Raw genomic sequence first — 52,710 nt, 5'->3', positions numbered from 1 at the left:
GACATGGGTTACAGGATCTTTAACGTGCGTATTTGATCTTCTGCGTGCTTATACACACGAAGGGGGTTCAGGCACTAGCAGGTCTGCACATATGTTGACCTGGGAGATCGGAAAAATCTCCACTCTTTACCCACCAGGCGTCGTTACCGTGATTCGAACCCGGGACCCTCAGATTGAAAGTCCAACGCTTTAACCACTCGGCTATTGCGCCCGTCGAGCATTTGAGCAAGTGCGCTCTGCGTTTCTTCTTCAGCTGTTCTTGGACTCTTTATTAAAGCTGAACTGCAGTGTGGCGTTTTTAAACCAGTGATCATCATTATCATGAGCAGGATTTTTTCCCCCTTAATTATATACACATCGATCACAGTTAAAAATGTATTTGTTTTGACCGTTCCCAGCCAGGGAATTTTAACTCTTGCTCAGGGAATTTTCTGTGAAAACGGGTAACCATCAACAAAAATTCCACTGGCTGCATTTGTTTTTCTGAAAGGAGTTTTCTGCAGAAACTGAAAGCATTGAAAATATTATAGGATTTACAGGGTATTATTTTGAAATACTTGAACAACAAAGTATATTTGAATATAATCTTAGCAATGCTAATTTACAAATTATTATACATAAACTGTAGCTATATCTTTGCGAAATTTTCAACAAAAAAGTAAACAAAACACGAACATGCATGCAAACATATAAAACATACCAAATGAAGACCTAGTGACCAATAAGGTACTGTGTCTGAACCAAAATAAAATCAAAACTATCAAGACCACACACATTTTGGAACCATTATAAAATGTGCGATCTTCACAAAGTCCCAAATACCCTATGTGTTTGAAGAACGAAAATCTGGGTCATGACCACCATTGCTTTCCTGAACATAGAACAGAACAGAACAGAATATACATATATATGTATATCACTATATGCCTTATTACCAAGTATACTGGGGTCACAAGGAATATTGGGAGGGGGGTGGTGGTGGGGGGCAGTGGGGATAGTACATAAAACTAAAAAAAGGTACAAACAAACTGAAAATCATATACAGACAGAGATACAGTGGAATTTTTCACACACGCACACACACACACACACACACACACACACACACACACACACTCATCTTCTGCGTTCTCTCCACTGGTTATCATTTTCTGTCTGCATTCAGTACAAAGTTGCAATTCTCATCTTCAACTCCATTTTGGATGCTGCTCCTCAGTATCTGAGAGAAGTGATTCAAACCTACACACCCCGTCGACAACTCAGAGTCAGATCATCTTCCGATTCACGGCGGCTACTTGCTCCCCATGTTAAAACCCGATCCTTCGGTGATTCTTTCTTTTCTTATTCAGTTCCATATGTCTGGAACAGTTTACCTCACGATCTTCGCCACTCTCCTTCATTTCAATCTTTCAGAACTGGTCTGAAAACACATTTTTTTGAAAACGCCTATCCATAGACCTTCCATACCTTTTCAGTTATAAGCCATGCAAACTCTCTCTCTCTTTTGTTGTGTGTGTGTGTGTGTGTGTGTGATTATGTAATATGCATAGTCTCTGAATCTGTTTTATATTATTGTGCGCTAAATCATTATTTTTCTTCTTCTTTCTTTTGTGAGTTATTGCACGCGCATGTGTGTGTGTTTGATGTTTATTGTAAAGCGCTTTGAGCTCTCTTTAAGGGAGGAAAGCACTCAACAAATGTCCATTATTATCATTAGTATTAGTATTACACTGACAGTGTGTATAATGTATGTTTCTCTCTCACACACACACACATACACACATCCACACACACACACACACACACACACACACACTGACTGTGTTTAAGTTTGTGACAGGAAATATGTTTCATTTTCAGAAGGAAGAAGTGGAAGAGTGTACAAAAACCAGGTTGGAAGAGATGCCTTCCATGAAGATGATACAGCTCCAGAAAAGCATATCTCTTCACAATGAGCAGATGAACAAGGTGACTTACTTTAGTAACCAATTCATTGAGTGATGTTCAAAGTAACTGACTGTATTCATCAGAACACAACAAAGGAAACTGGTTTCCATTTATCAGCATATTACAAGTGTCATATGAGACAAGAATGATTAGGACACCAGACAGTAACAATTTTTTAATGACATTGATGTACCGTGTGTGGTTAGGTGGTATTTCTGTATTAAATGGACTTCTGTGTTTGCATTTTCATGATAAAAAAAATCCTTTGTTTTACTGTGAAAGTTTTAGTTCTGTTGAATGATCTATGGATCATGGCTGCAAACTTTTCAGTACTACAAAAACCAGTCACTTCTACAAAAGATAGTGTATTCAGTGAATCACTACATCCAGACTTGTGCTTTCTTGGTTTCTTATGACCACTGCTTAGGCTGTATTCAGTTGTCAAATTCTCTTTGTAGCAGTTTACAAATCCAGTAACACGAACAGACAACATCTAAAGGTACTGTGACCTGATAATATTTTGCTCATTTGTCTGCATGTGCATGTGGTGTGTGTGTGTGTGTGTGTGTGTGTGTGTGTGTGTGTGTGTGTGTGTGTGTGCATGCATGACATAATAATAATAATTTACTTTTCAGGTAAACTTTGATATCCAGAGGCGGATGTTGTACCATGAAACCAAAGACATCACAGACATGGGTATCATAGGTAAGCTCAGATTGTGAAGTGCATCCGGAGAGTGAAATGTCATAAAAATATGGAATCCAAGTGGTAGAAAAACAGAGAAAAATGGATGAGTTTGACTTACTTCTAATGTTCCAACTGTTTTTCTTGTTCCACACATTTAGGCAATGACTGTGATTTAAGCACAGTAAATACTGACAGGAACAAGGCATGGCTCAAATAACTGAAGGTGATAAAAGATATGTTCTGGATCAAATTGATATTGACACAGAGACATCAACTTCTCTTCTTCTTCTGCGTTCGTGGGCTGCAACTCCCACGTTTACTTGTATGCATATGAGTGGGCTTTTACGTGTATGACCATTTTTACCCCGCCATGTAGGCAGCCATACTCCGTTTTCGGGGGTGTGCATGCTGGGTATGTTCTTGTTTCCATAACCCACCGAATGCTGACATGGATTACAGGATCTTTAACATGTGTATATGATCTTCTGCTTGCATATACACACGAAGGGGGTTCAGGCACTAGCAGGTCTGCACTTATGTTGACCTGGGAGATCGTAAAAATCTCCACCCTTCACCCACCAGGCGCCGTCACCGTGATTCGAACCTGGGACCCTCAGATTGACAGTCCAACGCTTTAACCACTCGGCTATTGCGCCCGTCTGAGACATCAACAATTTAGAATATAATTTTGGGCATTTAATTCTTAAAATAATAAATTTTATCCAGATGATAAAGAAAAAAGAAACGCAACAACAACCCAAAACATACAAAAATCACTGCAAAAAATGTGCAGTCAGTTAGCTCTCTTTGAAGGGATTCGCTTACAGATCTTCAAGTCACACATTAATAAAAATTTTGTTTCCTCCTGTTGGTCAGTATTAGAACCAGTGAACAATGTCTGTGTTTTGAGCCTGTGTGCAGAGAAAGGTTTGTTTACTAAGAACTTGGATGCGTCATGCATTGTGTCAGTGATTGATGCTCACTGTGCCAACAGAAAAGAGGACAAAGGAGATGAAGAAACTGGCCGACAACCTTCAGTTAGTGATCAGCAACAAGGAGGCACTGATCACACGCCTGCAGCAGCCCCATGTTGGTGCCTACATCAAGCTGGAGGCTGCTTTCCACAGGTGTGTTCAGGAATAAGACTCAGACAAGGGGAGTGTGTGGTTATACTCAGCTTTAGCTTACATTTTAATTTAGCGTTTGCACATTTTGAACAATGAATTTCTGAACTCGGATATAGACAATAAACCACTCTTGAGTCTTAATTCTATTTAGTGTAGCTGCTCAGCTAGCAAGCGAGCACATTTCAGAAGTTGAACATAAGACACGTGTGTTGTTATCATCATTATTATCATGAACAATTATCTGTTGCTTATTCCTTTTTCTTTCTCCACTGGTTGCCTGTTTCTGATCAAATAGACTATAAGCTATCCACTCTGACCTTTTCTGCAGTCAACGGATCTGGCCCCAAGTATCTTTCTGAACTCCTCCATATCTATACCCCGTCTCGCCAGCTCCGTTCTTCCTCTGATACTCGACTTCTCAGGATACCCCACGTCAGAAGTAAGACCTATGGACACAGATCGTTTTCTTTTCAATCGCCAAAGACGTGGAACAAGCTCCCTGATAACCTCATTCTGATTCCCTCGCATCTTTTAAATCTCGTCTCAAAACTCACCATTTCCCTCAGCAGTAAGTTCAATTGTGGCAGGTCCACTTCCTTTGCGTTAGCTGTGCTTGACAATGTGTGCATACATATGTATGTGTACATAACTACATGCATGTATATGAATGTGTATTGCGTGTGCATTTGTTTATGTAAGTTTGTGCCTGCCTGTGTGTGCGTATGTATTAGGGTAGCTGTTAGATACACATGTATGTTAAAATGTATGTATGCAGTGTGTGTGTGTGTGTGTGTGTGTGTAGTCACATTTTGGTGTGTGTATGTAACATAGATGTAATGTTTTATGTTAACAAAAGGGTTTTTGTAAAGCACCTAGAGCAGATTTCTAGATAGTGTGCTATATAATTATCCATTATTATTATTATTATTCAGTGTGATTCAGTGTGCCCTTTTTTTTATAATATGTATTTTCCCTTCTCATCACTTTCACACCTACTGGGATCAGTAGACTCTCAAGGCCTGGCATGTCAGGCAGCATCAGCATCACTGAGTTTTCTAAGCAGGTGTGGTGCAGCTTTTATTATGGATCATTCTGGTGCCTCCTTGAAACCGATACTGAATGATCATTTTTGTGGACTGTCAGTCTTAGATTCAGGTTTTGTGAATATGATGGTCAACCCCCCATCCCCTGGTCCCACCAAAGAAAAAAAAAAGCTTTCATATTGATATGAAAACATTTAATACTTTGTAGCATTAATAGACCCTTTTGCACATGTACAACTGCTTCCAAGGTGACTTGAAATTATTTTTTAAATTTTTTTATTATGGACTGTTTCCACAGAAACAGATCATTTGAGTGATTCAAGACAAGAGGGTTAGACACATTTTGTGGGAGATTTTATCTTGTAGTACTGTTGGTAACCAATTCACTCTGTTCAATCATATTGTCTTTGCACAGGATTGGTCACCATATATATGCAGTTATTGTTGATATTATTATTACTGGTCTCCAGTTTCTTTTATTTCAAGTTTAACAATGATGAAATTCACTGATTCACGATTTCATTCCCTTTTCTGATGCATTTTGAGTGATGAAATCAGATGTTTAAACATGCTGTGTTACTTCGTGATGTGATGATTACAGTGTCATTGTAATGTCTGATGACAGACATGCCAGTGAGTTTTTCTGCCAGCTGGCACCGCTCCTGTCTGACCTGACCTCTCATCTAGATGACCTGTCCTGGGTCAACACCAATGCCTTCTCTGCCAGTCAGCTGGTGAGTGTGTCCCTTCAACTGGCATGTCATGTCAGTGTCAGTAGCAATGTCAAATCTGCAGATTTATTGTCAATGGTCAGCCTCAAGTTGATCATCTCTCACTAACAGACGTTACGACAAAATGTTTAACCCCTTGACTGTGGTGTTGATGTATAGCGTATATCACAAAGCACACGGTGCCAATGCTGTCTTGATGTCCCCTGTATGCCCAAATACCACGCTTTTTCTGGTTTTGCCCAGTATTGCAGAAAAGTCGTCTGCTTGACATGAACTTGAAGAATAATTAACTCCCTTCATCTGCCAAGGCATGTGATTGTGTTGAAATGTGTGAATGGGTGTGTGTCAGTGGGAGGTGTACTGTCAACTGTTCTCACTCTCTCAGTTGTCTGTCTGTCTCTCTATCTATCTATACATGTGTGTGTGTGTGTGTGTGGTGAAACTGAGTATCTTTTGTGTGTAAGTTGCTTTATTGAAAGATTATTATTCCTGAGAGTTTTTATAACAGAAATATAGCATGGTGTTGTATATTTCGTACGTCATTATCTCTAATGATTTAAGAGGTATTATCGAACTGAAGATTACAAACCTGAATTTTTCCATATTTTTGAAACTTTTCTTAGCATAGAGCTTCGTAAAATGTGTCAGCAGTGAAAGATTTAAACATGATCATTGGATAGTCAGCACTCCAGGTCACATAATGCAACCACAGATGACTCAGCTTGAAACCATATCGGTAACGGCGCCTGGTGGGTATAGGATGGAGATTTTTCCGATCTCCCAGGTCAACGTATGTGCAGACCTGTTAGTGCCTGAACCCTTTTCATGTGTATATGCAAGCAGAAGATCAAATACGCATGTTAAAGATCCTGTAGTCCATGTCAGCATTCAGTGGGTTATGGAAACAAGAACATACCTAGCAGGCACACCCCCGTAAATGGAATATTGCTGCTTACATGGCAGGGTAAAAATGGTCATACATGTAAAAGCCCACTTGTATACACATGAGTGAACATGGGAGTTGCAGCCCTTGAACGAAGAAGAAGAGGAAGAAGAAGAAGCCATAGAGTGGTCTTTTATTATATTGTTTGGCCTTCAGAGATTCCTCTCGTACATATAAACATAAGATTGGCTGCACTTTGATTGCACAGCTCACGTTTCAAAACTCACTCTAGTTTTCTGCTTCTTGTTGCTATCGGCTGCCTTTTTGAGTCTGGCCAGATGGTTGAATGCTGACATTAGTATGAGAGAGTAATTGTAAATTTTATGTATTGAGATATCTGTGGGTTTTTTTTTCATTTTTTATCTTCAGTTGTTTTATTTTGATGTTACACAGTAAACACAAGGCATAAACTATGAATAACACAATGAAAATAGTGTGTCAAAGTGTAGGGCAGATGCTGGTGTCAGTAAATAAGAATCCAAGTAAATAAAAAAAAAAAATAAAAAAAAAAATAAAAAAAATCTCAAAATGGTGAACTGCCTCCAGGAAATTTCGAGAGGAATGTTGTTCAAAGTCTTTGGATGATGCTGCTTTTTAGTGGTCTGGACCACAGACATTTGTATTGTGCTTGACAAATGATTAATGATATTTTTCATAGGGAAAAAATATTGTTGCATCATAAGATATATAGGTTAATTATATTTTTCTTTGGGAAAATGTCTTTGCACGATAACACAAATTAATTATATTTTCTTTGGGAAAATATTGTTGCACCTGTAATGTGACATTCTTTTCTCTTTTTTTTCCTCTCTTTTAACAGTTCCATAATTTGTATGGCCAGTTTTATTATAACATATTCTTACAGATTTTTCAGATCATTCCAAGTTTGTAATATGCATGGTACAGTGTTGTGTGTTTGTTTCTCAGTAATGCTTTGCACAGTGCTAAAACATGTTCTTGTATAATGCTGTGTTTGTGTTTGCTATTTTCAGTTGTGTTTGGGTGGGGTTTTTTTGGTGAAAAATTGCCCTGTTCATGTCGTTCCACAGCAATGCTATGCTTGTGTATTTTCATAGTAATGCTGTTTGTCTGGTTCTGTAATTATTCTGCAAACTTGTAGTTATGCTATGTTTGTGTGGTTCCACACGGATGCTGTGTTTGTGTGTTTTCACAGAAATGCTATGTTTTTGTGGTTCTATAGTAATTTTATGTTTCTGCAGATTTGTAGTAATGCTGTCACAGTAATGCTATGTTAGCGGGTTCCTTTGATTTTGTACAGGACAATCTGGTGACTGAACTGTCCAGCACTCTGGCCAGCCTGCAGACTCGGTTCCAGTCCATTTCGCAGATGTCACAGTGTATCCACAGCCTGCACTCTGTTGATGACTCCCACACTGCCTTCGACCTTCACTGACTGCCCGGCTAAGGAGAGAATGCGGTTGCGCTTGTGCGCTGACTGTGCTTGTAACTGGTGTCCTTGTGGGCATGGAGCAATGAGGATGGTTCACTGATCCACACAGAGGAACTGCTGACACAGATGTGGCACTGAAAATGGACATGCCCCTAGCTTCATATGCATCAGACGCCAGATTTTGAAGGAGGACATGAGGAGGGTTTCTGGATTCGGAGAAATCAGCGGCTCAGACTTTTGTGGAATTCTATGATATGACACTGAAGATCCGAGCTCTAAGGCAGCTGGCATGACTTGGGGAAGACAGTTACTGATTGTCACCAGATGCAGACTGTGTGTGTGACAATGAACGCAAAGAAGAAGAGGATACTTAAGATGAACATGTCTTCTGTCCGAGAGGATTCTTTTATTTCTGTTTGTTTACTTCTTGTTGTTTTTAAACAGACTGCTTTTGCTGCTTTGTATTGCCAAATTGTAGGCTGAAATAGAACAGTCTTTCCTCCCTAAGCATTGGTCTGAAAATGGACTGGTCTGACCATGGAACTGATTAAAAAAACAAAAAAACAAAAAAATCATTCATTGAGTACTGCTGTGAATTGGGCCTCTTTTATTTGCCTGGTATTGACCCATCCATGTTTGACAATAAGGCCATAGTAGATCTGGATTAGAGTTAGCTCACCTTCAGTCTTCGACAGAACTGAATTCTTCTTGGGAAGAATTCTTCCAGTTCCTACATCACTATCTCTCCTGATTAATTAATAACATCTTCAGGGTCGCATGTTTACTTGGAAATAACATGCCATGCTGGTGTGTGTACTTAAGTCAGAATTATCTTACAAGTTCAGTGTCACTTTTCTGCAGCTTTTTAATTTAAAAAAAAAAAAATTAATTTTTTACATGACTTTATGAACAGGTTATTCAATATTTACTTGCCACTGACTTTTGTAAAGAGGCAATGTCAGGTTGCTAACTTGATTTTGGTCCAGTAGAGGACAGCACGTAAAAGAAGTGATTGATATTTGAAGGAGAAAGATCACTTCCATTTTTGCAGTGTTTTTGTTGATACAAAGTAGCTGATGCCATATTTCTTGCACCATTGCATCAGATTCTGATAAAGAAAGAAAGAACAACACAAAAACAACAACACAAACAAAAACAAAATTTTATCTTCTCTGCATATTTATTCCAGGAGAAGTGTAGAAAATTGTGCCCAGTTTTCACTCCAATATTTTTTTGCTCCCAGGTTTCAACAGACACTTCGTTGTATGATGCCTTGTTTTGGTGGCAACTTTTATGACCTATTTTCATCTCTGATTTGGCCTCTTGCAGTTGGCTGGGCTTTGATTTAAACTGAATTCACTGAGTTCTCCATTCATCTTGACTGCCATTGTCACCTTGATCTCTTTTGCAGCAAAGTGTTCAGCCAATAAACAATGGAAAATGAAATGTTTCTGATAAACGAGAAGAATACGAAAAGAAAATGTTTTTATCGATAAACAAGGGGGAAAAAAATCAACTGAAGAAACAGAAAACAGATGATTAAAACCTTTTCATGATATGCTTGGCCTTCTTCAATCATTTTCTTGGGTGTTTTCATGATGAGTGAAGAGAACGTGGTAACACTGTTCTTTACAGTGTGATTATCATTCTCTGTATGATTGCTAGGGTGATTGGTCCTGTGAGTAGAGAGAACATTGTGCTTAGGAAGAAACTTAGTATCATCCTCTGTTCTTGTGGGCTTCAACTCTGTCTAACATTCACTCTTGTACAAATGGGCTTTTTCATGTGATCACCACCATATGGGACTCTAAGATTTAAAACCCACGGCTTCAACCACTCTGCCTTTGCGCCCATTGAAACATAAGATCGTGTTCTCTGACACTGACAAACACTAGAAAATGAATTATTCCAGTGTGTATCAGCCATTTAGGCCCAAAACTCAGCTTATATCACAGATTGACATAAGTTTACATTTGGGCCAACAACAAAGAGAGAGCTGTATTATCAATGGTTTCTCCAGTCAATTGGAAACCATTTACAGCTTAGTCTTTTGTGAAGGACTATGACTCTCAAACTAGGAGGCAAAATTGCACTGGCTCTTGGTGCTGCAGCCTTGTGGGCTAGTTGGCCTTTGGGAACCATCCCAACGCCAACTGTCCTAAAACCCTCTTGGCCAAGAGAGTGGGGATGTACTTGGGCAAGACACTCTCCACAATAATCAAATTCTAGCCCAAATAGTCAGAACAGCAGTTGCCTCCTCTGCTGTTCTGATGGTCATAGTCGGACACGACTGACTATTATATAACCAGTCATGCTGATCAGCTACCACCCCCCCCCCCCCCCCCCCCTATCCTGCAATCTTTTCAGCCAGCTTCAGTCTGGGATGTCTTGTCTTGTAAACTGTTAAAACTCAGAATCATTAATGTTGTTGATGGGTAATTGACATTATTTTCCAGAAGAACGCAGTTTTTCACTTTACAAGTTTTTGAGTCTCCTCATGAGACTAACCCTATATTCTTCAGGAACCTCCAGTCATGGTGTTGTCACAGGTCATGAGGAACAGCTTGATCTGTGCTGTGTTAGGATAGAAGCATGAAGATTGTTTTCTGATTTTGCCTTCCGACCTGCAACTATGAGTCATTTTACTTGTAGAAATCCTGGTCAGAAATGATTTTTGTCTACATAAATCCGGATTCTTGTGTTTTCCAAAGAAATTCAGCAATAATTAGAAGTATGTTACCTTGCAGAAATTCTGCGTGTGTTACCCAGAAACCAACTGATAAAGTAACATGTTTTACATGCAGAAATTCTGTTTCGTACCTATAAAATCCATCAATAATGAAAATTAGTTTTCCTGCTTAAATCCTGATTATATTAATAATGGAAAAAGATTTCCACTGGTAAAAACTAAAATAATGTTCATTACTGGTGCATGGTAAAATCAGAATAGTCTTCATGCTTCTGTTGAAGATAGGTACTTGCAAAGCAGCTCTGTAGACTGTTTACCACAGGCAGAGGGACATTCAGACATAGCAAAGTCAACTAGAGAGAGACAAGCACGATTGCTGAGCAGTCAGAATGGTGAACATGTATTGTGCAAGTTTGGTCATCAGTGGTTTGAATCCTCGTGGTTTGTGATGGGTTAAAGGTGGAAGATATTTCAGTTTTTCAAATTAAGGTACATGGAGACCTAAAAGTGCTTTAACCCTCTCATGACGTCCTGACAACAAACACAGAGACACAGAAAAGTTCAGCTCGTTTTCTTTTTTTACTGTGATCATTGGAAAAATACACAAATAAATAAACGTCACAAAACAAAGCATTCAAATGTACAACCCCTGTCAAACCACAGCACAATTCTTCTGCAGTTTCACAGTCAACTGCAGCGCCAGTTCAGTTCAACTACGCTGCCAGAGTTCAGACTCATCCAGACAGCTGAAGACCGACGACGCTTGCAGTTTCGATAGCTGGGATAGGATCGGGATGAGAGGGGCAATGGGAAAGGGTATGTTGGAAGTGAGGGGTGGGAGCGGGACTGGGAGTGAGGAAGTTTTAGGGTGGACACGGTAGAAGGGGAACGAGGACCATTCCAGAGTTGTCCTGGAGAACCGTCGAGGCAGTGGCATGGAAGGGGGGGAAACTCACTGGAAAATCTGCCACCAGGTAAATAGGTACACCACTCGCCCAGGGTGAAACACAGACCCACACAGACCAACTCCGAAGAAGAAGGGGGTGACAGGAAAACGCCCCACAACTTCACCGACGGCACCCAACAGCACACACGCTGGAATGGTGACCAGTCTCTCCTGAAAGCTCGGCATCAACAGCCAAAGGGAATCTTTCTCCTGAACGACATGTGTTTCTGAACTCGCCCAGAGTTTTAAAAAAAATGTTCAAGAGAAGAGACATGCCACACACATTTCCAGAGATGCACGTGCATGCACACGGAGAGAGGAAGGTGAAGGAGAGATGTGGAGAGATGGGGAGGGGGGGGGGGGGGGGGGAGAGAGAGAGAGAGAAAGGGGGAGAAGGGAAGGAAAAGAGAGGAGCACACGAACATGCACAACGATCGCCAACGAGCTGTGACAACGCATGCTACATCACATCTGTTAGATGCTTGACCAGCAGCTGAACCCAGTGTGTTCAGGCCATGTGTGCATGCACATATGTTTGTGTACCCATCATGGTGGATTTCTTTTTCAGAATTTTGCCAGAGAACAACACTTATTTTGTCATGGGTTCTCTTTACTAGGCCCAACACTCGGCTTATATCACAGATTGACATAAGTTTACATTTGGGCCAACAGCAAAGTTAGAGCTGTATTATCAATGGTTTCTCCAGTCAGTGGGAAACCATTTACAGCTTAGTCTTTTGTGAAGGACTATGACTCTCAAACTAGGAGGCAAAATTGCACTGGCTCTTGGTGCTGCAGCCTTGTGGGCTAGTTGGCCTTTGGGAACCATCCCAACGCCGACTGTCCTAAAACCCTCTTGGCCGAGAGAGTGGGGATGTATTTGGGCAAGACACTCTCCACTATAATCAAATTCTAGCCCAAATAGTCGGAACAGCAGTTGCGACCTCTGCTGTTCTGATGGTCATAGTCGGACACAACTGACTATCATATATATATATATATATATATATATATATATATATATATATATATATATGAATAAAATATGTGCTGTACACAGTACCTCGATTTATTGTTTTATCCAAAGGACTAGATACTCAGTTTGATTTTCCATTCAAACTTGGGAGAAAGGCGAGACCAGGGCCCTCATGGACACTGTGTTGACAGATGAGCATCTATTCCGCCACCTTGCTCCGGAAATGTATAAAACTACAAAAAGCACATACACACGCCCCAAAGAAGCAAAAACACAAATTAAATCAGACACAAAAAAAGGCCTTAATCATCAGTGTCTGAACATACACAGACTTTTACATGCACAAGAGTATATCAATTATTCTTTGCAAATTGACTGATACTAATCATTTGATGATTTACAATTAATTTTTTTTTTTTATCAGTAACTCTCTGCAAATTAAATTTTATGAATGTGTGTGTGTGCGAACTTGTGTGTATGTGTGTGCACGAGAAAGCGTGTGTTTATATGTATGTGGAAGAAAAAGTTTACAGAATTAAACGAAAAAACAACAACATGGAACATATGTAAATGACAGGGGAAAAAATCTGATATCAAACAGATGTGACAAGCAACGTACATGGCTGTATTACATAACATCTTGAATACCTTCAAGAGAATTCTGAGAATATTCTCTCTGTGTACATGCGTGTGCATGCGCATGTGCACAAACATGTGCGGTTGTATACTTAAGTGTGTGCCCCCCCCGCACACACACACACTGTGTGACTGTTTACTATGTAACTACCTGTCTAGCTAACTGTGTTGTATGTGCATTTGTTAGGAGGCCAGTGTTAAAGGAGACTTATGAACAAAATTATTTACAGCAGTCAACACAGCCATCTGCTGTAGTGCAGGGCCCCAACAGTATAAAACTGGATATGGCGGTGTACGCTTGACAACATATGTTTTATCAAAAGTTTCGCCATTTCAACATATACTGACGTTCATAACCCCTGCTGCTGGGCCGCAAACAGCCACCTTAATACACATGTACATTAAAAAAAAACACTTGTTTGCAGTGAACGTGCTAAAACGCACACAACTACACATGCACACTCGCTACACATATTTACATTACATCTATAAATTGCGCACTTGCTGTCCACTTAAAAAAATTAACCTTTGTTCTTTGTAGCAGCTGTCAGGTGTTGGCGACAATGGCCCCGCCTATTCTGTTTGTGAGGGTGGTGGTGGGGGATGGGGGGGGGGGGGGGGGGGGGGGGCGGGGGGTGAGGGGGGGGGGGTTATATAAAATGAGGCTTGCTTCAAAACTGTGTCGAGGCGTGTTAAAAGGCTGCACTCACAACAGACATAATCCGTTAGACCACACGGCTAGCACTGATTCCGATCATCATCACAGGAGCCTCACCTCATCGCCGTCATTTCAATCGGGACCCACTGTGTTGCCGCAGAAAATGATACAGGACCACGCAAAAACCGGCCTTCGTCCGGTGGATTTCTGTACTGTAACACCATAGCCCCAGCAGGCAAGGGCTATAAGGTCGCTGTGAACGGATGTACAAGCACACACACATACGCCCATATCCCCCCCCCCACATATATGCAAATACATATATGCACACACGCACGTTCCAATATTCCGTTGCTCCCACAGTGCAGGCATGCATACACACACATACCCCATCCTCTACACACGCACACGCGCGCGTACGCACGCACGCACGTGTGTGTGTGTGTTGGGGCTCATGTACACTTATGTGCATTTGATTGTGCTTTCATATATGTGAAACTGCATGTTTGTTGCATATCTGTTACGCATGCATGTGTGTGTGTATGTCACTATGTGTAAATGTGTCTGCAAGTGTTACATCTATTTGCTTATTTATCATCACTATTGTCTTTTTTTTGTGCGCTCAGAGTTGACTTCATCAAGATTTTGCGCCTTATAAATATTATTATTAGTGGTAGTAGTATTTTTATGTATTTATCTATTATTTTTTATTTATTCATTTCATTTATTTATTTCTTCTTATTTATTTTTTTATGTATTTACTTATTTTATTTTATTATTTTTATTTTATTTTTATTTTTTCTCAAGGCCTTACTAAGCGCGTTGGGTTATGCTGCTGGTCAGGCATCTGCTTGGCAGATGTGGTGTAGCGTATATGGATTTGACCGAACGCAGTGACGCCTCCTTAAGCTACTGATACTGATACTGTGAACGGATACATTCGAACACTACACACACACACGTAGGCTTTAAAAACACCAGTTCCTCTGTGGGAGCCCAACTGCCAGTGGTGGACATTATAACATGGTCAATGTTTCGATACACACAACCAAATATTTCATTTCATTTCATTTCATTCATTTAATTTCATCACAACAAATTACTCGGCAAACCAAGCCGTAATTTTACTAAACAGTCCCTAAAACACTTTTTATCCACATATTCAAAATATTGCTCACACTGAAAACCAGTTTTAAACAGTCTGTAGTTATGATATATATCTTTAGACACTACTGACTCGTCCCACTCCTGCATAAATATATCTTTCATTCTTTGCTTAAATAATGACAAAAATGTTTGCTCACAACCAACGCCTTGTTGCAACCAGACATATCCAAACCCAAGTCTAAATAAAGTATTTTTTACTAAAGACACCCAGCATTTTTTTCCCCTTTCGTCTAAGTTAAACAACATCAAATATGCCTGTCTGGGTAATCGGTGCACATTCATATTCAGCAACCTTAACCAGTACTTGATACACCTTGTTGCACTATTTATATACAGTGGATAACGTCCTAATTCGCCGTATGCAAACTTGTTTGGTACTCTAAATGTTATGTTCAAAAAGCGTTTACATGCAAAGGAATGAACTTTCTCAATATTATCAAGTCTGTTAAGACCCCACATCTCAGAAGTGTACAAAAGGAGAGAAAAACTGTTGAGAGAGAGAGAGAGAGAGAGAGAGAGAGAGAGAGAGAGAGTTCATACGTGTATATGTGCACAGATAATTACGATAAAACAAACTCAGGAACTCAGAGTCTCATTGGAGCTGTCCGACAGCCCGTGTGCCGCCCGGTTGTTGCCGACAAGGGGGGCGACCAGATAGAAGGTCACCGCGTACTGCGCGAGGAAGGTGATCAGCAGGATAAGGAAGACCAGAAGGACCCACAACGTGTTCCTTCCCCAGCAAGCCCCCCCTCTCCTGCCCTCCCCTCTCCCTCCATGATCCTGCCTCCGGGGTTCATGAACCGTGGCTGGGAACAGGGACCCTTCCCGACGCACAAGATCCTCCACCTCTTCCTCGGTCAGCAAACACGGGGATGGCGGAGTCTCCAGCGAGGATGCCGTTGCGGCGGAGGGACCCTGCCCCCCTGAAGAGGACGGGTTTTCCAGGAGACGGGAGAGGGTGGGGCCGGGAAGGGTCAGGTACCGCACGTGGTAAACCAGGTCCCCGGCAACCCTGCGCAGGTCTTCCCGGCTGGAGCCCCGGCCGCAGCGAGACTCGGTCCAGCCGAGGACGGCCTTGTAGACCAGGACCTCGTCTTGCACGCCCTGCAGGTGGTCGGCCCGCACCACGTCCAGCAGGCAGTGGTAGCAGAGCTGAGCCACGGCGGAGGCGTTGCCCAGGACCTTGCCCCCGTGCTGGAGGACCTGGGCCAGGCACTGGTCGTGCTCGTCTCGGTAGTTGAGGTGGTGAGCCGTCTCCAGGAGCACGCAGAGGTGGTCCGCGCCGTGCCGACCCGGATGGTGGTGGCGCAGGTAGTGGAAGCACTTGTGGACGACGGGGACCAGCTGGTACTTGTCCGCGGCTTTCAGCGCCTCCCACACTGTGTTCACCTTCAGTTTGTCCACTCGCCGCTTGTCCGCGTACCTGGTCGGTGGCACAGACAAACGCGTCCTTTCAGGTGTTTTGCTGTTGTTGTTGTTGATGTTGAAGGGAATAACTACAAGATAAGATCATCTGGGAAATTTTTTAACGACCTAAAAAGACTGTCGTAGGATTTTTTTTTTTTTCAACGCAAGAAAAGTCTGAGATGGAATTCTTCTTTTTTTTTTTTAAGTTATTTTTTAATTTACGGGATAAGTCTGACATGGAATACTTTTTTTTTCATTACATGATAAGTCTCACATCAGTGGAATATTTCTACTAGTAATCACAAGATAGGTCTATACGCAAGTGAGTAGCCTTCTTTGACTGAGAGATCGGTTTAACTTGGTAGTCATTATGATATTTTTATTTACAGGATGCCTCACATTTTTTTTAAATTACAGGGTACGTCTCACATGTATACTAAAAAAAGAAAAAAGAAAAAAAGAAAAGAAAAGAAGAATAAGAAGAAAAGAAAAAAAGACTAACAGGAACATGTTTTAAAATTTCAATCAGTCTAAAGGGAATATGGGATACTTTTGACTGTGCTATAAGATTGACGTCTTCATTTTAAGAATAATTTCCGGCAGAATAATTAACTACATGAAAAAAAAAAAAAAAAAAAAAAAAAACTGACAAGAAATTCATAGTGCACAAACAACAACAACTACAACAACTAACAGCTGATATTCTGTTTGCTGAATAAGACTGACAAGTGATAATCTTTTAATTGCATTGATTCGTCCATTCATTTACACGATCGATAATTTTATTCAATTTGTTTTACAGTTGAAGCTATTTTCTTGACTTAGTCACATTCATTTCATTCAGTTAAAGCCAAGGACCAACTAAGGGTTGAAATACATATCGATACCTTCATTTAAATACCAGAATATCAGAATAACTGGGTTTTAAGAAGAATCAGAGAAGTTTAATTGTATCTTTTGGGGTGTACAGGATACAATAGACAAATTGAATCTCTGCTTCAGTGAGTGAGAGCTGGAGAGAGAGAGAGAGAGAGAGAGAGAGAGAGAGAGAGAGAGAGAGAGAGCCAGGACTGGATGATTTTGTTGCAAGGCCATTGACGCGTACAAACGGAGCAAGCAAAACAAAATGATAGTCAGAGACAGAAAAAAACATATTCAGGACTCGGTATGGTTTAATTTTCAGGCCATTTGCCCACACGATGGAGTGAGCAGAACAGAGTATGAGAGAAGCGGAGAAAGTCTTTTTTTTCTCAATGGTACAAAGGGGAATTTGGAAACCCTCACCTCAGAATGAGTCTGAAGGCCTCTGGGGACACGTCCGGGATTTCGATGTCTTTGTCCTCAGTCCACGGTGTTCGGAACATGGCCTGGAAAATGGGAGACACGGCCGCCAGGTTGTTCCTGCTCCCCAGCAACAACTCCCTGTCCTGCCCAACCACAAAGCGGGCGGTCCTGTCTGGGCCTGAGAGGCCGAAGGGAGTCTCCTTTTGGCCGGCAGGGTTCCATGGTCCACGCGTGTCATTGTTGTGTCTGGTGGCGTTTCCATCATTGCTGGCATTCTGTGGGCAGTGGTTTCCCCAGATACCGGTTGCAAGGCTCCTGTCTTTGGATTGGTCTTCTATCAGTAGTGCACAGTCTTCTTTTGATTGTCCTATCAGCAGAACACGATCTTCTTTGGAGACAGCCATCTCCCCTCCGCCCCTCTCTCCCTCCCTAAAAAGTGTCTTCAGATGGAGGACCTTGTTTCTGTTCATTCACTGGCACACGTTCTTGGGGATGAATTTGTTCACTGAAACCAACCATCTCGTTATGTTAACCCTGTGGGACAATATGCCGAAGTACTTGTCAAAATATACCATCACAGAACCATATCAGTTTGGTATGGCATTGTTGAACTATCTCAAAATGCTTATGATACAACCAATTTAAATTATCATTATTATTTTTTTTAACTTTTTTTTTATAACTACGATATTGCCAGAGTAACGAAAGTAGAGATCACCATTTCAAGTCAACATAATATCACTGCGCCACTGAGCTTTTTTTTTTTTTTTTATCATCACAAAGCTATTTCATATATATATATATAAAAAAAAAAATGTCTCTGAACCATTTCAAATGAAGATGGCACCACTGACTCAACTAAACATAGCACAACTGAAAAGGAATTCAGCTTAATACGATTTAAGTAAAAGATCAGTGGTCCAGCGTAACGCGGATTTTTGTTGTTGTTGCAGATGTGGTGTAGCATATATTATGGATCATTCCGCACGCCTAGACGCCTCACTGAAGCTGAAACTTAGCACAGTAGTCTGCATTTCGGAGTTACTGAAGCATACTGTAACATTTCGCAGTGACAGAAAACAGATTGTAACCTTCCATTCACGTCTTCACCCCTCTCTTCAGGTTTTCAAGAAGCAAATAATAGGACAAATGACTTCAACGCGGATACCTCAGACACAGTCACAGCATATTAATTTTGAGCAAGTACTGATACAAACAGGCGGCAACCGTGCCTGCTTTTTATTCACTCTCACGACCATCCCAGAAAGTGTCACGCTGTAGGCCTGTGTTGAGTTAATTCCACGGCCCATTTCCGTGGAGTGCTGTGTAAATCGATCGTTTGCACCCTGACCCCGACGTCTCACAGAAAACAAAATCTGCTGCTGGATAAAGGAAACCTGCATACAACGTGTGGCTGTCTCAATTTCACAAAGCTGGTCTATCTGTGAACACAACAGGTTTATTTCCCCCTTACATATGTTCAAATGTGGGACGTTCACCCACTGATCCGCCGCCGACAGATGGCTTTTGTGTTGCCCGTGATATGATCGGTCTGGCATACGTGTGTGTGTGTGTGTGTGTGTGTGTGTGTGTGTGAACAAAGTCAACAACAAACAACAGACGGTTCGCGTGTACGCAGAATTATAATCATGAGGAGGCTGGAAAGAGGAAAAGGAGGGGGTACGTGACAAACACCTGCTATTGTCATGGTGAAAACTGTGGCCAGAGAATAACTGGCAACACGATAAGGCATGCAGCGAATTGCATGTCTTTCTTTGTATTTTCACACTTAAGTAACTGCAGCTCTCACACTCAAATAATTTTTTATACTGTAACTCTGTGTGACTGACAGGAAGTCAATTATGGTGATGTCATCGAATCTTTTGACTCTGTTTTGTAAGAGTATCTGACACGTACATGAGTGGGTTTTTCTTGTAGTTCACTTGGAAATCACACCACTGTTGTCTTAGTTGCATTTTCTTCGGGCACAAGGAGTAGAAAGACGAGCTATATTGAGTGGCTAGTGATCACTTGAACTGTTTTCTCCAGGATCAGACAGTAGAATTGTCTTGCCGGCATGAACGATGAGTGTTTCTCTTTTTCTGTTTGTGCATACTTTTTTCTCTTTTTTCTCTGTGTGTCTGAGAGAGCTCTTCATGATGCACAAACCACAGGTCGTTCATCCTGAATCAGTACTGCACTTTGTATTTGTATTTGTATTTCTTTTTATCACAACAGATTTCTCTGTGTGAAATTCGGGCTGCTCTCCCCAGGGAGAGCGCGTCGCTACACTACAGCGCCACCCTTTTTTTTTTTTGTATTTTTTCCTGCGTGCAGTTTTATTTGTTTTTTCCTATCGAAGTGGATTTTTCTACAGAATTTTGCCAGGAACAACCTTTTTGTTGCCGTGGGTTCTTTTACGTGCGCTAAGTGCATGCTGCACACGGGACCTCGGTTTATCGTCTCATCCGAATGACTAATTTAAGCTATGCTGACTGGCGTCGCATTTTAATCTGGACTGGTTTCCAGACGTCATAGTAACCTAGAACCGGGGACACTGATGTGAGTTTGGCTGCAGCCGAGGCGACTTGGGCTGCTACTGATGTGAGCGCGGCTGCCTTAGACGTGAGTGCGGCTGTCACTGAGTTGTGTCTGGCTATCATTAAAGGTGGGATTTGTTGCCACTGAGATAAACTTGGCTTCGTGGAAGGTAGCTTTTGCTGCGAAGGGATTTGGGCTGCTACTGATGTGATTTGGTTGCCATGGAGGTGATCATGTCTGCCATGGAAGTGATGCTGGCTGCTATTCAGGTGTGTTTAGCCGGCGTAGAAGTGAGCTTCGCTGCCTCTTTCGTGAATTTAGGTACTGTTGAGGTGTGCCTGGCTCCGACTGAGGTGTGTCCGGCTGCGACTGAGGTGTGCCTGGCACCCATTGAGGTGTTTCTGGCTGTCACTGAGGTGTTTCTGTCTACCATTAAAGTAGTTTCTGGCAGCCATTGAGATGTCTGTCTACACTGAGGTGTTTCTGGCTATCACTGAGGTGTTTCTGGCTTCCATTGAGGTATTTCTGTCTGCCAATGAGGTATTTCTGTCTGCCATTGAGGTGTTTCTGGCTTCCATTGAGGTGTTTCTGCCTGCCATTGAGGTGTTTCTGGCTGCCACTGAGTTATTTCTGTCTGCCATTGAGGTGTTTCTGTCTGCCGCTTGAGGTTCCTGTCTGCAATGTAGGTATTTCTGTCTGCCACTGAGGTGTCTCTCTACCACTGAGGTGTTTCAGTCTGCCATTGAGGTATTTCTGGCAGCCTTTAAGGTGTCAGCCCGCAACTGAGGTTGTCAGTGAAGCATTTCTGGCGGCTACTGAACCAGTACCTATTTTGATGGACATATGAAGACATGTAGCTTTAAATTCTGACATAACTGACGTCGCTCAAGATGGCAGCAACACTGAAGCAAAGATGGGGAAGAAATCACCAACAGGCCTATATCAAGAAGCCTCCCAATGTAAACAAACAAGCAAACACCCCCTGCCTCCCTCCCCCACGCCACCGCCCCCCCCCCCCCCGCACCCGCCCTCCACGCGCGCGTGTGTGTGTACAGAAAAAAAAAATAATCGTCACAATTACCAAATAATCTAATGATTCCCATCTACACAATATTGACAACACAACCCATCAGATTTTAGTAAATTGTCGGCCAGGGTGGGAAACAAAATAAGTAGCATGTGACTTCGATTCCTCACCCAACCACTGAACCCCCTGTCCTTCTTCTCCTCCACTCAGTCTTTCCACCAGCATCCCCCCTCCCCCCCCCCCCCCCCCCCCCCCCCCAAAAAAAAGGGAAAATAAGAAAAAGAAAAAGGTGAATACTTTTTTTTTTTATGTAAAGGATGAAAAGCAACAACTTTATTTGGAAAATAAAAGATACATATATCTCTCACACACTCGTACAGGAGACAAACAATATCTAAGTAAGCCCCTTCCCCCCCCCCCCTCCCCCTCCACAGACTCCCCTCCCCCCCACCCCACACACACCCCTCACACTTCCCTTCCTGACCCACTACTAAATTACAACAACAACAAAAAAGATGGGAACCACACACACACTCAATCTCACACACTCTCGACTCAGATGAACAGAAGAATTTCGAACTCCAGTCCATATCAAGTGTCAATTTGAGAATCTTGGGATGACACGGGAGTTCGTCTGGCCGCAGGCTGTAGTGATGGTGTGGGAAGTCGCAGGGTCCACGACTCGTTCCAACAAGTTTTTTTTTATTTTTTTTTTTTATTTTTATTTTTTTTAACATTTTTAAAATTCCACTTCGATAGGTTGACATTTCACAACAACAACAGCATCTTAATGGACATTTATAAAGAAGAAAAAACAAACACAAGGACAAAAAAACAAACCAAAAACCAAAAACAAACAACAACAAACACCATAAATACTCTGATAGAAACAGCCAAGCAGCTGGATTATACACTGGTTGGTTATCATCATGGAGTATTATCATTCATTTCTTAAGATCTTACACAAGCTGTCAAGGAATACAAACTGTCAAGTATCTTAGAACACGTTCACAGCAAGTGAACACCTCAATCATTTCTTATGAATATCAATTTTTTTTTTTTTTAAAAAGAAGAAGAAAATAAATATGGGTGGTTAATTTTCGTTAATCATGAACAAAAAAGTGAATACATCAGTCACACGTTCACCACTTACCTGATCTCAGAATCCCCAGACAACATCAGTGCACGGCTTTACTCTCTGGAGTCCACTGCAAGCTGTGATCCTCCTGCTGACTACGCTCTGCACAGTTCACACACACACACACACACACACACATTGTTTGGTCCTAAATTAAAACTGTTGTCGTTATGTGGCGGAAAGTTTTGTGAAACAGAGAGACGGGGTGAGAAAGGGGGGCGGGGAGGGATCTCTCTCTCTCTCTATATATATATATATGTGTGTGTGTGTGTGTGTGTGACTCAGCACGCAAAAACCCGGCTTAAATCGCAATTTATCATTTTTGACTCACTTGTGTAAACAACGTGAGTCTATGTTTTAACCCGGTGTTCGGTTCTCTCTCTCTCTCTCTGTGTGTGTGTGTGTGTGTGTGTGTCTGTGGTAAACTTTAACATTGACATTTTCTCTGCAAATACTTTGTCAGTTGACACCAAATTAGGCATAAAAATTGGAAAAATTCAGTTCTTTCCAGTCATCTTGGTTAAAACAATATTTCACCTCTGGGATGGCCACACAAAAATTAAAAAAGAAGCCTAATCATATGCAAACTGCAAGTACTGTTATATTTATATTTTTTGTATTCTCTAAACTTGGCACTTTGACCTCTTATTCTGACACAACAACAAGAGGAGTCATTATTATTATTTTTTGTTCAAACAGGAACTTCTTTTGCTAAGCATGGAATTTTTATTTATTTTGCAAACGTTTTGGTGCAAATAGTAAAGAAGGGAAATTACTCTGTAATTAATGCTAGGGGACTTAATTTATCACAAGTGAGTCTTGAAGGCCTTGCCTCTCTTGTTTATATTTGTATACCTTCTACAAGTTTAAAAATCACAGATTAAAAACAATAAGAATTAAACAAAAACAAACAAACAAACAAACCAAAAAAAAAAAAAAAAAAAAACCACACACAAAAAAAAAACAACAAAAATAACAACAACAAAAACCCAAACAAACAAACAAACAAAAAACCCCACCCCAAACCAGAATGGATCTATCTGTCATAGTTTTTTTTTACTATAATTTTTTCTAAGTTCGTGTGCCCAATGAGTAGAAATGGAGAAATTAGCTCATGAAAAAACAACAAAAAACACATATATTTGTGTGCCTATTAAAAAAAACAAAAAAAACAACAACAACAACAAATAACAAGAATTATCCTGAATACCTATGTGGTGTCAAAAGATTCAAAACTGAATAAGCTTTAAATTTCCATATAAAAGAGGCACAGGAAAATTCGTATTTTCTCTCTGTATTACACAAACGAAGACAGGTATGGCAAGTGGAGGAGTGACGTCATGCAATACAGATTATTCAGCCACGTGTAAAAACCCACATATTTCTCTGCCTGTAACTTTAAAACAAGAATTTTCCTGAACATATGTGTGGTAAGAGACGATTCAGAATTAAGTAAATTTTAGATTTCGATATAACAAAGGCACAGGAAAATTCTTATTTTCTCTCAGAACTCAAACAAAGACAGGAATGGCAAGTGGAGGAGTGACGTCATGCAATACAGATTATACAGCCACAAGAGAGCCGACGGCGACAGTGAATGTTTAAATATTTCACGCCTATACCTAAGCTGATGCATGAATCTTTGGAACTTCGGCTTAGATCCTGATCAAACTAACGTTTACGATCTGCAGTCATATGTATTGCCACACAATCAGATGATGTAAAATCAGCCGGGAACATAGATTTAATTATTAATCTCTATGGCCTGGAAGCGCAAATCCACTGACGGTTACAACAGAAGTGACGATCATGTCGTTTGTATACAGCATTAAGCTTACCAACAGCTCCAGCGTCTTGACAAGGATGGAGATTGTGTGTGAAAGTGGTTAAGGGAGTGAGACTGCGCGCGCGCGCGCGCGTGTGTGTGTGTGCTCGCATGTACACATGAGTGCGCGTTTGTGTGTTTTGTGCATGCTCAAAAAATGTTCGTGTGCGTATGTGCGCGTGTGTATATGTGCATGTGTGCCCACGTGTACGTTTGCGATTTATGAGCGCGCGCGCGCTCGCGTGTGTATGGGTGTGTTCGTTCGCGCACGTGTTTTCTCTGTAAGTGTGGAAAAACATAAACACGTGAAAAAAAAATCTAACTACACATGTGACATATACACCAAAACAAATTTAAAAAAAAAAATCTGTCTATACTTTCACGAGTGAGTGCCATAAATTATCTTCCTGCATCGTCATGGTTCTGGCTTTCATTTTCTCTCTTTCTAACTTTTGATCTCCTGGGATCTAAAACGCTGGATAATTGTTCCCGGCTCAAGCCATAAGCGGAACATCTGTCGCTGTCGCTGTCATCAGTAACTTGAAAGAAGGTCGAGAATGTAAATTTTACGTTCGAGGTATGTCATCGGCGGAACACCTGATGGCACAGCGGTTGAACGCTCATTATCTCGAGGTCATTAAAAATAGAATGTAGCAGACCGGTGTAGCTGGTTTTAGGTCCTCTGGCTGAACAAACACAAGATGGCGGAGATAGTCAACGTCTGAAGCCCGACTGCTCAGTTATTGTAAAATATCTACTGCCATGACTAGGACAACACGTGCAAGAAGAAATAAGTTCAACCCTTGTGTCCCGACGACTTCTTCGCACACCCCTGAAAAGGAAGACAAGCCCAAAGAAGCCAGAAAGCAGGAGAAACCTATTTTACCGAAGAGCAAGTCCCAGAACAGCCCCAGCAACCCAGAACCCGGGTCCGTTGAGACAGAATGCGATGAAGGCAGGAACTAAAATGAAATAAGGAGCGACATCACAGGCATGGAAGATCTCAAAAGAACGATCGTGGAACTGTGTAACCATGTGGCCTCCCTGGAAAAGACGGTCAACAACCAAAACCATCTGATCGAAAAGCTGACCAGGACGAGGCAAGTGAGTCTGCAGAACTCAGCCACGCAGACAGACGTCCCATGCCCACCCACCTTCTTAGAAGTTGCCAAAAAGGTCCCCTCTGCCCCATTGCGACCCACGACGATTGCCGCTCACCCCCAAAACCACCAAAATGGATTTAAAAAAAAACAACAAAAAAACGGCCACGGAAAACAAATGACGTCAGTGCTGCAAAAGACGTAAATCCCGAAAATTCAAATGACGTAAAAGGAGCAAAATACCAAGAAGACTACCAACCACTTGTTGCCGTTCTTTATGACTCGGTTCTCAAAGGTGTGCAACAAAAGAGGCTGGGCCAGTCCTACGGATTTGCTGCCGTGCCCCCAAAGACATACAACATAGAAGATCTTCAACAACAACGTGATGCCACCACCGAAGCAGCCAGCAGGCCCCTCGACGGCATTGTACTGCACTGCGGTATCAACAATCTGAAAAAGGAAGACGCCCGGACAGTGAGTAAGAAGTTTGTTGAAGTCGTAACATCTGTTCACAAAAGTCACCCTCAAGCACGCATCATCGTCAGCAAAGTAGCTCCAGTTAAACACCCAGAACTGGAAATCAAACGACAGCTGTTTAATGCTGTCATTTCCAACGACCTATTTGAATTAAAAGGCGTGTCGCTGGTCTCCCACGACAATCTCCATCCCATCAACCTCCAGGACAGTATCCACCCCACGAGGAAAGGCTCCAGCACCCTGGCCGTGACCCTTGGGCGCCACGTGAGACTGTTTTGGACAAAACCCAAGAGAACAACCAGGACTAGGCAGCAACCCCCCAGGGCATGCCCGTTCCACTGACAGGGACCTCCACGCTTTCCTGGAGAGAATCACTTGTGACACTCTCGGTCGTAATCAAGTATTTATTGATAAACTACAGTTTTGTTCTGTTTATTTTCCAGTTATTATAGTTAATTTAGCAGCTCACATATTAATATCATCTATTCATATCATTTTGACAATGTTTTTAAAGAACAATATCAAGATAATGCAATGGAACTGCAGATCATTGTCCACAAACATTGACTATTTACGACAAGACCTTGCATCAAACGAGTTTCATGTTCTTCTGCTTCAGTCTTTAAATGTCAAAAAGAATAACCTCCCTAAACTGAAGCAGTTCTATTACCCACCAGTTGTTGATCCGTATCGGACTACAGTATTGTATCAAACAGTCACCCGTTCCCAAAAATGTAGAAAATATTTCGTCATGTGCCACCACTATCAAGTTTTCTGATTCAGTTATTGTCAATTGTGTATCGATCTACTTACCAAATGGAGCAGACAGTGATAACACTGGTTGAAAACCGTCAAAGATCAAAGTGAAAAGTGGATAATTGGTGGTGATTTTAATGCTCACTCTCCTTTTTGGGAAAACGATCGTACTGTCGTGACCAGTAATAGGCTTGTAGAAAATATAGTGGATTCATCACTAAGATTACATAACGATGGCTCATGTACTAGAATTCCTGACGTACCCACTCATCGACCAACAGCTATAGATTTAACATTGACTTCACCCAACTTATCATGCTCATGGAAAACTTGTGACGATACATTAGGAAGTAACCATGTTCCAATATCCATCACGATTAACGAAAAAATTTAATTAGAAAATACTATCCAGGATGCAATCCCAAAGTACAACTACAAAAAAAGCAGATTGGGTCACTTTCGCAAATATTCTAAATGATCTAGATCTAACAGTATCTACCGAAGATAATATTGACAATATATACAACAAATTTTGCAACAATATTCTAAATGCTGCCAATGAATCTATTCCTAAAATGAATACATGCAGTGTTAAAAACCGTAATCACTTTGGCAATGTATGGTGGACTACAGACTGTGACAGAGCAGTCAATAAGAAAAAGCATACATTTAGAATATATAGAACAAAAAAGCATCGACTCAGAACCACAAGGCTATGAACCACGCCAAATTAAAAAGTAATAGAGTAATAGAACAAGCCAAGAAAACATACTGGACAACATTTTGTAACACCGAAGTCTCAGACTATAAAGATACTAAAAACGTGTGGGATCAATTAAATATCATAAAGAATGGGATAAAACTTCCAGAATATCCTGTCACTTTAGGAAACAACAAATTCCCTTCGACATAAGAAAAAGCTGAAGCATTTGTCAACTTGTTTTCTAAAGTGAGCAGACTAGATGGACTACCACAGGTACAGAAAGCACTCAGAGATAAAGAAGAAAAATCTGAAATTTATAACGATCCTGCTCCTGATAATCAACATTATGTTAATGCTCCTCTAACACACCAAGAAATGAAAGATGCAGTCTATTCCATTTCAAATAAGAAAACTTCGGTAGGAATTGATGCAATTTCTAATGAAATGATTAAGCATCTACCAGATAAATGGATGAACATTCTTCTTAATATATTCAAACGATGTTGGGACACTGATGTTCTCCCTAAAATCTGGAAGGAATCAATAATAGTTCCAATCAACAAACAAGTAAACCAAAAACACACATTGGCAGTTACAGACCTATAGCACTCACCTCTCATGTCTGTAAGTTGCTAGAAAAAATAATATTAAACAGACTCGTATACTACTGTGAAAAGAATAATGTCATCCCTGTAAATCAAGCTGGTTTTAACCACTCAGGTTCAGCACCAATTTGCGAGACGAAAATGTTTGCTTGCAACTTTTTTCGACATTACTAAAGCCTATGACCAAGTGTGACATTCACTACTAATGTTAAAACTGAAGACGATTGGATTATCAGGACATATATATATATATATATATATATATATATATATATATATATATATATATATATATATATATAACTTTATAAAAGACTTCTTAGAAAACAGAAAAATTCAGGCTAAAATAGGGAATACGTATTCATCTACACAAACATTACAGACAGATATTCCTCAGGGCTCTGTAATTGCTCCAATGTTGTTCAACATTCTAATGAATGATCTACCAAAAAAAACTAACAAAGAATGTTGTAATGGTTCAATACGCTGACGATATATGCATGTGGATGAAAGTTACAATAAAAAAGAACACGCCTGCCCGATATATGAATTACACGAAAAAGCTATATCAAAATGAATTAAACACAGTAGCAAATTAAATGAGCGAGAATGGTATACAAATATCAACCGAAAAAACACACTTGATGCTTTTTAATAATGGATCAAGTTCAGCAACATTGCCTTCCATTAAGATTTACGATAACACCCTGGAATATAAAAAAGTAGTTAAACTCCTTGGAGTACACCTTACATCAAAATTAACTTGGAATCATCATGTCGATTACATTTTAACAAAGGCCAGGAAAACATTAAACTTCTTAAAAATAGTATGCAAACAACCATGGAGCCAGGACATACTCATTCTACTACACCTTTGCACATCACTTGTTCAGTCAAAACTTATATATGCACAAGAAGTATACTTCAGTGCACCGAAATATTTATTGAAAAAAATTCAAAGCATAGACTGCAGAGCATATAAGCTGGCACTTGGCTTACCAGCCCATGCTTCCAGTAAGAAAACGTACAGTGCAGCGGGAGTATTACCATTAAAGGATCAAAGGGAACTTGCGTGTAGTAAATTTGTCTTGAGAAGTTTAACGGACGAAAATGATTTGGAATCGGAAATAAATCTCAAATCCGACCGCGATTTTCCAAAGAGAGCTAGATCTATATCCTCTCATACCACACTGAGAACATACACATCAAGTATTTTAACAAATTCCGCCGTGAATAAAACCCCACATTTGCTAAAAGGTCTGTAGTATCACCTACACCTGTATGGGAACTTGAAAGAGCGCAATTTGATATCGATCACACTGATCTGACCAAAGATGACAACATAAATTTACTTGCATCGCATGTACGAGTCCATTTGGAAGAGAAAATACCTTAATCATCTAAAGATTTTTACAGACGGATCTGTTGTAAATGATAGAGCTGGTGCTGCTTTCGTTATTCCAGACCTTAACTTTCAAAACTCTTTTCAACTGGGAGAGAATAAATCCATCTTCACAGCTGAACTCATAGCAATTCTAATGGCGTTAAATTTCATGATATCCTTTCCGAAAACTATATTTCAGATTCTATTTTGTGTTGATTTTAAATCAGTTCTTTACGCTATTGAACTTATAAAAGAAACGGTTAGGTATGAACTCTTTATTGAAATTAACCATTTGATTCACGAACTCTTACTAAGAGGCTCCCACATAACGTTTTGCTGGATTCCTTCTCATTGCGGTTTTTACTATAATGAAAAAAATGACATTTGGCTAAAAAAAAGGGGCTAGAAGCTCCACGAAGGAGTTAGATTTAAATATTTCGGTTTCACTACAGGAATGTTACACCATGGTAGAAAAAGTCCAATGGTCAAAATTTGAGTTTGAAGAAAAACACACCGGTAATTCGGAGTTACATAAGAACATAAAGAAAATGTATGGTTTCATGGGAAAACATTACCATAATGATTTTCATAAGAGGCAAATCATTTCTCTAATCTGCAGATGGAAAATGAATTGTTTTGGGACAAAATATGTCAGTAATGTTTCTTGCATCTGTGGTGCTCACATAACAGCCGATCATATACCAACTTGCAATATGTTAAAAAGCCATGATTGGTGGGAAATTCGCGCCACTCATCACTCTCGATGCAGATGACGCCGACCTGGATACACTCGTAAGCGACTTCAACGCAGCTGTAACTGAAACAGCCCAAACAACTCTTGGTAAACAACACATCAAAAAGAAGCCCTGGGTCACGGACGACATCCTACAGCTGTGTGACAAACGTAGAGACCTGAAAAAGAAAAAGAATGAAGAAGAAGGGGCAAAACAGTACAAAGCAGTTAACACCGAAATCAAGAGAAGCATGAAGAAGGCAAAGGAGAATTGGATTGAAGGAAAATGCCAGGACATAGAGGAAAACCTGACAAGAAACAACAGCAAGAAAGCCTACCAAGTTGTGAAAGAACTTACCAACACAAGGCAAGGTAGAACCATGTCCAACATCCAGACCAAGGATGGAAAATGTCTAACAGAAGAACAAGACATCCTAAAGCGATGGACAGAATACTGCTCAGAGCTATACAAGATACAGACCACAGGTGATCCAGCAATACTGAATGTTCTACCAGCCACTGATAACAGTAATCACCCCATACTCCGTGAAGAAATAGAGGCAGCAATAGCATCGCTGAAAAAAGGGAAATCGGCAGGAGTGGACAACATCCCATCAGAACTGGTCCAAGCAGGGGGTGAAGTTATGATAGATGTGCTACTGAAAATCTGCAACAAGATCTGGCAAACAGGGGAATGGCCCACACCGTGGACACAATCACTGATCATCACCCTTCCCCAAAAAGGCAATCTCCAGCAGTGTCAAAACTACCGCACCATCAGCCTGGTTAGTCATCCCAGCAAAGTCATGTTGAAGATCCTGCTTAACAGACTGAAACCACAAGCAGAAAACATCATTGCTGAAGAACAGGCAGGTTTCAGACCAGGAAGGAGCACAACTGAACAAATCTTCAACTTGAGGTTGCTATGTGAGAGGTACCATCAACACCAACAAGACCTCTACCACGTCTTCATTGACTTTAAGAAGGCATTTGACAGGGTCTGGCATGCAGCTTTGTGGGCTACCATGAATCTGTACAACATCAACGCCAACCTGATCAGACTGATACAGCACCTCTATGACAAAGCCACCAGCGCCGTCTACCTCAACAATAGCATCGGGGACTGGTTCAGAACCACAGTCGGAGTGAGACAAGGCTGTCTACTCTCCCCAACACTCTTCAACATCTTCTTAGAAAGAATAATGACTGACGCACTGGAAGAGCATGAAGGAACAGTCAGCATAGGCGGCAGAACAATCACAAACCTACGTTTTGCGACGACATTGATGGAATGGCTGGAAAAGAAGAGGAACTGGCAAGCCTGGTCAAACATCTGGACAAAGCCTCCACTTCGTATGGAATGCAAATCAGTGCGGAGAAAACCAAACTGATGACTAACAACACCAACGGCATCAGCATTGACATCAAAGTCAACGACGAAAAGCTTAAAACAGTCCACAGCTTCAAATATCTGGGAGCAATCGTGTCAGATGAAGGATCTAAACCAGAAGTACTCTCGAGAATTGCCCAAACAACAACGGCACTCAACAAGCTGAACACCATCTGGAACAACAAAAACATCGCTCTCAGCTCAAAAATCAGACTGATGCGTTCCCTGGTTATATCAATATTGCTCTACGCCTGCGAGACTTGGACCATGACTACAGACATCGAGAGAAGAATCCAGGCTGTCGAGATGAGATGCTTTCGTAGACTACTTGGCATCTCCTACAGAGACCACATCACTAACACGGAAGTGAAGAACAGAATCAAGCAAAGTATTGGACCCTACGAAGACCTTCTGTCCATAGTGAAGAAACGCAAACAGGTGGTATGGACACGTCTCCCGATCATCTGGTCTTGCCAAAACGTTCCTGCAAGGCACCGTACAAGGAGGCAGAAGGAGAGGACGGCAGAAGAAGAGATGGGAAGACAACATCCGGGGGTGGACAGGCTTGACGCTCGGTGACGCCCTGAGGAAATCAGAAAACCGTGAAGAGTGGAGAGGGGTGGTGGTCAGGTCAGCAGCGGTGCCCCAACGGTCTGAACCCAGACTACGGGAGAGGTGAAGGTGAAGGTGATATGTTAAAGTCTCAAATCCCTGAACTGAAATCATCTTCAGTGTTGACGATCTTCAGCAGTCCATTGCTAATGTATGATTTTTTCAACTCCTTGTTAAATAGTCCAGTTGGTTCGCTGTTATAGTTATTATAGTTATTAGTTTTTCATCAGAAATATGTTATATTGTTATGTTTTTTGTTTATTTTTTTAAACAAAACTTAAATCAATAATTTTCACACACACACACACACACACACACACACACACACACACACACACACACACACTTTCACTTACTCGTATGCGTACACAGTAATCCCCCCCCCCCCATCCCCCCTTCCCCCTCCTCCCATTCGATTTTTTTCCTTCCCTCCTCTAACATCACTTACAGTGAAAAGACGTTAAACTAAAGAACGAACAGGAGTCTGGCGCTGTGGGGCGTACAGGTCGTCGACATCACATGAAGACTGGTTGTCCGGTGGCCCAGGGGTTGCCCAGTGGCTCTGGGGTTCGCCTTTGACAGATGAAACACCGCCAAGATGGTGACTGGTCCTCCACAGCGAAAACCAATGCCTTACAATGTTCTTGTTTACACCCCCACCGCAATAACGAATTACCGCACCAGCTGCTGTGGCGAAGTGGCTAGCGTCGCGGACTGACGGTTGGGAGGACGCGGGTTCGAATCCCAGCGGAGGTGGGCTTTTCGGCCCGTGGCCGGCTCCTATCCAGAGTTGAGTGTGCTGTGGGCTTAAATGGGGAGACCGGGACCACACAGTCGAGTGTCATCCACTTCAAGGATGCGTCTTTGGGTGTGTTGCTCTAATTACCTGATCAACACTGCAAGTGTCTGTATCTCTCGGGCCTGGTTAACGCCTGGATATCATTATGACAGGAAGCGTAGAGTACAGCCTTGTCACGCAGTCCCAAACCAAAATGGACCTCCGTAGCAACACCGTCATCGTCATCCTCCTCCTCCATCATCATCAATATAAACAAAACAGTCTCAAAGTCTGTGGCCTTTCATGCCCTGCTCTCATTGTGACCTCAGTTTCGATACCCCTCCACTTCTGTGCTTGGGGCGAGACCTGTCAATGTCTTCAGTGTCGGCAGATTCATGGGGGTCTGTTGTTTGAGGGACGTGGTGGCGGTCTCCACTCTGGGAGGGACGCGGCTCCGCGACTAAGCCGTTAGTAGGGGTCTTAGTAGGTGGTGTCCTGAGTACGTTGAATCAGAACAGGCACCACTGAACACCACCGAAGTGACTCAGCAGCAGTGCAGGGTCTCCTCTGGTGTGTGGCCTCCTGGCGACCTAACATCGATGGTTCCCTGCGGACTGCCGTCGCTGACTCTGTGACGGACGAACCCGGGTGTGGCCGTGTATGGGGGAATCTAAATGAGCGGCGTGGGAGTAATGGAGTAGTGCCACTGAAACGGTGCAGATGATGGGGCAGAAAAAAAAATTACCGCAGAGAAAACGTTCTTAACTGGAAAAAACAATACCTCACAATGTTTATGTCGTGTACACCCTTGACAACAATGAACAACAGCAGAGAAAGCGTTCTTCTCAACTGACTGCAGTCTGGAACAACATGACCTTGAGTGCAGTTGCTAATAGATCGTTCAAGTTTACTCCAACCAAAACAAAGGCCTTGTGTGAACCGTGTCAAAAGTCACACAGCTTTGTTTCAAATGTCGTCTTCTAGTTTCACAAACAATACACAGTGGATCATGTTTTAGGGGAAAAAAAAATGTTTCCCGTCTCGCAACTTGTCACTACAGCAGCAGTGATGTACTTCAGAAATTGATTTTCTCAGAAGTACTTGTTTGATAAAAAGAGTTCATGCTGACCAGCCAAATGAAAATGCCTCATGTATCATTTCCACTGTAAAATGTGTTCATCTTTGGTACTTCGATATATTGTAGGCCCTATAGTTATGAATGTACATAAATGCTTATTGTATGTATGCATATATATATATATATATATATATATATATATATATATATATGATGCTAATTGTATGTATGCATTATGTATGTACACACACACACACACACACACAGAGACACACACATATATATATATTTAGTATAAATAATATTTAAATGTTTCGAATGCTCCAAACAGTTAAACCCGAGTTTGACAGGCCTCTGCTTATCCATGTCGCACGTGAATCTGCTGGCAAGATCATACCTGTGTGATCGGGGGTTCAGATTCAGAACAGATGCTCAGTACAGGTGTTCAGAACAGCCTGAATGCGCAAACCGTAAAAGTAATACAGTCGCCAGCAGCGCGCAGCTCGAAGCTGGTTCTCCTGTTCTTCATGTGCCTCTCTCTCTCTCTCTCTCTCTCTCTCTCTCTCTTCCCCCCCCCCCCTACATTAGGAGGCTGGTTGCGCTGAGCATCATCTATTTTAGTGCTAATCTGGTAAAGCATGGTGCGAAAGTAAATGTTTTTAGAGTATAGATATATTTATTGATGTTTCCTTTTAATTATTATATTATGTGTGTTGGGTGGAAGTAATTGTCTTGTGCTGGGTTTTAGGTTAAATTTGGAATAAAATAACATTTGCCTCTTTGGCATTTTATGACGCCCAGTCCGGAGTTGAGGTCTCACTCGTGTGTGTGTGTGTGTGTGTGTGTGTGTGTAAGTATTTACACATTGTTATCTCTTGTTATGATTTTGATATTTTGTGTTTTGCATTTATGGCTGGAAGTAGAAAACCCTGTACGCTTTATCCATTTCCTTCAGTATTTCTCTCTCTCTCTCTCTCTCTCTCTCTCTGTGTGTGTGTGTGTGTGTGTGTGTGTGTGTGTTTGTCTCATGAACATTCAAAAGCACAGAACGCTGTCTACAAGCACAGTCCAACAAAAAAACTGAATGCAAATATGGAAATCAATTTTTATTTTTCAATCTAAAAGCTTTCTACAGAAGTAGTACAGATGATAAGAAAGATACTAAACAAAGGGAACAAACTATTGGCATTAAATGAAATATGATAACCTAAGTAAGCATAGTAAGCATTCTACCTTTAACATAATCCATATAAACGTGTTTATTTTAACAGCATACTAAAGTATGAAATTGAAACTCCATGTGTGTGTGTGTGTGTGTGTGTGTGTGTGTGTGTGTGTGTGCATTCTGCACCAAACACTCTACTTTTCCAAACTCGGAGGTGTGGACAAAACATTGCTCAGAATCTTCAACACTCAGTCAAGGGAAGCAATCCACGCCATTCTGTAGCATCCCCCACCACTCCAGCTGATGTCTGTCCTCAATGTTGAGGAAGCATTGACCAAGCATAAATGCCCATGACAGCCATTCTCAGAACGATCGTGGTAAACATTGATGGGTGAGGCATTATGTGAATGATCTGCACGAATCGTCATGATGTTATTTTCTGTGTCATCTAAAAATTACCACTAAAAACGTACAGCTAGGGAAGGTTGCACAAGCTATAATCCCCGCAGTGTCAAAATGATTAAAAAACACAACGTGAACAATAAAGCAGCAAGAATGAATGAATATTTAAAAAAATTAAAATAAAAATAAAAAAGGCAATGACCAAGTAGCGACCCAAACTTCATTACAATGGATTTCTTTTAGAAAAACATCTGTCACTGGGAATTTGACATGTACATGAGTGTTAGCTTAAAATTAAAAGCATACACTGGTATTTACCATTCAGTTCAATTCTTATTCACACAAAAAGCTTACACCTGGCAAAAGAAATACAACATTGAGAATTTGCTATTTGCATGCGAGTTGTATCAAAGAACATTGTATCAAAAAACAACAATGTTTTGTTTTTTTTTGGTTAAAAAAAAGAAGATATTTACAGTAATAAAGAAAGAAAGAAATGAATCCCACAAATAAGTTATCACACCTGCAGCTGGACATTTCAGGCATGGTTTCAGCCTAACAACCTTCGGTCAATATTCATAAGACTTAAAAAAAAAAAAAAAAAAGGTGTGAGAAAATTTAAGTCATAATTAATGTCACGGTTAAGAAATCACATATATGGACCTAAATAGGCAAAAGAGATATGTATCAAAAAAGAATAAATAGATAAACAAAAAGCTCGTTTCTCAGTAATTGGTGAGTGTGGGATGTGGGTGGAAGGAACCAGGGTGGGGTGTGGAGTTGGGCTTGGATGTCAGGAAAGTAGGTATGAATAATGTGTATTTTCTTATTTCGGTATCCCCCCGACTCTTGGCGTTCGATGAAACACCTAGGATGGGCTTAGGTGTGAACTTCATTCCAAGTAGGAGAATCTTGAACTCTGGCATGTGCTGGTCACATCCTGACCCACAAGAGTTGTGTACAGCAGCAGACACCCCGCTCTTTCTGCTGGTTCTGTATAACGTGCACAGGGACCACTGACCAAAACCTGATTTCAGTGTTTACTTTGAATCTTGTTCTCTTGCAACGGACACAGTTATCATTTTAATCGTCTACAGAACTTCTAGACGTAACACTTTTTTATATTTTTATTTATTTATTTATTTTTTTTTTTAACATCCAGGACCCTATCCCTATATGGAACATGACTTTTATAACTGAAGAAAATTTACACGTGTTTTATTTTTTTTAAAACCCCAACAACAACATTTATTTATCTTTTTCTGCATTTCTTAATTGATCAACTAGTCCAGAACCGGAGAATAATGACGTGCCTTTCCTTATCAGACATGTTTGTTCAAAATTTAATGACATGAGGCCTGAATAAGTATGTCGTTTCCGTATTCGAAATATAGCTGTTCTTCGATACTTACGTTCATGAATACGTCATAGAAATCAGATGTTCAATATAAACAGAAACCATATAGATACAGATAAAGTATAGATATCAATAAACGGTTGTTAAATCTCATTGCTGGACTATCGAGTTTGTAAAAAAATAATTATCGAACTAATGCAAAACTGACAGCTCTAAGTATCAGGGAATACAACAGTTAGGGCCAGTTTATTTTTCTTATTTCTTAAGTCACTTTCATATATATCAATAAACTCATTTCTATATATATATATTCATACACATACGTGATTGTAAATATATAACATAGATATCTTCCCTCATCGATGCCCTCCCCCAATAATTTCGTTACACCAGTCCAGCACAGTCCATCCTTTCCATGTTCTCCCCACAAGCCAACAGTATGTAGACACGGTCTTCACAGCTACCACTCCTTCAACATCATGTGAGTAACAATGCTACAAGCTTTGTACTGACATGTAACTGAGAAATTATCCACCCCAGCTGGTCAACCTATCCAGCCAGTGTTTATCCTACTATTGTTCATGTCTGCTGGATTATTTTGGACGAGGAGTCAGCTCTTCATAAACACGATTACGAAAATTCAAAATAATTTCGAGAGAGAAAATCACTAGAACACAGTGTAAACAATATGATGTGTATATGGCAAGCAAACACAGCACGTTAGCAGAAACATAATTCTAGAAATTACCACGTAACTTCCATGTCAGTTATAAGTAATTGAAAAACGTATCAACTTCTTAGACATTTCATTTGACATACAAGAGCAGGGAGAAAATGCAACGATCTCCAAAAGTACATAAAATGTTTTGACAATCAAATACTACTAAAATAAGAAACATACACCAATATGAAAGATATAAAAATTTCTTTTTTGACAGCTAAAAGCAAAGTAAGAATATTTCCATGAGGTGAAGGTATGGCTACATAATGATCCAGCAAGCCAAGACAGCAGCTACGGCAAGAAGCCCCGAAGAAGCCAAACTCTGAAGTGCCCCGCTGTCACCATGGGACATTGGGTAAACCACATGATATGCAGACAGATCGTTGTCACCATGGGACACTGGGTCAGCCACATCATCTGCAAACAGATCGCTGTCACCATGGCACACTGGGTCAGCCACATCAATCGGAGAGCAGGCAGGGGGGTTGAGGTACTGCTTTGACATCCTGACGTACAGTCGAGCGGTTTTGCATCCACACTGGGACAGCACTTCTTTCTGACACTCTGCGCCAAACCTGTGAGCACTGTGAAAGAAACAGTTCACACGTTTGGTGGCTGTGTGGCGCAGATGTATGGGAATTATTCAGCATGTGCTGCACTGCTTCATTGTTAGATGATGATGGTGACAATAAATGAAGACATATAATTTGATAATAAAGAGTATTTACAGGCTTCTCGACGCATTGTCTCAAAACATGCTGAGTGATATGCATTATCAGGCCTCGTGATTCGGGGAACAGCCGTCTTGTTCTAGCATGTACATTCTTTCTCTCGTGAAATAATTGCGCATGGATAAACGAACGAATATCTTTTATGTGTGCAGTTTGTACACTGAAGACATGTAAGCATTTTGATATGTTATCTGCTAGAATCATTTCCCACTGACAGAATACAACATACTGAATATGTGAGGCTAGTTTCATCTCATCTTCATATGGCCCATTTCAATTACTATCGTATTAGTTTATAATTTCCCCCTTTAATCCGGTTTTCCAATATAATCCTCTTTTGATAAGTATCATTGTTTTTGAAACTATACATTCGTTTTTATTCATTTAAATCGTCATTTAAAAAAAAAAAAAGTAAACGATTATAGCGCAGGCTTTTCAGGAGATGCAGTGTAGCGTATATGGATTAGTCTGCATGCGTTGATAACTCATTGAAACTGAAACAGGTCTAACAAATGATGGCTCTTCTCTTCTTTCATGCTCAAAATATAAGATAATCACCTTGCATGTCTTATGGCTTGCTATAAAAATTTTAGTTTAAGATTTATTCATTCATTCCTGAAATGTCCATTGATATTTACGACTTTTGTTTTGGTGCGATGTCTTATAGTGGTGAAAGTTTATGAATATATATCCATAACCATGCCCACTTTGGTTTCTGTGCTGCTCACAAACACACTCTCCACTGGTACATGACTATGGTAAATGCTCTGACTTTGCATCATTTATCTTATTCTCACTGGCTGAGTGCTCACCACGGTTCATTTTCCCTCACAAACACACTGCTCACTGGAAAATGACTATTGCAAATGTACTGACTTGCAGAGCAATATCTTCAGGTTTCTGGTGGGATGCTTCAGTCCCTTGCTGTAGCCACAGTCAAACAGGGCAGAAGACTTAGAGGTGACACAGCTCAGGTTGAGGTCTGCAAGCAATCAAGTTCATGACCGTGAGCATGGTTCATTTCATGTTGCTTCATTTGCTGAGCACAGAGGTTATTTCAGGACAAAATACATGTTAAAAAGACAAGGTTTTCACTTTGAAATTGCACGTTTATAACTGTCAGACTCACTCATGAACACCATTCAAACAAACAAACAAACAAAACAAAAAACACCACCTAATCTGCAACCCACGTTTCATTAGACCGACGACATAGTCAGACCAGCGGAAACACAAGCAAAAAGAATGGAAAAAAAAGGAAAAAAAATGCGTATGAGCTACTTTATTGTAAACAGCAGTGTTTGATAGAATGTCTGAACAATGTCATGGAAAAGTTGCAGAAAGTACAGAATGACATTGAAAGAATGACAAAAAGAGAGATTGATTCAAAGAGAGAGACAGACAGAGGGAGGGAGAGAGAGAGGTTGGAGAGACAAGTACCACCGATATTGTTGCATTTTTCAGCCAACATTCTCTGCACGTTATGGGGGTCAGGCAGGTAGTCCCTGTATCCAACAGGCATACACTGACGGGCCACTTCCATGGCACACCCCATCGCCCGCTGGTACTGGGTCAGATTTCTGACACACACACACACACACACACACACACACATGATGTAGACACACAAATACACCGAGAAAATGATACGTTCTTGTGCAAATTTGGATATTTTCGAGCGCGCGCGCGAACGCACACACACACACACACACACACACAAACATTCATATATATTACTCACCTGCAGAGCTTCTGAAATTCGTGGCTGTTTGTCGTAACAGCATGCAGGATACTCTGCTTGACCTTTTTCTTGCCACTCTTAAGGTCGATCTCTGGCAGCTCCACGTGGATTCCTTCACGCGCAAGACACTTCTCCTGTCCCGCATGAATGCTGCTCTGATTGTTGCAAGAATAGTCAGGCAACGTGGAGGCCACAGTCGTGAAGCCATGAACTGAAATCATAATCTGATGCATATTAAATGATGAAAGAAAGCCAACAAGAGCGAAGATACTTTAAAAAGAAGAAACAAAGGGTGGGGGTGGGGGGGGGGGGGGGGGAGGGGGGGGGGGGGGTAGGGGGATAATACAAATGGGGACAAACTGACTTCTACAGCAAGGTCTTCACAGCTGCATAAAAGGGAAAGCTAGTGTGTTGCCCTTGGTGTACCCGTTTAGAGAAAGACCAATAACTGTGCCAAGTTTCGTTCCTTTCAGTCCATGGGAAGTTGTTCTGGGGAAATCTTTAATGAACATCCCTTGTTTCTACAGACATACCGGGTGTGATTTGGCCTTGACCTAAAGTCCCAATTGACTGGTATTGAGCAGCAATAGACAGCTGAGACAATGCAGAACATCAGGCAGCTATATAGGGAGGCCATGCTATCCCAAGATGCAAAGGGGAAAAATGCCACTGGCGGCACTTAAAAGAAGCGAGCAATCTACACTACCAGATGATTCTTCAGTTTCAAGAGGCTGCTTAATTCTCTTGTTATGGTCAAATGCTGGAGGGTATATCGCACGCTGAAACAGCCACAAATACCGGACTAGGCAAGCAAAGAATCCCCTGCTCCTTACTAAAAGATAAATAAATATATTTCAGAAATCATAGAAGTAATAAAGCAAACAATAGAGGAATATGCCATTACTGAACACATACAAAATTTGATGAAACTGACTTTGAACAGACCCAACTAAGTATCTCCTATCAATTATTTTTGGATGTCCTGCTAATGAAAATATGAACCAAAATTCTCTATGAAGAAGAAAAAAAATTGATGAAGAAGAAAAACAATTAACAACTGATATTTGTAGGTTATAGAAAAAGCCAGATGAATCTAAATTAGATTATGAAGAACTGCATGTAAAAAGCGAACGGCTACTAGGTATTAGGGATAAATGAATGGATGGAATACTCTTAAGATCTAAAGCTAGATGAATTGCTGAGGGGGAAAAGATCTCAGATTATTTTTGTGGACTTGAGAAATGACACTATATTAGCAAATAAATAATTTTGGCACGGATGGTTATGAATTTAACAGACACTAAAGATATTATGAAGGAGGCTGTAGACTTTTACGAACAGTTATATAAGTAGAGGGCAGTAGAAAATTGCAGAATCAAAGATGTTGTTGATGAGTTACCAAAACTAGACTCAGAAAACCTTGAAGGTTAAATAATTTTAGAGGAAGCTGGACTCGCAATTAAACATATGAGAAATGTAAGAGTCCCGCAACAGATGGATTTCCTTGTGAACTGATTAAAAAAAAAAAAAAAAAAAAAAAAAAGAAAAAAAGAAAAAGAAAAAGAAAAAAAGAATAAAGGTGTTTTGTTGTCAGTTTAATTAACGAAGGATTCGAGAAAAAGGAATTGTCAAACACTCAAAAAGAAAGCAGCATAATATGTATACCAAAAGAAGGCAAACCAAAAGAACACACAAACCCCACCCCAAAACTGACGACCCATCTCGCTACTGAATACCATATACAAAACTGGTTCTTCTTGTATTGCTTCCAGAATAAAACGAGTATTGCCAACTCTCATAAACGAAGATCAGACAGGATTTGCAAGTGGGCGATACATAGGAGATAATATTAGACTTATTTATGATACAATTCATTATCTTACGGATAACAGTTTACCAGGACTCTTGCTCTGTGTTGATTTTGAGAAAGCATTTGACTCCACAAATTGGACATTTATGACAAAAGTACTAAAAGCTTTTGGCTTTGGCGAAGACATTTGCTCTTGGATTGAAATATTTCATAAAAATTATTAAGTCAGCCATGATAGTTAATGGACAAGCATCCAAGCGGTTTGAAACTTTAAGAGGTTGTAGGCAGGGTGATCCAGTTTCACCTTATATTTTTATTCTCTGCATTGAAATTCTAGGAATTATGGTTAGAGAAAACAAGGATATTCAAGGTACATTAATTGGTGATAAGGAACATAAGATAGTACAGTTTGCAGACGATACACAGATGATGTTAAGCTGTAATGAATCCTCGTTTACAGAAACAATAAAAATACGTTTATGAAATTTGGAAAGATATCTGGATTACAAATGAATTATGAAAAGACTTCAGCAGTTTGGTTGGGAAGCAAATATAAATCAGCTACAGTTTATATGCCACACCTTAATATCAAATGGAATCCAACAGTTTTTAAGATATTAGGAATGTGGCTTACAGGAGATTTGCAAGGATGTGGAGAATTGAATTACTCAGAAAAATTCGAGGAAATTAAAAAGTTATTTAAGATATGGATAAAACGTGTACTTACACCTTTGGGAAGAATTGCTATTTTGAAATCCTTAATGTGATCAAAACTGATGTACTTATCCTATACATGTATGCTGTGGACAAACACCGAATAAACATGTCAAAGCCATTGAAAAACCTAACCCCCCCAAAAAAAAAACAACAACAAACAAACAACAACAACAACAACAACAACAACAACAACAACAACAACAACAACTGATAACTTATGGATACTCTTGCCAACAAATGCCAGGGAGACATCAACTGGAAAATAGTTCTGAAGAAAATACAAAAAAATTAAAGAAATTAAGTTTGAGTGGTTTCAGATCAGATTAGTTCATAGGATTCCAGTAATAAATATAATTTTGAAGAATATGGGTGTAGAAACTGAAGGCATATGTAGTTTTTGCACGCGAGAAAAACAAAAATTAATATACAGCATATCTTTTGGAACTGTGGATGGGTGCACTCCTTCTGGCTATGATTCGAAGGAACTCTGAATGAGAAATGTCTTCACCTCACAGAGTTCAAAGTCAATGAAACATTCGTACTCTCTGGTTACTTGAAAAAAAAAATCAGGTTAGATGATGTTTTTGATCTGATTATTCAACTTGCAAAATGTTTCATATACAAATGTAAACTGAATAAATGCATATAATTTTTTTATATTAAAAAATACATTATATTGAAAAGTACATTGCTGTAATTAATTCGGAATATAACACATTTACCAATGGTTGGTTATTCTATACACCACTGTTTGATGATGTGCATGTTTAACATGGCTAAAAACTATTTTACCTGTATCGATAATATTCTCGTACACAGCTGAATTACAAAATATCATAGTGCACATGGTGTATCTTCTTTTCCTTGTGAAAAAAAAGTAAAACATCCTTTTTACCCCTTGTGCTAATCATCTTGTTCTCATGTGCAGACGTGTTACACGAGCTTGTGTGTGTGTGTGTGTGTGTGTGTGTGTGTGTGTGTGTGTGTGTGTGTGTGTGTGTGTGTGTGTCCAATTGCAAAAGAAAAGATAAAGTCCTTGTCTATTATACCAGAATGAATGTATGATAATATAATGTAAAACTATCAACGAGAAGACATCTTGTGACACTATGTTGAAATTGTAAACCCAAAGATTGAGTTTAAAAAACAAACAAAAAACAAACAAAAAAAAGCTACCTAAAAACAAATTGAGTACAGCAAAGTTTCTGTTTGCTGAAATTCCCAATATAAAACAATGTTAGACCGTTTATGTCATTGCGACTGCTTTTTTTCTCTCTCAAAGAATCGAACATCACAGCTGGATTTTAATACAACTTTATTGCAATGAAAACACACACACACACACACACACACACACACACACACACACACACACTCACAAACACACACACACACACACACAAACACAACAACAACAACAACAACAACAAAAACAACAAGATAACAACAACAACAACAACAACAACAAAATTAAAAAAAAAGGACAACCGCCTATGAATGTGAAATAGACGTTTATTACGCTCACGAAAAGGGAGGTTCCACTTAAATGCAAGGGGAAAAAATGACAACAACAAAAATACGAAGCTGAAAGACATGACTCACCAAAAGCAAAAGCGATGACAACCCAGAGGATTTTCATGATGTTGTTTCGTTGACTGGAGAATCTTTATTTCTTTTTAGTTCCTAACCGCCAAACTCATAAGCCAGAGAATGCTTCGCACCACCGAGGAAGGGACTCTGTCCTCTAAACGACCTTTCCGGGTCTGTATATTCTTTGGCGCAACCAATGAGCGAGAGGAGCCTACGGGCTGTTGCCCACAAACACACACACACACCACACACAGCGAGAGAGAGTATGTGTGCGTGTGTGTGTGTGTGTGCGTGTGTGTGTGTGTGTGTGTGTGTGTGTGTGTGTGTGTGTGCAACACCCCGTTGCACAACAAACTATTCTTGGCGCCCCAATTGAAAAAAAAAAAAGGTGGCTTTCACAGTAGCTCAAGGAGGCGTCACTGCGTTCGGACAAATCCATATACGCTACACCACATCTGTCAAGCAGATGCCTGACCAGCTGCATAGCCCAACGCGCTTAGTCAGGCCTTGAGAAAAAAGAAAAAGAAAAAAAAAGTGAATAAATAATAGATAAGCGTACATAAATAAGTAAATAAATACATAAATAGATAAATAAATAAATAATAATTATAATATGAAAAAATGGTAGTGATAATAATAATAATAATAATAGTAATAATAATAAATAAATGAATAAATAAGACAACAATGATGATAAATAAGCAAATAAATGTAAAACATGAAGACACACATTCACACATACACCCACACATGCATAACAGATATACACCAAACATGCAGTTTCACAGATATGAAAGCACAGTCAAATTCACATAAACGTACATGAGCCCCGACACACACACACACACACATACACACACACACACATTACCCTGCACCTCCTCTACCCCCCTCCTCCACACACTCATTTCTGGGCTACCTATCACATCTTCCACGGCACACACACACACACACACACACACACACACAGATGAACACTTACTTGTACAAGCACACACACATACGCCCCTATCCCCCACCCCCAGCCCCCCACACATATATACAAAGATATATATACATACACACCCGTACATTCCAATATCCCGTTGCTCCCACAGTGTAGGCATGCATACACTCACATACCTCATCCTCTACCCCCCTCCCCCCGGCACTCCCACCTCACCCTCACACACACACATACAAACATACGCACATGCACAGAACTCTCCTGACACTTGTGTACACTTACACCCTTGCGCATGCACAAACGCACTCAAACACACAGACCCACACATACACACAAACACACACATACACACATGCACAGAGGCTGCCACAGAGAGAGAGAGAGAGAGTGTGTGTGTGGGGGGGAGGGGGGGGGGCGCGGGGGGAGGGGGGGGGGTGCTGGTTTTGTTGAGTTGTGAAAGCCACCTTTTTGTTTCAATTGGGGCGCCAAGAATAGTTTGTTTTTTACAGTCACGGGCCAGGTGAAGATGTGTCAAAATCTGTCTACCCGCGACACGAAATGTCTGCGTGTAATAAAGAGCTCACGGGGAGCATAGCGAGCTGGCGAAACCTGTATCAGTTCACATTATCATGCACGCAACAACCATGCAATAGAGAACAGCCAGATCCTACATAATTATATGTAAACACTACCGGCGCCAAATCGACTACCCGGATGTATCTCCATTACATGAGAAAAAAAAAAAGGACACAGACACACACACACACACACAGACGCCCCCCCACTCCCGCCCCCCGCCCCCATACACACACAAACACACACACCTGCTGTTGACATAGTATCAAATGACAGGGACTGTACAAATATGGCACAAGTTGTGGAGGCGAAAAACTAGTGTCAATGTAATTTCGCTAATGTCTTCTGTTTCATTTTTTATTTTTTTCATTTAAAGACATTCAGTTGTGATTCATGTGACGGAGGGAGAGAGCTGGACCTTTTTTTATGTTAAACACACACACACACACACACACACACACACACACACACTTAAAAAGGAATTCAAACGCACCCAACTGAGCTACTTGTGCAAACAACCTTTCCGGGACGTCGCACACCCCACATTCTGAACAATCTACTGATAGCGTCCGACTCAGGAAAAATTTCCCTTCTCAATCTTCTCGACTTGTCAGCCGCCTTTGACACGATAGACCATTCAATCCTTCTTTCCCGTCTTCATTTTACATTTGGTATCAACGGCACTGTTTCTAAACTGGTTCAAATCTTATCTCACTGATCGATTCCAGTCTGTCATTTCCAATCTGAACCCGTTAAAATCGAACATGGAGTCCCACAGGGATCTGTTTCAGGCCCAGTGCTCTTCACACTGTACACTGCTCCTCTCGCTCAAATTATCAACCGCCATAATATCAGTTATCATTCTTATGCTGATGACACTCAACTCCAGAAGAGTGATACCCCTGAAAAATTGTTGTCGCTCTTGCAAGAAACATCAAACTGCTTCCTGGTCATTCAAAACTGGATGACTCGAAATAAGTTACAATTGAACGCGGACAAAACTGAAGTAATGATCATAGGAACTAAACAAAAACTGTCTTCCATCACAATTGACACAATCAAACTTGGCAGTACATCATCCCTCTTTCCAGGTCAGTCAGGAACCTCGGTGTTGTCCTTGACAATACACTGTCCATGCAAAAATTTATCAGTCAGACATGTCAGTCCTGCTTCTGTCAACTGCGGCGCATCAGTGCCGTCCGGAAATATCTGTCCACTGACGCAACATCTAGACTTGTCGTTTCTCTCATTCTCTCTCTCCTTGACTACTGTAACTCTCTATTGTCTGGTTTGCCTGCTTCATCCACTCAGTCCCTTCAGCGCATACAAAGCTCTACTGCCCGACTCGTCCTCAGAAAGAAAAGATCTGAGCACATCACTCCTCTTTTGCAACATCTCCACTGGCTCCCCGTCTCACACCGACTAAAGTACAAGATCAGCACTCAATGTTATAGATGTATTCAGAAAACTGCCCCTTCCTGTCTCTGCGGCTGCCTTCACCTCTACACTCCATCTCGCTCACTACGATCGGCTTCGGATCCACTCTGTTTGCGCATACCCAGATTCAAACACTCGACTGTTGGCCGCCGTTCTTTCTCTGTCTCTGGACCTTGCAATTGGAATGAACTTCCTCTTTCGCTTCGTCAGGTCTCCACACTCAGCTCTATCAAGTCTGGCCTTAAAACCCACCTCTTCCCAAAATAGCCTCCCTTGCCTGTCTCTTCCTTGTCTTTAGTTTCTACAGTTTTAGAGTTATGCATGCGTGTGAATGACTGGTGCGAAAGCGCTTTGATTTGTTTCTGCACAACATTCAGCGCTATATAAATACCATTATTATTATTATTATTATTATTATTATTATTATTATCAACAGTGGATCATGTCGGAAAAAAATCCCTTCTATCTTAAAACAGATCACTACAGCAGTAATGTTCAATTCAGAAATTGATTATCTCAACATTATTTGTTTGATGGAAATGGAGCTCATGTGATAATGCTGAGCAGCCTTATGAATATGCTACAAACAAACAAACAAACAAAACAAAAAACAAAACAACAACAACAACAAACAAAACAAAAAAAGAAAAAAACGAAGAAGAAAAAGAAGTTACAATTAGATGTCATGTGCCGTTATTCACTTATTGTTATAAACTATACTTATTTTTGGCATGTTGATATACTGTAGGCTCTATGTTCATTAATGTACATGAACATCTATTGTATGTATGTATGGATGTGTGTTTTTCATATTTCACATCGTTAGGAGTGTGTACATGTGCATGTATATGTATATGTAAGTATGTATATATATATATATATATATATATATATATATATGGGGGGGAGGGTGGGGGGAGGCCATTTATCGCACTTTAAGATGAGCAGAATATGTTGCACGTAACTGACCATCTGTTTACAGTTTATTTTCTTTTTCATCTTTGGGGTTCGCATTATGACAGCAACAAGCCCTCAGACGCATGTCTTGCATGGTTGTCAGATGCTGGTGTCATGTCCCAAACCGTGTGTGATGTGTGTGTGTGTGTGTGTGTGTGTGTTTGTTTGTTTGTTTGTGTGTGTGTGTGTGTGTGTGTGTGTGTGTGTGTGTGTGTGTGTGTGTGTGTGTGTGTGTGTGTGTGTGTGTGTGTGTGTGTGTGTGTGTGTGTTGCCTGTTTCAGTGCAATTTTCCCTGATCAAGAATAGTGCATATCGATTTGATAATTATCATGTTGATACGGATTTTTTTTTTTTTAACGCAAACCGTCTTCAAGCAGAAGTTTCGAAATGTCCACAAAGCGTCAATGTACAGAAGTCAAGCAATGGTGTCACATAATGCAATATATTTGTAATTATTTTTGTGAAGCTGGAAGACATGACTTTTATGTTTGTCCACGGTATCAACATGGTTAAGTTCGTAGGTTAGCCTAACATATCCGTTTGCAGTTGGCAGATATCGATATATGAAACTACTTATACATTACATATCTGATGATGACGAACACACATGAAGGCAATATGACATAGACCTCTGCCTCTTCTCACACATGATGCCACGCACTGTTCAAAGTACACCAGCTTGTTTATTTTGTCCATGAACGAATCAGACTATAACATGTACATGGAACAGTTCACTAATGTGAGTGGCTGAAACGCAACAACAACAAAAAAAGTCTACAGCTGTACATTCTAATGCTGTTTTGGTAAAGAATCCACATGATAGAGTGCTTCTTGTATCGAGGGAAGGTAATATTCTCACAAAATATAGAGTGTTTTTTTATTCTACGGTACTATATGTATTTTCTAACTATTAGTTTGCTCTTGCACAGCGTCATATCAGGACTGTCAGACCATACAAATACTCAACTGCGTCAACACAAAACTGTCACATCTAAAAAAAAAAAAAAAAAAAAAAATATAAATAAATAAAAAAAACCACACACACACACACAAAGTCGCAGCCACGGTTCATGACACAGTATCCTAACCATTTAGCTCCTTAGGGCAAATAAGACTAAGCCATGCTGAGGATGCCAGCCATTCCGCTTAATCTATCATCCCCGGATATTACGAAAAATCGTAAAAAAAAAAAAAAGGGAGGTGGGGGAAGCAATATTTTGAAGTCAAACAAACAAAACAACAACAACAACAAAAGCATAGAAAAGGGCCAGAAAGGCACCTAACTGCAGAATGGGCAGCTAGTGCCCATCACAGTGTTTACAACCCCACTATCTAATCGCCAGAGCAAACCAGCACAGACAGTACATCACAGACTGCGGAAAAGAGAAAAAAAAAGTGTCGATGCTTACTTGAAAAAAGGAAAGGGAATGGACTGGGAAGGCAGAAAAAAGAGAGTGATAGAAAAGAGGAAATTTCTAGCACATAATTTCCAGAGGGTGGGGATGCAATTTATACTGAAAGACCCCCGGCATCCCCACGGGGGAAATATTTTTTTTTTTTTATAAGTTAAATAATTTTGCAATAGGCTTGTGCACCATGAGTGCAAGGAAGATGTGGGCACGATGCATGAAATAAGAACAGCACAGCTACAGTGAAACCAAATGGATTACACTCAAGGTAAAACTATATCATCCAGATCTTGAACAAAAAGCACATTCACGTACATGCACGCGTTATCATTCACGCATCGAACTCCAATTAAAAAAAAACACCCCAAAACAAACAAACAAACAATAAAAACAAACCCAAAAAACATTTCATTGTCATAAACCTCGGACATGTCTTTGACATTGATCATTCCGACAGTTTTTGAGAGCATTAAAAATAAATATGGACATACAGATTACTGGTTTTAAAAGAGAAACTAGGTATGATTATAACAACAGCAAAGTTCATGAATCGAATAAGTTATAGAGCCCCCCTTCCCCCTCTCCCATCCCTCGTTATGTTGAAATTCATGGGGAAACAAACGGTCGGTGAAATTCAACGAGAGATGTGAGTAGCTCCCAGGTCGACATGGTACGCAGAACTGATTACACTAAGATGCTCCTTGTTGTATATACACATACAGAGGAGAATACATCAAAGATCTCAATCAGCGTTTACGTTCAGTGGGTTATGGTAAAACGAAGACATTAACTCACTCAGTACGGCCAGTCCTCTCTTCTCCTCTACACAGACCCCTCGGATGTCCAGTGGGTGTCTCAATGACCAAACCTTTAGCTTCCGTCGTCAGAATTGTGGTATTCTTTGTCAACATTCACCTCTTCGGTATAAGAGCCTTCCGCTTGCAATATTTTGATGGTGGTAATTGGGGTGATACGCTGTTAACGTCTTCTCTTTCGCCGTTCGTATGGAGAGAGTTAAAACAACAACAACAAAACAACAACAACAACAAAAAAAACAAAAAACAAAAAAACCAAAAAAAACCCAACCAAAACCCCCCACAAAATAACAACAACAAAAACCATCCTTTCTCTAGTTTTCTGCACTTACAAAACACCCTGTAAACTGATAGACCGTACGATGTAACCCTGTCTCTTGGACAAGCATTTTCAGCCACACAGCAGCTTTTTGTTTTATGTGTGTGTGTGCGTGTGTAATATTTTTTGTCATTTAAAATTCTGCTTAATTGACCAAACGCGTTTACAAAAGCATTTCTTTCTCATTTTCATGTATTTACAAAGCAGTGTTACAATGTTTGATTTGTTCAGCGCTGTAATGTATAACCATGGATCAGTTTGAGTGAGTGAGAGGGAATAATGATTTTCAGTGCCAAGAATGTTCAGTTAAATGGCAACTTTCTTTCTTCAAAATCAACCACCGCCTTTTGTGAAGTTTCAGGCTTAAGAAACAAAAAAACAAAACAAAAAAACCCAACAAAAAACAAAAAACCCAAAAAACAACAACAACAACAAAAAACAAACAAACAAACAAACAACAACAACAACAACAAAAACAAACAACCCCCGCCCCCCAAAAAAAACAAAACAAAAAACAGTCACTGCAGAAAATGTCTGTTTCTAATTCAAATACATGCAAACGATTTCCCTTTGAATAAGTAATATCTGAAATGTTGTTTTGGTTGGTTTGTGTCTGGTTCTTGGCCGTTTTCATTTTTGACATTTTCAGATGTGATGAAACCCTTGCGGTCAGCTGGGCATAATTAGCTTGATTTAAGAGCCAAGACTGTTTACACACACACACACACACACACACACACACACACACACACACATATATATATATATATATATATATATATATATGTCATAGGACATGCGACAACACATTTTGACACATTTTCCGAAAAGAGTTAATAAACATCAACTTGAGAGGGAACAGTGTTAGTTTTGGCTATCCAGAAAAGTATCCTTTAAATTTACCTCCAGTATGAGTTTGGCACAGTACGAAATGGTAAAGGAAATGTGAAACTGCATCCATACAGATAGTTAAGCTACAGATACAGAGGAAAATCTCTCTGTGTGTAGCTTCTTTGCCAGCTGCATTGGCTGGAAGTCGTGTGACGTTGTTGTAGTGTAGTGTAGTGTAGTTACTATGCTTTTCATGCCCGCCCCCCCCCCCCCCGGCCCCTCCCTCCACACCCTCACTACCTGAAGACGCCGCATGTTGTCTTGCTCACTGTTGTCAATCCAAGTCATCCTTCCCCTCCTCCCCCCTCCCACACCCCACCCCCAATGTCTGGTAACACTGTATCATGGCTGACTCAAGCTGTAATCAACCCGAGTCATGTCACTGCTTCCCCCCCCCCCCCTTCCTAAACCCACCTCCCACCCCCACACCCCACCCCCTCACTGTCAAATAACGCCGCAACTTGGTTAACTCAAACTGTAATTGACTCAAGTCATATCACCCCCCCCCCCCTCTCTCTCTCTCCATACACCCCCACTGCCTAATGATACCGCATCTCGGCTAACTCAAACTGTACTTGACTCAAGTCATATCACCCCCCCTCCCTCCATACACCCCCACTGCCCAATGATACCGCATCTTGGCTAACTCAACCTGTAGTCAATCCAAGTTATGCCAATCTCTCTCTCTCTCTCTCCCCCCCCCCGCCCCTCACCCATTCTATACACCCACACTGCCTAATAGCGCCGCATCTTGGCTAACTCAAACTGTAATTGACTCATCCCCACCCCCCTCCATACACCCTCACTGCCTAATAATCCCGCATCTGGGCTAACTCAAACTCTAGTCAATCCAAGTCATACCCCAACCCACCCCCAATGCTTGATAACGCTACATCTTGGCTAACTTGACTCAAACTGCAGTCAATCGAACTGCAGTCATAGTCATGTCACTCCCCCATCACCCCCACCCCCCTTGCCTAATAAGGCCGCATCTTGGCTAACTCAAAGTGTAGTCACTCCATGTCATGACCCCCCCCCCCCCCACCGCCCACAGCCCTCCATCCCCCTCAATACTCACCCACTGTCTCATAATGCAACATCTTGGCTAACTCAAACTGTAATCAATTCAGGTCATGCTACTCCCCCCCCCTCCCCCGCCGCCCCTCACCCATTCTATCCATCCTCACTGTCTAATACCGCCGCATCTTGGCTAACTCAAACTGTTGTCAATTCAGGTCATGCCACTCCCCCCCCCCCCCCGCCCCTCACCCATTCTATACATCCTCACTGTCTAATACCGCCTCATCTTGGCTAACTCAAACTGTAG

The 52,710-nt window shown here is 40.8% G+C and overlaps 4 protein-coding genes across 5 annotated transcripts in view; 1 reads left to right on the top strand and 3 right to left on the bottom strand.

Moving 5' to 3' along the window:
- The window catches only part of LOC143293158 (uncharacterized), a 9,827-nt gene extending 378 nt beyond the window's left edge, over positions 1-9,449 (top strand). The window contains exons 2-6 of the mRNA XM_076604078.1: positions 1,861-1,968; positions 2,583-2,652; positions 3,629-3,761; positions 5,430-5,538; positions 7,758-9,449. Coding sequence (XP_076460193.1) covers positions 1,861-1,968; positions 2,583-2,652; positions 3,629-3,761; positions 5,430-5,538; positions 7,758-7,892 — 555 coding nt within the window. The 3' untranslated portion in view covers positions 7,893-9,449. The remainder of the gene's footprint in view (positions 1-1,860; positions 1,969-2,582; positions 2,653-3,628; positions 3,762-5,429; positions 5,539-7,757) is intronic.
- A 4,317-nt stretch (positions 9,450-13,766) lies between these two features.
- On the bottom strand, positions 13,767-34,766 carry LOC143292405 (uncharacterized). 2 transcript variants are annotated; one of them, XM_076602646.1, is made up of 4 exons: positions 32,392-34,766; positions 22,374-22,460; positions 17,653-18,157; positions 13,767-16,384 (listed from the first exon to the last, which is right to left on the bottom strand). In XM_076602646.1, exons 3-4 carry the CDS (start codon positions 18,120-18,122, stop codon positions 15,538-15,540), a joined length of 1,317 nt encoding a protein of 438 aa, XP_076458761.1. In that variant the 5' UTR covers positions 18,123-18,157; positions 22,374-22,460; positions 32,392-34,766; the 3' UTR covers positions 13,767-15,537. The 2 variants fall into 2 exon arrangements, with proteins under 2 accessions (XP_076458761.1, XP_076458762.1); XM_076602647.1 differs by lacking the exons at positions 22,374-22,460; positions 32,392-34,766 and adding an exon at positions 18,744-18,813.
- Positions 34,767-34,884: 118 nt separating this feature from the next.
- On the bottom strand, positions 34,885-44,246 carry LOC143292407 (uncharacterized). The gene is made up of 5 exons (XM_076602648.1): positions 44,046-44,246; positions 39,917-40,127; positions 39,616-39,755; positions 39,052-39,157; positions 34,885-38,028 (listed from the first exon to the last, which is right to left on the bottom strand). Exons 1-5 carry the CDS (start codon positions 44,080-44,082, stop codon positions 37,704-37,706), a joined length of 819 nt encoding a protein of 272 aa, XP_076458763.1. The 5' UTR covers positions 44,083-44,246; the 3' UTR covers positions 34,885-37,703.
- Positions 44,247-52,676: 8,430 nt separating this feature from the next.
- Positions 52,677-52,710, bottom strand: part of LOC143293156 (uncharacterized) — a 16,284-nt gene continuing 16,250 nt past the window's right edge. Inside the window, exon 7 of the mRNA XM_076604076.1 lies at positions 52,677-52,710. This exon is cut by the window's right edge and continues 534 nt beyond it. The gene's annotated coding sequence lies outside the window, so the exon portion shown is untranslated.

Source organism: Babylonia areolata, chromosome 18 (genome assembly GCF_041734735.1).
Source record: "Babylonia areolata isolate BAREFJ2019XMU chromosome 18, ASM4173473v1, whole genome shotgun sequence".
Taxonomy (NCBI): Eukaryota; Metazoa; Mollusca; class Gastropoda; order Neogastropoda; family Buccinidae; genus Babylonia; species Babylonia areolata.
This window is presented reverse-complemented; position numbering and strand designations above follow the sequence as displayed.

What these genes read in the sequence shown, in the direction of transcription:
- LOC143292405 (XM_076602646.1), bottom strand. Translation starts at nt 18,122, where the DNA reads ATGAACAGAAACAAGGTCCTCCATCTGAAGACACTTTTTAGGGAGGGA. An exon ending in GCCTTCAGACTCATTCTGAG is followed by an intron (nt 16,385 to 17,652) that starts GTGAGGGTTTCC and finishes GCCACCGACCAG; the next exon opens with GTACGCGGACAAGCGGCGAG.
- LOC143292407 (XM_076602648.1), bottom strand. Translation starts at nt 44,082, where the DNA reads ATGAAAATCCTCTGGGTTGTCATCGCTTTTGCTTTTG. An exon ending in GAATTTCAGAAGCTCTGCAG is followed by an intron (nt 39,756 to 39,916) that starts GTGAGTAATATA and finishes TGTGTGTGTCAG; the next exon opens with AAATCTGACCCAGTACCAGC. An exon ending in AAAATGCAACAATATCGGTG is followed by an intron (nt 39,158 to 39,615) that starts GTACTTGTCTCT and finishes GATTGCTTGCAG; the next exon opens with ACCTCAACCTGAGCTGTGTC.